Source organism: Amblyomma mixtum, chromosome 3 (genome assembly GCF_055824585.1).
Source record: "Amblyomma mixtum isolate Tamu chromosome 3, ASM5582458v1, whole genome shotgun sequence".
NCBI lineage: Eukaryota > Metazoa > Arthropoda > Arachnida > Ixodida > Ixodidae > Amblyomma > Amblyomma mixtum.
This window is the reverse complement of record NC_143014.1, coordinates 214,800,071-214,872,159: the sequence shown is the minus strand read 5'-3', so window position 1 is coordinate 214,872,159 and position 72,089 is coordinate 214,800,071. Positions and strand designations below refer to the sequence as shown.

Here is a 72,089-nt window from a genome sequence, read left to right as displayed (position 1 = left end):
TACCCATGCACGCCCGCGCGCTCTTACGCACGCTCGCGCGCTGCCTATCGCTCAGCTAGAGAGGGCTTCCCAGCGGGCGCAAGCTACGCTCCGTAAAGGCCGTTGTACGATCGTTTTTGGGCGGATCCGCCAGCGAGCGAACCGCTCGCTTTCGGCCTTCGCTCGGGCGTGGGGCGGAATGGGTGTTGTACGATCATTTTGGAGCTGGCGGACGAGGCGGATGGTTTAAAGCGTTCCGATTGGCGCGCCCGGGATTGCCGTCTGTCCAATAGCATGCTCCTGTTGCCAACCTAGACGGCGCGAAAACGTGGTCTTTTTTTGCTCCTCGGCGACCGGCACTTAGGCTGAACTTCGGCATAGCCATGGCGTGGTTTTTGAAGTTCTTGCTCTTGTACGCGGCTCTCGTCAGCTACCAGATGAGTAGCTCGGCTGTAGAGGTTTTGACTGCTTACATGGGCAACACAAACAGGGTGAACTGAACATTAGCCGCGCAGTTCGTCGCTGCCGACGCAGTCATTCAGCAGCAGCGTAAGCGTAGGCGCAAGCCTATACGACGTTGCGTAGGGTTCTCTGTGCTGCTGAATGATAGCAGTGATGTCGGCTGAATATGACTGTTATTATTTTCAACTGGTAACCGTCTGTGCAATCAAACACATGCTTTTAGTGAGTTTCCATTGTTTGCAGAAGCAAACCGACATCCTGAGTGGAGTACTTTAACACAGACGTTGGCTGCCTACCTACAACATAACTGCAAGTAAAAAAATAATGGTGCATTTCATGACAATGGTTTGCTGGATTTGAGGATGGTGACCTTGTGGAACACACATCAAACATCTGAACAAGATGAAAATGCTGTGACTGAAATGTTATGATTCTGGTTCACATACCGCGTAGCTCATGTATAGTAGGATAAAACTTAAAAGAAACAGCAGTTGTTAGCACTCGGTCATGGCCCGAGGCATCCTGTATTACTCCACTAACCAATAACAGTAAACAAAATAAGTTGTTCGATGTTTGATTTTATTAATCTATCCAGGTATCAGAATTCTAGAGCTTATCATTTTTTCTTGTAATAAGCTTCTTATGGTAGTATACAATAAAAGTTTTAACAGCGGACTACTTTTTTTGGCGCGGAAGAATTCTGTGCGGCGGTCCAGATGGCAGAGCTTCACTGCAGACTTAAATTGAATCTGACTATAGTGTTCGGTGATAACATGTTCTGACAGCCAAAAACCAAAACTGAACATTGGTTGTTGGCTGAGCTTAGATGCCAATTCAATGCAAACAAAAATATTTGTTGTAGGAATAGATACGCATAGTTAACATGAAACAAAAAGAGACAACCCGCAACAAACACCTCACTGATACTGCCAACTGTCCAAAGCGATATCACGAACAGTGTATGCTGGACTGTCCTACACAAGAGGTGACGTAGAGCAGATGCCTCTGTGTGCTCTTAGATAAAAGGGAATAGTACCGAGGCTTAGTCCATGCTACTGCTTCTGACGTCAAGGTGACCTTGACAAGATTGGTTGTTGCATCTGTAGAGAGGGCATCTGCTGCTGCTGATGTGGACTGCTTGTTCACAGCCTTTAACAATGCTCTGTCATGGCACGTTAAAGAACCCCAGGTGGTCGAAATTTCCGAAGCTCTCTACTATGGCGTCTCTCATAGCCTTAGTCGCTTTGGGACGTTAAACCCCATAAACCAAACCAAACCAAACCAGATCATTTTTGCCCAGCTTGGTTCTTCAGCTGTGGGAAATCCAGCATCACTTGTATATCATTCTTCTTGTGTCCCTGTTCACTCCCGCCGCACTTCAACTCTATCCACATCATAGCGTGTGTGGTCAAATGACATCAAACACGCCACTGTCTCTCATTAAAGAAAAGGTGTATGTGTATGTGTGTATTATGCATGCATGAAAAAATCAGCATATTTTAGCATGTTACCATCAGATATGAATGCATCTATACATGAGGAAATTACAATGTTCCCAACCTTTACTAATATGGAAGATCAGTGTTAACTGCAGGTGTTTACAATATCACAGAAAAATGATGACGCAATAATACTGATTTCTTTTCTGATTTTTTTTCGTCATGTTTTTCACACCATTACGAAAATCGAAAGAGAAATACCACTCAGTGGCTTCAAAGCGGATATGGTGCGCATCACTGTACTAAAGTGCACACTTTTGTTCTGCAGTGACAGTGGGCAGGCCGCTTCCTTTTACCAGTGCTTCCTGAGGTGACATTGCAGTGAACATTGTGCAAACCAGTATGCAGCATAGTAAACAAGTGTCGAAAGTTCTGTTGAGAGCCAATCAATGTTGACATGCACAGAAACAAGGTGGCGTATTGTGCGTATGACCACAAAGCATTCTTAACTGTCCCATGAATTTAAAACAAAGTGGTTGCTCCGTATTTCAGAAAAGTATACATGTGCCATCCTCATTAATCCATACATAATTAGATAAGGGATTAAGTACACTGGCCTAGAGGTTAAGGAAATGCAAGAACTGATTTGGAAAGTTTACATAGCAAATATTGGCGGAGACTAGGATAGAATGCTTTGTATAGTCAAGGGAACGGGAACTGCTTCATATTTTGCAGTTACCTCAAACAAACACAATCATATGAAGCAGAATGCGAAAAAGTTAATTTTAAGAAATAAGAGCTATGATGTCTCAGGACAAAATGAATTGAAAAATAAGCCATTGAAGTATGTGTGGGCCATAGATGCTTAAGTTCTCCAGTAAAGCTCTACAGCAATCTTGAAGGTACGTCCTTTCTGATCAGTAAAAAATAATATGAGTAATTTTAAGGGCAACTCTGATTCCCAAAGCAGCAAGCAAAAGAGAGAATCTGTATTTGTTAATCGATATCCGCACCACTTGTTATATATAGAATAATGTCGTACTAGTTACTAATTACCAATTTCTTAGCAAAATACCCTTATTCCACTGCCAGTCTGGGTTGCAAGGAAACGAATTAACTGAGCCATCAGTAGTCATAAGGAAGTTCGAAAAAAACCAAGTTGAAGTCAGGCCGAAGGATGACGAAGAAAAACAGAAAGGCAGTGATGACTTTTGTCTTTTATTGCTATCTCTTTGCTGCAATCTGATGATGAGAGCTTTTAAGCTGAACCAATTGCCCAGTTAATACTATCCTTAGTACATGTCACTATATACAAGTTACATGCATAAGCATACACATGTAGAATTCTCACTGAGCCACATCATGAAGTCAGTGTGTTGCTCAGCTGAGCAGAACAGACAAGCACAAAGAGAAGCCTGGTCAACAACAGGTGGGTGCACTAATGCATGTTTAGCTTTAAAGTGAGCGAATGTAGGTAGCTAGAGCTAGCTTGTGCAAAGTTAGCCCAAATGCTACTATTGTGTAAATCTGCCCCGATATAGTTTGAAATAAATTATGAACAAAGTTCTCAATGAACACGTTATGCATAAGAGAGCATTGTACTGGTTTGCCGAGGTGACCGAGTGACTGAGCACTATATCAGATCTATTTGTTTTCATATTTATCACACCTCAGTGGTCCTAAATGACGTTAGTTTAGTAGCGAGCTTTAAAATGGTGTGCCAGGTAGGAGCTCAGTGAGTTCGTAATTTATAGCATGATTTCTGTAGTAACCACTTCAAAGGACAGTAAGATACACAGCCTTGTGGGATGCAAGACCATTACAGCCTTCTGTGGCACGAACAAAAACGAATCTTGAAATTCAGTGGCATATGAGCTAAATGAGGCACAAGAGTGTTAGTGCACCTAGTGCACGAGAGACTACAAGTTGGAACTGATTAGTTGGGGACGTGTTGGTAAGGTGCAAAAAAAACCTGCATAAGATGAAGACATTCAAATATGCACTTTTAGTGCTGTCACACTGGACCTTCAAAAATGGCCTGAGAAAATAAAACAAGCGGCTCAGGGCTGAACTAATTCAAGGATTCTAGTTAAATTAGATTTGTGCCATGTGCCATTAGAATACCCAAGTTGATGACACACAGGGGAATTGAATGCAAGTAACTTGGAAGACGGTGATACTAACAACACGTCATGGTGTAAATATCCTAGGTTGTGGGTGGGTGTATGAGGATTATTAGGTATTTGAACCAGTATACAGTGAATATACCTTTATCGGAAGTCCTTATAAGTTGGCAAAATCGTAATGCTGACAATAAAAAACAATATTACTGCATTCTTAGTAACATTAGCAAACAGGACAATCCAGGGCATGCTAATTGCTGTTTTGAACTGAAACGCTGGTATTGATTGCAATATGGCACACCCCATATGGCTGTCAGTGAAGGCATATGACAAAACACTGAAGGGACGGTAATAATGCAAGTAATGAAAAGCTAAGGCCCAAAGGAGTTCCTTGGCGGACGTCCGAGATAGCAGGAAAAGGCAAGATACATAAGAATTGGCAAGGGAAATCTGCCGAAGGCTGGCTGTTTAAGCTTGGATCCAGTTTAGAGCTATTGGATGCAAGTTAAAGCACAAGAAAACCAGCCTCACATAAATAGGGGATTCGCATGCTTTTTCAAAGCAAAGAACAAAAGCATCATAGGGGGATGTTGCAGTCAAGGTGCATGTCGTGAAGAACAAGAAAAAGTTGGCTATTGCAGAAATGTCTTCTAAAAGCTTGCCGATTTGAATCAAACAACTTAATGGGCCAAAACAATCTAGCAGGGTCAAGAGTATGAAATGTGTTTGGTGATTTGCAGCACATGCCAATAACACAAATAGGGCCATAAGTGCTGGGTGATGAAAGATTAAAAACAGAGGGGCCAGGCTATAATAAGGCAGGAAGCTATCTGTACAGCATGCACTAGATATGCCTATACAACCTACTTCCTCTCCCGTTGTTGCTTTCTGTAAATTTCACAGAACTTGATCATAGCGTACTGTGGGGTGCACCGGTGGCAAGTTGGCATATCGAAACTGTGCTAAGGGACGACGACAGAGCAAGAATTGCTACCCTGTGCAGTGATGTCGTTACCATCGTCTTTGTTCCTAGCGTAGCTTTACCAGCTCCACAGGGCTTATTTTGCAGTCTGCAAGTAGTCATGTCTGTAGCAAGCAGTCACAGGCAAATGAAGGTGGTAGCAGACAGACATATGCAAGTGCATCGACGAGATCTTCTCAAAGCTTCGAGAATGGCTTGTTAAACAAAGTGCTGCGGCTGACCCAGGAAGCGCCGCTGAACAACCGCTTAACACCAATAAGGCCGATTTCGCCAGCAGCTCTGCAACAATAGCATTGCGAACACATCCAGTTTAGTACCACTGATCCCCGGATCGAAAAGGACCATGAGCAAAATCAACAACAGACACTGTCATTGCCTATGAGGTGCTTCAAGACCACTGTATTTTTCTGATTGCAGTGGAAACCAACATCCCACTTAAACTGAATACTGCCAAGCATTTGTCAATATTGACTTAACACTGCTAAGCAAAAACAGAAAAAAAAGCAATGGCAAAGGTTTTCTCAATATTTTTTTCTTCTTTTTCATCAAGACTCGTTATGCTCAACTTGCTCTGTGGTCAGTGTTGATTGCATAAGCTGCTGCCACACTTTTTTTTTTCTGCACTACATCAATTGAAATGCTCATGAAAAACAGACTTATGAGTTGGCACATATTAGAGATTTGTACACTGTCAATCAGTCGTGATTCAAAAGCGGCAATGATTCTTGTTTGTAATCGCGGAATACCATGTTGTTACAACCTAAACCGAAATGGCTAGCGGAAGTGTTCAGTCACCCATTCATCACGCCGATATGTTTATTGCAGGCAAATGTGCGCACAGCCGGCAGAAAATAAAAATAAATGACGCTCCCGAAGATACATTTGCACTGCACCGATGTTTTCACACAGGTTACACAGTTTCTCCGGCGAGTCGTAAACCGAGCACCCATCATCACAAAACGTACTGAATGGAGCACCAAAGCAAAGGATGGCGACATCGCTGTTGTCGCCGCAAAACAGTCCTACGGCCGTGCAGCCAAGCTCGCGTCGCGTCACGTCGCACACACGGCAATTCTCAAGCACAGTGCCAACACGAATCGTGAACAAAATGGTAACGAATGCGTAGCCAGCAACAACGTCATGTGCACGGTTCGGTCGCGATCACTGCCACCATCGAAACGAATGCGACTAGCTGCACAACGCCACGTTCATTTCAGCATTCGGAAAGCACGGCGTGCGTAGTGAGCTCTCGAAGGCGCACATTTCACTGCCTTGACGTAAAAGCACTCGCTTCGATCGCAATCACTTTCACTACGCGGACACTAGTCACTGTGCTACGCAGCTCATGCACGCACAAAAGTTCACCGTGAGCAGCTGTTGTTCGCCGCTGTGCGTGATGATCCTCGCAGGAATTAGGAACGCTTGCAGCAACCACAAACAGCTCCATATAAACACTTCGTGACACAGCCAACGCGTAGGTCTTGCGTCGGTTTGAAGAGGCGCTCTGTCAGTACATCAGCGTCGATTTCAACTCGGGAAACTGTCGCTGCTCGCCGCTGCTGCACGCGGAGAAGTTCGCAGTCGCTCTGAACACTCGTAATATCAACATGTGGCCAATATAGTATGCCTCGCGGCATAGGTGCCACCACTACAGCCACGACCTATGCCTCGCTCCCCAGTTCAGTCGACGGACGGCCATCTTGCCCGGCAGGAGCGGATGCCTATGTCACGTAAAAAGCAGCCAATCGCTGCAATTCGGTCGCCGGGCGGTTCGCTCGTCCGCCGCAAAGTTGAAGTTCACCAACTTTCCTTTCGCCTGCCGAACGGGGCGAATGCCTATTGTCTGGTCGTTCGGTCCGCCAGTCCGCCTGCCTGGCGGATCCGCTCAAAAGCGATCGTACAACGGCCTTAAAAACGCTGGCCGGCCCAGCGACGTGCGCATGCGCAGTGGCGTCTGCGTTCGTCCGCTCCTCTCCGCTGGCCGTAAAAACACTCAGCTAAAACTGTCTATTGTTGCAGGCTAGTTGGTACAGTCGCGAGCGAAAAAGATTAGCACATTGACGTCACTCAGGTAGTGAAAATCGCACCTAGCAGCTGGCACGTAGCCATGCTTAACGAACACACATGGCACTTTTGTTATCGGTGTATTCTTAACCGCAGGGCTGAGCGTTGCTATCTGCCGCTCTAGTGGCGTGTCACTAGCGGTAATATTTTTGCTAGCAGCTCTACATAATTGTCAAATTTCTAGCGCAGTAAGACGAAGAAACGAGAAACGAAGTGGAAAGTCCACTGCGCTACTAACAACTAACTTTTTATTGAAATAACTCTGCTTCTATAGGACAAAAGCCAACACCAGTCATTCTTAACAATAAAAGCTTGGAAGCTTAATATATCGCTTAGCTTATCTCGTCCGCCTTGGGCATGAAAATGGGTGAACTGGAGTTTACTTATGTCTAAGATATCTGATCTCTCTTTCTGTGAGTGGTAGTGACGGTTTACTGACGCATGTGTTCGCGGAACATTTAATTTTGTTCTGCCTCAACTGTTACCCTTCCAAGCTGCTTTCGACATTTGCGCAGAACTGTTGTCTTTTCAAGCGCTGGGCTGCAGTACGGCATTCCAGGATATCCCCAACCATGTTACTCCCTCCTCTCCTTTCCACATCTCTGGCATGCTCCATATGCCTCTCATAAAGGCGCGTTCCCGTCTGGCCTATGTGCCGTTTATCGCAGGCCAGCGGAACGGAATAAACTATACTACTTTGTTGCAGGCTACAAAGCGCTGCTGGTGTCGCTTAGAGCAAGCGATGGTCGTGACCTCAGCATTAACAGTCTTGAGGACGGAGAGACCAGAATAAGAATGACTCAGCAGAAATTAAAACGACTCAGAATGGCTCAGCAAAAGAAAATCGCCTGCGAAACGGCCGGCTGAATTTGCAGAAGAGAAGCAACACGGCAGTACACGCTGATGCGATTGCTGTAGCATTTCCTTCGCCTAAGTTCAATTGATCACCCCTTTACAAGGACAAGCCTGCTAGAGCACCCAAGTCGCATTCAGCTTAACAAGGTAATCGAGAGCCAAATTTTTAACGCCACCTGCGTACGCTAACAAGCACGTGCTTGAGCGCTCTGTCGAGGCTACACGTGGCGCGTGCAAGGTCAATTCACATGGGTCGCTAAAGGCCGGTTCACATGCAAGCGACTGAGCGATTGAGCGGCGCGTCGCAGCGAAAATTCCAACTTGTTGAAACCTCGCCGCTTGTTGCAGCGACGACTCAAAACAGGTTTTTCCGCCGCGGCGACAGTATTCGCTAGCATTTTCGCTGGCATGTGAAACAGGCTTAAGGCGTGGCGCAAGCGCGGTCTTGAACCGAGTGCCAGCGACAGCAGCTGGGGTATTGGAACTAAAGTGCCCATATGAGGTGAATGGACAAACAGAAATAATAGAACAAACTGAAGGGGACATTTAAGCTCCGCCTTAAAGGTATGACGCGATAGCTTTAGTAGGTTATTGCCCATATATGCGGAATTTGTCACTCGTTTTGGTTTCTGTATGCCGTTGTTACTGGATGCCTATAGCAGCGAGGAAGATGTCTTCTAGCGCCTGTGAGGAAGGTGTCATATGAGACTTTCGGATTACGGCTTTGTAGTTTGTACGAAAGAACGTGTGCCAGTTTGAATTCTGTTCATTTGCTTGCACCTCGTTATGCGTTGTGTTGACTGTGCTAGCTATAATGCATGAGAACTTCATGTTCATAGCGAAGCGACGTCATCGTCAACGTGCGCAAGGCAGCGCTTTGATGTCTAAAATATAATGCACAGCTAGTGCATGCCGCAGAATTTCGGTCTTTAAATGTTGAGGAACGCTCTGAAGAAAGCCATAGCACTATGCCTCACTAAGTGAACGCTGCATTGAAGGTTAACGTTACTTACAAGTTACTGAGCACTGTAAAATGTGACTGAAAATGTTTTTGTACACATTGAGTTTAGCGGTTATTCCGCTCTCGTGATACTGCCATTGTATGCTGCCTTATTATTTTAGATCAGAGAAAAGTGCATTGTATGTCACGTGTCACGATCTCTTCTCCCTGCAGAATCTCATGTTCACATGCAATTTCTATTTGTGCGTTAAGAACTATTTATTGAGGTCACTTGTTGCATAAAATTATAAGTGGGTAATCTCTTGGTGGTAATGCTTGCTTGAATGTTTCTTATGACTGCATGCTCATTATTCTTATTTGCTGATTCACCCCTACCTTCGCTTGCTTCCTCATTATGTGAGTCCTTGATTTTGTTTCATTTTGTCGGTGTACTTTTGACTGTGTTGATAAAAATGTTTGTCTCCCATGTACTCTAAAAAGCAGCCCTGGTTTCACTCGGAAAGCGCAGCGCTATTCGCAGCGCTTTTACTGACATGGTCAGTGAGTGTAACTCATTTTTAAGAGCAAGAAATTAAGTGCCGAGCCGTGCAAAGTGCATCAACAGCCGCGGAACGTGCGTGGGCGCAAACTATTTCAATTGTATCGCTTTCCCTCAGACGAAAACGAGCGACGGCTTTAGATCGGAGGCAAAAACAGAAAACGTTTCATCCCATCGGCCGGGTCTCGTGTGTGTTCCGAACATTTCGTTGGTGGAAAACGGACGGCAACAAGCACAGTACCACAATGCTGAAGCTTGGCTATCATCTGGCTGTGTCAAAAAGCGGCTTCCCTTCAAACACGCCGATTTATGCACACCAAGAGGGCTATGAAATACTAGTGCATGTTCAAATTTTCGTTCGCGTGAAAATTGGCCTCAGACGTATCGTAAAAACTCACTACGTGCTGACGAAGAAAAGGAAGGTGAATTAAATTTCATGCACACATACTCGGAGTTTAGAGAGAGCGAAAGGAATTATAATGACAGGTAAGGAGGAGAGGTCGGCGGGTGGTAACATGATTCTGGCCTGCTACTCTACACTGAAGAAAGGGAAGGGGAGGAGAATGAAGTGAAATGAAGGTTGATGATGGCATAATGCAATGTGTTCCATGGGTGATGTCCACACACACACACTGGCTGGCACTCGCATCGCTGTAAGTAGATGCACGTGAAATTCATGTCTTGAACACACACACCGACGCATGTCATTAACACAGACTGGAGCAGCGGCTCCATGAAAACACATATGTGCACTCTCACGCATGCCGGACCGTAAACGGAGTAAATCGTGTAAACTGTGTAAACCGTGTAGGTAGTGCACAGGCGGTCACAGACGGTTATCCAAGCCTGTTTCACATAAAAACTTGAGCACGGCCTTCGTCACACACCACCAATCAGCACGCTACGCCCTGGCGCCTAGAAGAGTTTCTTCAGAGAGAGGGCGAGAGTCCAGTTGTCTCATGGTCGCTTCCAATGTTCTCCTCTCATAAGTGTAGTTCGGTCACTCGCAAAGGTGAACAATAGTCTCTGGAGTGCGGCACTGTACGCAATTCGGGTTAGTTGTTTCTATTCCGATCTTGTGAAGGTAGTGTTTTGTGTAGGCAACGCCAAGCCATAACCGGTGGAATGAAGTCCCTTGACGTCGCATTGCCCTAGATGGCAGATGAAATCGTGAGCCGGCTTCAAGCTCAGAGATGCGGTCCTGTTGATGGCTCGAATCGTTCCAGTGCAATTGCATTGCGGCTTGCATTAAATGCGCCAGCAGAGCTCCAATGTAAGATATGGAAAAGGCTATTTCAATGAAAGCACCATCATCATGTGCTAGCCGAGCGTCGGCATGAGCACGCTCGTTTCTCGCTATGCCGCAATAGCTCTGTATCCACTGAAGCTTTATGATATGGCCGTGGTGAAAAGCCTCTGCTAAAAAAGGCACAATCTGTTGAACCAGCTGCTCGCATGTCCTTGGTGTAACGTAAGTTTTTATGACCTGTAATGCGATCTCGAGTCGTAGAATATAGTCCATTGGTGCACTGGCTGGTGACTAATATAACGGACGGCCTCTAGTTTGGCTGCCAATTCGGTTGCCGTAGATGACGCTTTATGCATTAGCCTGAAACGGTGACATAAGGCATTTCCTAGCACTATCACCGCTGCAGCTGAAGAAGTGATCGTCATGGATCCTTCCACAAAACATGCTGGGAGATCGCTTTGTGCATGTCAAGGCACCATTCCTCATGAAGCTTAGCATGCGAGATATCAGTGCACTGCTTCGTCACCTTATAATTGTACAGCATAGTTTAATACACAAATGGAATGGGCTAGGGCTCACTGCCCCACATTATCTGTTCTACATTTGAATGAACTAATTTGTTTCATCTGGAAGGAGCTGAGTGTGTCATAACTTCTTGTGTAGTGCTTTAACTGCCTAATCTCAACTATCGTGGAAGCGTTTGTGTCACTGCCATTATGAGTCTTTACTTTGTAGGATAATGTTCACGGGCGATAAAAAGAAATGCGAAAAGCGGGGAGCCCACGTGCTCCGCGCTTTTTGCATTTTTTTTTCATTGCGTTTGTACCTGTGTGGCAGCAAAAAACCGCTTGAGTGGTCTATGATACAATCCCGGACGCCTGTGCTAGTAAATGGCTTTAGTTAACTAGTTTTTTAATGCCTGCTGCAACAGTATAACAATCGCAGCAAACGGGAGTAACTACAGCTGCTTGGGTACCAACAGATATCAAGGGCAATAAATGCGCGCTGACATCAAAAGCTGCCGAGATTAAAATGCCTAAGAATTCTCAATGAATGCTTACGATGAAGCTATCACGGGGAAACGCGCGGCCGGCTTAACGAAGACGGCAAAAATGTACTGTACCTCCTCGCCGAGACATAATGAGATGCAGTACAACGCAGATACGGGGCAGCGTTTTTTTACTGTCTGGATATAAGTAAAAGTGCTGTCCCGCACATCATTTACTATTTAACTTTCGTTATTCGGAAAAAGTGTACTCGTAGCCGTAACGTTCTCAAATATTAGTAGAGTGATGGCAAGAACGAAACATCGCTTGTCTCATATCCACGTAGGCTTTCGGGAAACTAACTCCACGCCGTACTCGAACAGCTGGGTGTATTTGTGCACACTGGACCTATTCCACAAATTAACTGCTACTAACAACAAGTATAAAACAGTCGTAAAGAAATGAACAACTTCGTTTGCTTTCCATAGCCCTAACTCGTTACACAAGTCTATCCCAGATTCAAACATCCCGGCAACTATAATTTCACAGGTGCTGCATGCGCGTCGCTCCCTCGAACGCCGATTCGGCCAGCGCTGCGATATTGCCGCTTTGCACCACATCGGTTACACACAATTTGTAGCCAAATTTGCTTAACTATGTCAAACATCGGCACGACGGCGGAAGGGCCTCCAGCCCCATCGTCAGCCGAAGTTCTGGCCATTTTTCGGCCGATCGGCTTCACTGCTGTTTGAAGAACTTCTTCTGTCCGCCAGGAGCTTTTATAGCACAAAAAAATCAATGCGGAACCACCTAAATACCCACTTGTGCTGCTTCCGTCCTAGCCGGTGTGCGTGTCCCAAATACGACCCACATAAAAGAATGGCGATCGGAGATCTGCCATGACGCTAGATGGCGCTACCTTTCCAAAATGGCGGCGCCCTAGAGTAAACGGTCCATACAGAAGTGTTCACTGCTACCGTTGTTATGGAACAAAAAATTGTTTGCTGTGCTACAAGGTGCTCTTTTCTTTACATTCAAGTTCTGTATACTCCATCTGAGTAGTTCCTTGTTGCGCTGAAAAGGCTACGAGCGTGCAGGAGCAACGTTCTTAAGCTGCGAAATGTAGTATCAGTATTAAAATCTCCTCATTGATTGCACAGTCAAGATTTGGACTACAACTGGCGTTTATAGTGGCGTCAGATTTATAGTGGACTCAGGTTGCTCTTCCTCAGCAACCCCTCAGGGCCAGTCATTAATTTAGCTGTCACGTGTCACGGCGGGTTGCTTCTCTGGGGATGTTTCAAGGATTTTTCGCTCACGATCATCTACGCCGACGCTGGATTTTCAGCGACACGAACTCCCTTATGGTATCGCGTTGATACAATCCTCTTCGTGTTCCAGTGGATTAAGGGATAACTGTCGCCAGTTCTTTAACCTGTCCATTGAAATTCCCACCCGCTAACCATCCGTTAAATATCTCAGTGATTGCAGTCAGGCTGATTTTGCGAGCATAAACTCCCGCCTCGAACAGCTTTCTAACGTATTTTGGCGCGAGAGCACTACCCCAGACGTATACGCACCCTGAGCAAGGATCTTATCGTCTTGTCTTGTCTTCTTCCTTGTCTTGTGTTCCGAACTAACTCGCGCTTACCCGAGTTACTCGGGTAAGTTCGGAGGAGCGTCGCGCCAGCTGAGCGGTAGGTCTCTCGGGAAGAGCAATACTCGTATGCATGAGTCGCACAATCCGTACCGATAGCTGTGGTAGAAACAGCCACCTGCAAGGGCAGTGGCGTATCGCTTAGCCGCTGCGCCACTGCGCTGGGAGCGGTATGCGGACTCGCCGTTACCTATGAATGTTAAGTAGAGAATCACCAATTCTGCATGTATGTATGAGCATTGACCCACTGAAAATATCGCGTCATACCCCTAAAGGCCGGGATACATGGAGCGTTTTTACTGCGGTAAGTCAGCAATTTTTGCCCGACGGCGCGCACTTGACGCCCGGCGTCGAGAAAAACGCCCGCCGCCGCCGATCTGGACCAGCCAGATATTGACACGAGTAGTCCGATGAGACCGGAAGTGGCGGCTGAAGCGAGCCAATGGCAGCGCAGAAAGGCCGCTCTTCCGGTTTGGTTGTCTATGCCTGCCGCCGCCAACACGGCCGCCATGGGCGACGAGCTACGCAGTGTGTTTGGCACGGAAATGTTACTGTCATGAAAATAAACGCGTCATCAGACATGAAATGTCGCTTTTTTTGGAGAACACGGCGAATCTTGGATCGGAATGCCTGCGTTTCCTTCCTGAAGCGAATGTGTCGAAGAAAGCCGCAGCCACTGGTGTCCGCGGCTGAGCTATAGCGTCCAAAAGGTACTCCACGACATGCATTCGAGCACGGAAATATTTATAGATACCTATGCACGCGATGGATGGCGCTGCGATCGCCGAGGTGAGCGGACGCGTTCACATCGGCTCTGTCTTCTACAGATGTTTTCGCAGCGATTTCAACAGCATTTTACCGCCAATATTTCACCAACGGATCCGTGAAGTCGAGAGGCATCGACGGATACCCAGTTTTGAGGTGGGCCACCATTCTTCTCAGAGATATTGAATTATCTGCATTCCGACCACGCCGTAGCTTCGCTGGGCCTAGGCGCGTTCGCCAGACGCTAGGCCTAGCGGGCGCAACAGCTGCGCGCCACTGACGAACGCGGCACCAAGTGTACGGACTGTTTTGAACGAAGCGGCACAAGCCGACGAACGTCACTCAAGAATGAACGTGCAAGTGATGGGGGAAGAAATTTCCGCCGAAGAAATTACCGAAGAAGCCGGATGGAAGACCGCCGGAGAGCGGCGTTCGAAAACCCGAGACCGCGGTACGAATTCGACGCACGACATCGATGCAAGAACGAACGCGCATGGCACCAGCCAGCAAGGTACGAAACCCAAGAATGTCAAAGGAAAGGTTATTAAAGCGGGACGCATGCCCAGACTACCGAAGGAGGAAATCAAAATCGTGGTTCGACCACAAGGCGGTCTCGACATCGTTAAGGTCGGCGCCCCGACGGTCACCGCCGCAATCTTCGCAGCCGCTGGCATAACGGGAGACGAAGGTGCAGAAGACACGGTCTGTCCCAACTCACACCAGAACATCGTCGTCGTCAGCACAGCGAAACGAACGAACGCGGACCGCTATGCCAAAATACGGCAAATTGACATCCAAGGAAAATCACATGCAGTCAACGCGTATGAAACGGCACCCGATAATACAACCAAGGGAGTGATTCATGGCATCCCCATTGCGCACGGACCCCAGGCACTGGACGAGAACATCGTAAACCCGAGAAACCCACTTGCACTGGCGGCCAAACGCATAGGCACTACGACCACGGTCGTTATTGCCTTTGACGGACTCAAGGTGCCCAACGTCGTCAGGTACGGCGCAACACTCGTCCGTTGCACGTTGTATCGCAAGCAAATTGACATCTGTTACAAGTGCGGACGCCTCGGCCACCGCATGGACGTTTGCCCAAATCCCGCCAACCGCATATGCAGGGGATGCGGAGACCGCGACCCCGACAAGGGACACCAGTGCTCGCCCAAGTGTAACCTGTGCGGCGGCGCTCACATGACGGCCGACAAGGGCTGCAAGGCAAGGTACAAGACTCCGTACGTGATTCGCAGGCGACGATGGGAACGCCAAAACGCAAATGCCCAACTAACGCAGCAAGACTTCCCGCCCATCCAGCCGCCCAGACTGAGATCAACGTCGAGTTCGCGTGACGGATCCCGCTCCCGCAGCCGGCAAAGGGACAGCCGCGATCAGAAAACATCGAGATTCAGGACACCAACTCCCGGAGACAAGGTGAGCTGGGCGGATACTGTCCGGGGCACCGCGCGGGAGGGGGTCGTAACAGCGCCTGTAGTCCCAGGGCAAAATCAGCAAAATCACAAAGCCGATAATGGCATTTTAGAGGCGCTCAGGAAAGAGAACGCAGAAATACGAAAAGAGAACGCGGTAATGCGCGAACTAGTGCAAAAGCTCATGCTGGAGGTGCAAGAACTCAGACGCGAGCACGCCGTGGTGGAACAAAACAAACAAATCGCACAACAGCAGGCGCCAACGAGCGTTCCGGAACACGCGCCCGCCCCGAAGAAACGCGCGCTACAACAACAGCACGAGGGTGGTTTCGAGACCCAGGTTCCAGCCGAAATTACAGACATCAAGACAATGCTGTGCACAATGCAAAGTACCATTGAGACTCTTCACGCAACAGTCCTCGGGCTAGCAAACAGGACCACTAACCTCGAAGGAAACATGCAGATAATAATGAATCACTCCGTATTCACGCAACACGGACACGTGCCGGCTAGCTGTGATGTGGGACCGAGTCACCATCAAGGGCAGGCGGACAACTCGCTTCAGCATCAACATGGCCAATGACAACCAAGGGATAGTAATATGGCTGTGGAACTGCCGTGGCTTCGCCGGCAAAAAGGCGGTTCTACAGCAACACATCCGGCACGCAACACGTAAACCGGACGTAATATTACTCCAAGAAACACTCACCAATGCGGCTACTTTGACTGGCTACAAAACGCATGACAGCAAAATCAAGGGGAGGGGTGTATGCACGCTCGTTAGGAAGCGTCTCACATTCGTTGAACACGAACTATGTGGCGTCCAGATGGAACACGCTTTCATCGAACTGATACCCACCAAGCAGAGGAAACAAAGTATATTCATATTGAACGTTTACAGCAGCCCGTCAAAACACCGCCAACGCTTCCGTGCGCTGTTTCAGAAGACGCTGAAGATTGCCGGGTCCCGGACGTTGATTGCAGGGGGCGATTTCAACGCGGCAGACACAGCATGGGGTTACGGATACAGCACGACCAAGGGAAGACAACTCGGACAAGATGCGCATGAACTCGACTTCATGTTACTTACGGACCCGGCGCACCCGACAAGAATCGGTAACTCTACGACCAGAGACACGACCCCGGACCTTACGTTCGCCCGAAATACCGGGACGACGGCCACCACGTGGAAAAACACGTCGACCGACCTTGGGAGCGACCACATGATCGTCGAAATATACGTCCAGACGCCAGACAAGGCGCAGGGCAGTAAGCGAAAGTTCCAATGGACCGACTGGGAAGACTTCAGAAAGAAACGAGACCAAAAAGAATCTGCAGGTGATACAATCACGGACAACGAAGCCTGGACCCGCTCGCTGGTTGCAGACGCCAAAGCGTCAACCAAGACCGTCGAAACTGAGGTTGAAACTGACAAGATGGACAGCCGCCTGGCGCATCTCATCGAGGCGAAGAATTCGATCCTGGCCAGGTGGAAGGGCCAGAGACTCAATCGGAGACTAAGAAAGAAAATAGCTGAGATCAACCGCAACATCGAGGAGCACTGCCGAACGCTCAACCGCCAGCAATGGGACGAGTTATGCAATGCAGTCGATGGACAACTGCACAACGGGAAATCGTGGAACCTGCTCAGGTATCTGTTGGACGAAACGAAGACCAAATCCCACCAGAGTGACTGCCTCGCACGTCTATTACACAGGGAGCTCGAGAAGTACGGTGAAGATGCAGTGACCGACCAGTTACTAGCCAAGTACTTGCCGCACACGTCGACTGCACAACACGGCCCTTATGATGGGGATCCGAATGTAGAATTGGATAAGGACTTTAGTGCAGAAGAGATCAGGACGGCGCTGCACAACCTACACAGCAGATCGGCGCCAGGCCCTGATGGTGTGTCGAATCGCGCCCTGAAGAATCTTGACGACAAATCCGTGGAACAGTTAACGGCATTTATCAATGACTGCTGGCAGCGCGGCACCCTCCCGCAACAATGGAAAACTGCGAAAATGATACTAATCCCGAAACCCGGAAAAGCACCGAGCCTCGAAAACCTTCGCCCCATATCGCTGACGTCCTGCGTCGGCAAGACCATGGAGCACGCATTGCTTAACCGCTGGCAAGCCCACTTAGAGCACAAAGGGGCATACCCACCATCCATCATAGGATTTCGCCCACAATTGTCCACGCAGGACGCAATGATACAACTGAAGCACCACGTTCTTGATGGCAAGACGAGAGGCACCAAAGCAATTCTCGGCCTCGACCTTGAAAGCGCGTTCGATAGAATCGCGCACTCGGCGATCTTACACCAGATATCGCGGCATAACCTTGGTGTACGCACGTACAACTACGTTAAAGATTTCTTGACAGACAGGCGAGCTGTTTTAGTGGCAGGGGACCTCCAGCTAGAAGAGCAAACGCTGGGGAGCACCGGCACCCCGCAGGGCTCCGTCATCTCGCCCACGCTCTTCAACCTGGTCATGATCGGCCTAGCAGAAAAGCTACAAGAACTGAAAGACGTCCGGCACACAATATACGCCGACGATATAACCCTTTGGGTGCACAAAGGCAGCGACGGTCACATCGAAACGGCACTGCAACTAGCAATCGAGACAATAGAGGAATACCTAGAGGGTACGGGTTTACGATGTTCGCCGAAAAAGTCAGAACTCCTACTCTACCGCCCCACGCAGAGGGGCAGACCACCCGGGAGTGGTCGGAATGCGGCAACGACAAAGCGCGAGTACGAAGAGATCAGACTACGTACAAGAAACGGAGCAACCATCCCGATAGTACACACAATTAGGGTCCTCGGCATGATAATCGAGGCCAACGGCGTCAACGGCGAAACGATCACTAAATTAAAGCACAAGACAGCTAACGCCATGCGAACCCTCAAGAGGATCACTAGCAGAAGAAACGGAATGAGGGAGGAGAGTCTCACACGACTCATACACTCTTTCGTCATTAGCCATATTGCGTACGTTGCGGCATTCCACAACTGGTACAAGGGAGAAGAAGCCAAGATCAATGTCCTCATTCGCAGGGTGTACAAGATAGCACTGGGTCTACCCGAGTCTACCAGCACGCATCGCTTGCTCCAGCTCGGACTTCACAACACGCTTAGCGAAATCGCCGAGGCGCAGCGCACTTCACAACTGGAAAGATTAACGGGAACGACAGCAGGCCGCCAGATCATGGAAAGTCTCAGCATCCGTTACCACGTACAACAAGGCCAGAAAGTCGCCATTCCAAACGCGATCAGACAAACGCTAAGAGTCGACCCGATTCCACGAAACGTCCACCCGGAACACAACCGGGGAAGAAGAGTGGCCAGGGCCAGAGCTCTCCTGCGCAGCCATGGAGACGATACGGGGACAAGGTTCGTTGACGCCGCGGAATACGCAGAACGCTCGCGATTCGCGGTTGCGGTCGTCGATTCGTGCGGCAAAACGCGCATAACGTCAAGTGTAGCGTGCGAACGCGCAGAAGAGGCGGAGGAAGCGGCGGTGGCACTCGCCCTCACGGATCCGACGTGCACCGTGGTTCTCTGCGACTCGCGTCAGACGGTTAGAAACTTCGCCAAAGGATGGATCTCACAGAGAGCGGCCCAAGTCCTGAGGAACCGGCAAGTCCAGCAGGAGGTAGAATTCCAAACCAGAATTCAATGGTTCCCGGCGCACATGGGAGAAGTATCGAGGACGTATCGCAACCGCAACGAGACGGCACACGCCAAGGCGCGCGAGCTCGCGAACCGCGCCGGCGACCGTCGTCCGTGGAATAGCACCAAAGACTGCTTGATCAGCTACAACGAAATTACCAAGGCCCTCTGCCTGGCCCGCCGAACCTTCCCTCCGCCCAGCGACAAGCTGGACAGGGCGCACGCGGTGACCCTCAGACAACTGCAGACGCTCACGTACCCCAACCCGGAACTATACCACAGGCTTTACCCCGGTACATACCCGACAAATATATGCAAGGTCTGCAACGCCAATGTAGCCACTTTAACTCACATGCTCTGGGACTGCAACAAAAACCTTCACGGTGCTAATTCCGGAACCCTCCCGCCGCGGTTGGCCGCTGCCTTGCGCAGCCCCAGCCTCGGGGACCAACTCTGGGCCGTCCAGCAGGCCCGCGAGGCGACGGCGAGGCAGCGCCTCGACGTCCCCACGTGGGAGACCTAAGGCCCCGTCGGCGAAAGCTCTGCAGGACTATGAATAAAGTTGTTACCAACCAACCAACCTATGCACGCATGCTAAAATTCCTACAGTGGTGTCGAAGTGAACACTTTCGTGATTTCAACAGAATGGTCAGCGTCGTTGCTCTGACAGACCTCCTTGCTCGGTGGTGTTAGCCACTTGTTGATCACGTTTGCTTCCGCGTCGCGGGATACGCGGCGGCGCGCCGCAGCTTCTACGCTCCGTGTATCTCTAGCTGGGCGTCGCGCCGCTGCGTCATTTTCTGACGCTCGAATATCATTCATTCATTCATTCATTCATTCATTCATTCATTCATTCATTCATTCATTCATTCATTCATTCATTCATTCATTCATTCATTCATCTTTATTCGACATATCGTCGCAAAAAAACGACACATGTATCCCGGGCTTAAGGCGGAGCTTGAGTGTCCCCTCTAATCGAAGAGTGAACACCTGCTTTAGCATGTCTACTCAGTTTAACTATATTAAACCCCTACCAATTTTTCAATTATCTATGCCTGCAAGATCCCTGGAAGACAACTGAGGCCTTTTTAAGCAAGAAATCTTGTGCTTATTGACGCCTGTGTTTCACTTACCATACCATATCTTAGCCTGTTCGGCCAGTTACCTCGTGTTTGGCGCTCTTCGCCCTCAGATGCCCTTGAGCCATAAAAATCCATCATATCTGGGCCTTGAATCCTTAGTTCTCCGCCAAAAAATTGCAATGCTTTCTCTTTTGCAGAAATTATAGCTTAATTTTCCAGTACTCCATGAAAACCTGTTTTACACACTTTTTACGCTGGTCTCGCCAAGTGTTTAATACCCCTGTCAAGCGGGCAAGTTAAGTGCACTTAAGGAGAGTGTACTTCGCTGTAAGTACACTTTGCCGCATCTAAACGACGCAAGTGGAGTGTCACTCGCGGAAGAGTGCACTCCGCTGAAAGTGCGTTCACGGACCACACTTTGCTGGCCGAGTGCGTAGCCTCGACGCCAGCGGTTCCAATGGTACAAAATGTATAGTGCATAAAAAGTACTTACAACTTTATTTTACGTGCTATAACACTGTTTTCAGAAAAAAAGTTCCTTGTTTATAGCTACAAGCGAAGCAACAAAACAAGTAAACGTGATCAGATGCAACATCGCTGCCCGCCGCCATCTTGTTTGTTGTCGAAATTCTGGATAGTCTTGGCTGGTCTTGGCTTTTCTTCTATTTTCATTTTTTTTCAACGTTAAAAACTGCTGAACCTCGTTTTATTTGCGCTATCACGTTAAGCAATCAAATATTATGAGTCTTTTTTTCTTTTCCATCGTCCTATTCAGAAATTCCGCTCATTTTCTGTCGCCATTTTTTTTACTATGAGTGCACTTTGCTTTCCCGTTTAGCACTGCGTAGCCCAAAGTGTCACTCGGGATGCCGAAGCGCACTCTCCGTAAGTGCACTTAACTTGCCCGCTTGACAGGGGTATAACTCTTTGAGCATACATCGGTGGCACGGTACAACTCATCTTTTCAATAAGTATTTCCTTCCTACTGCCATAGAAGTATGCAAAAACGTTAGAGAGGTCCCTGCGGCGACCCGCACTGGGAGAAGGCGAAAGCACTGACGCCTGTTCCACACTTGTCGCCTCTCTTTGCTTCACTTGAGACTCGTGCGAGTCAGGCGACGCTGGTAAACACAAAAATAGAAATGTTCACAAAATAACCCATGCACTTTCAGTGCCAACAGGCTGGTAAACATAATGTCGCAGCACTGTTAACATGTCATTATTACTTCAGCAAAAAACCGTGATGTTGAAAAAAATGCTGATCACTTGGCGTAGTGAAGGCAAAAAGCGCACGACGCAGAGTGGAAGAAAACACAGGACAAGCGCTGACTCACAACTGAAATTTTTTCAAGGAATGCAGTACATTTTTTTTTTAAGGCAAACATGAAGGCAAATATGTACCACCAACTCACCCGTTTGGCTATAGTGTTGAACTTGGCGTAGATTGATGTAGCTAGCCGATTACCGTTCACTATTTACTTCATGTTTTCCACAAAAAACACCCCAGCATATGTGACGCAACGTTTTACATTAGCCAGTTTATCTTATTTTAATACAGCGCACTTTCTCTTTGAGTTACCGTGCCTGGCACGGTGTCCTTAATAGTACTAGAAAGAAAAAAAAACAGCAACGAGAACTTGTGTAAGCATTTGTGGCTTGTGCATATCCGATCCTTTTATTCCATATGATGCGGCCGCCGATATCCTAGGCCAAATAAAATTGAATCAAGCTCATAACAAAGCCACAGCCATGACTGACGTCCTTATTTGAACAAACACGCTAAGCACAGGAAAGCCGCCGGAACGACAATGTATTTCCCCGCAGAAACATACAGCAGGCAGCAGCTGGTTATGCCCGCTAAGATGCATAACGTTCGTTCGCTTCTTTTTTGCTTCTTTCAAGAAGCACGTCCTGCGAAAGCCGAGATGTCACGGCACACCAGTTGCGCTGGGGCGTGAACTGGATGTCCCCGTATGTGACAGTGAGGTTCGAATTGTGCCTGAACGTAACTTTGTCGACATCACAGGGTGACGCGTAGATGAGGGTTCAAGTATAGCACGAGTGTTCTCAGAGGGGCGCCCACGGAGATCACCATTCCAGGGACTGCTCGCGGATCTCCTGCCACGTGGGACTGCTGGCGCTGTAGAACTGCGAGTACCACTTGCGGTAGGCGGCGATGGACTGCTCCTCCTTAGCCAGTGCTGGCTTCTTGTGAAGCACCTTGGAGTTCCACACAATTCCGTCTCGATCCACCTGCGCAGTTATTGGCGAATGGGTGTGTGCAAGCGCTGACCTTCACCTGCCGCTTCGAAGGCACAGTCAGTGTCTCACTTTTCACTGGACGCCTGAACCGCGCCGTGAGGAAGGGATGAAGGAGGGAATGAAAGACGGAACATAAAAAAAACGTCGTAGTGGAGCGTAAGAGAATGCCAAAGAGAGAGTGGAGATGAGAAAAGTGGTAAGGAGGATGGAGTTTTAATGCGCTAGCATTAGTAGGGCCGTAATGGGAAAAAGCCGGTGTCGTTGGCAGATTGAGGCCTCGGTGTAAGAGTCAAAATCTTTGAGTCACCTTTGAAGAGGAGAATTGACGGCTACAGGACATCTCATTTGAACTAACTGAACAACATGTAAGTAAATGTATTGTCATATCGAAACTTTAATCGCCATTGATGTGAGTGTATTTAGTTCAACACAAATCGGTCACACAAATCAGTCATACAATCACAGTCATAATGCAAGCACATACCTCTGGTCATCAATCGCAATGATCGCATGTGGGTTTATTTGGACTGCTTATTGCTCTGGGTTTGCTTACGCGTCCTCAGGAAAAGGCAGAGAACAGCGGCTTTGTTAGGCACCTCCAAGCGCCGCGCTAACGTAGACGTGAAGCCGCGATGTCGTGCGATTATTTCGCACCAAAGACTGCCGAGTTGCCTTCACCCGCCATTTTTAAAGGGACCATGAAGTGGTACTGACTGTGGTTAGGAAAAACGCACGAGCGATCGGTATTCCAACACTCCGCATCGCGTCGCGAATTTTTTTTTAAGCTACCTTCTTAAATACCGCAAGTGTTGGCGATTAAAAATTATACTGCTCCTCTCCGTCTCAATTCATTCACGTCGACGCGCCAGAAAAAAAAATGATAGAAAAAAGGTATGGACTGCACCTCGTCACGCCCCATTCCACCCACGTCACTTGGACACGCCCAATGAGAAGGCTCGCCCAGATTGCCCACTTAACGTACGCGGGGTAGGCGCGGCTAAGAACGCGCGGTGACGTGTCGTCCTGATCGATTGTGAGCAACAATTTTGAAAATTGTTTGTAAATAATAGAGTCCAGGAAGTTCTTTTAAATTAGACTCGAACAGTCAGAGAGACCACCTCCAAAGATGTGTTGCTTTTAGATTATGACCATCGAAATAATTTCAGGGTCCCTGTAAAACAAGCGTCGCCTCATAGGCTGAACAATGCGCGGTTAAATACAAAATGAAAACTTGCGACAATAACAACGACAAAAACGATCAGGCGTTAACGTTCAGCTGCGCAACGTGCGAAATTCAACGAAAACTGTAGCCATGATGCTAGCTGTTTTTTAATACCTAAGACTTAGAGTAAAGTATAAGCCCTTGGGCCTTTGAGACAACCTGGGTTACCACAACTATCGCAATGAACACAAGGTCACGTGATGGCTAAGGTCTAGCGCTGGTCACGTGATAGCGTATGACCGTGACATGAGCGTGAATCTGTGACTGTCACATGGCCGGATGCTGACTGTCTAGGCAAAATCCGCCGTAGTGGACTATGTTTAAGAAGTCTGGCTGTAAAAAGGTACCGTACCATTCTCTGGGAGTGGGTGTGAATGTAAGAAACGCCCCATGTGCGGACAGCAAAATATGAAATCTGCAGATCTCCCAAACGAAAAGAGAAAACACTACATTATTTAGCGAGGTATAGTTTAAGACGTGAAATATGGTGAAATCCGGTCTTAGGCGCAACCTGGACCACATCGGACACTTCCTGTCCTTATAGCAGATTTCTGTAGCAGAGCCTTCGCATTCAGCTTTGTGATACCTTTCTCTGCATATATTTATAACCTCTTGCGCATATCTCTCAGATGCTATGTGCATAAACGAAATAGAATTATTGGACTCGAAGTTTCGATACGGCGAAAGAAAACCTTTTGGCTATACCTCTTGGAAAGTGCCCCTCGTTTGTATTATTTCTTCGTACGACAATTACCGGGACCAGTTTGCTTTTTTGCTATGTGCGTCCCTCGATAAACAGTCACGTTCGTTCATTTGCTCTTTTGTTTTTTCCTACTAGGTGAATAACTTTTCCAATGTTGGTAACTGGCATTCGAGCCGAAAACATGGCAGTATAACGAATACGGTAGGAAAGAGTATCGTCACTCGAAGGAGAAAGGCTATAAGGTCCTTTTTTTTTTTTGCTAGCTGCTCATAAAAGCATGCGCGGCGTCATCACAAAGGCAAACCGCATTTAGCCGTTAGCGCATTTTACGCGCTGTTTTATGCCCGGGATATTATTAGGAGAATTGACGAAAATATTTTCAAATCTCTATATCATACTCTTTCCTCACCGCACAAAAGAAAAATATTTACGCGTTATCCGATATCAACCTGCTTTACAGCATTCCGAAGCTTCTCTACGTACCATATTTCGCAGTCCGGTGACGTACAGCTTCTTGAGGAACCAGCTCATTCGCGGCTCGAAGTGAACTCGGTGCACCACCTTGATGTCGAAGGGTCCCTGCGGCATCAGTGCCTGAACCACCATGTAGTTGGTAGCCGATCCGCGGATGTGGATGATGGTCACGGTGGGACCAATCTGCGTCGCGTATTGTGAATTGTGATCAACACTTTGAATGCGCCAGTCACATGCACATGCAATATCGTGACGGACTAGTAGACGAAGAAGGGCGCAGTGGCGCGGGCAGGAGCGCTCGTGCTAGGCCCGCAGCCATTAAATCATCTCATTGCCATCAGTGATCTCGTCTCATTCTTCGGCTGGCCGTACTGTTCCATACAGCTAATGCTCTTTGGTGTACAGTGCTGATAGCTACTGAATTTTTACTGAATACCCTTTACTGGCATGAGGCACGTAGTGCTGAAAGCTGTTGCAACATGTACGGTCGAGGGCAAAAGTTTCCAGGCCGCGTGAGCGCCGGTATGATTTCGTCGCTACGTCATATAGCGGTCCAGCAATGCGATATCTAGAGCGCACTTAGCGCTTTCTGTTGGTAGATGAAGTTGCGGAGATGTGTGTACAGGTTGTAACCGCTCAGTGTTCGGTTCATGGCCTCAATGATGTGGTAAAAGAACACCAAGTGGTCGAAATCATCCGGAGCCCTCCTTTACGGCGCAACTCACAGTCTGAGTCGTTCTGGCACGTTACACCCCATAAAATCAAATCAAGAATCAAAGATGCAGGGAAGGGAGATGAAATCAAAAACCTCGAGGACGTTCATAGTGACCAAAACCGTTATCTGGAACCATGACGGTTCAAGGAAGGTGTGTTCGAAGTGACGAAGAGGTTCTGTGTAAACACGCGGGAGTCGCCAACAATTAGGGAAGCAGGTGGTAAGTCTGAATGATAAATAAAATCGAGGAGCCGTGAGAAAGCCAAGCGTTCTAAGTTTCTGCCCACACAAGAAGTGAGTGAAATAGGACGGAAGTAAGAAAAAGAGGTTTCTTTCTGGGTTCGAGAGGGAGTTTCTTGGTTTGGAAGGGCCAAGTGCACGAAGAATTACATAGTGATCACTGAGAAATGTTTTGTCATTGACCTTTCAGCTGGTGAGCAGTTTACCAATGAAGAGTCAAAGACCGGAGTTGGGTCTTGCGGCCCGCCTGCGTCGGCGTATTAGGTGTATAGAGAAGTGGTGTTGCTGCATGCGTAACGTGGCGTGCCTTAAGCGTAAGGGGGTATCCGCAGTAGATGTTGGGGGAGTTGAAATCAACGTCTCCTGACGATTTTCACGAAATCGATGCCCCTTTGCACGGGCTCAAAACTATTCCACGAATGACTGGCCCGTGTGGAATCATCATTTGCTACGTTTCATGAGTGGTTCGCCGGAATATTCGGACATTATCGTGCAAGTTGGGCTGTAAGAACATATCTCAGGGACGCTGCTGCATGGGTGTTTGCACGCTAACGATATGGAAGTACCGCCAGTGAAGCATCAGTGCGTAATTTCCAGGTGCCAGCAAAAGAGAGAGGGCAAGAGAATGCGAAGTTTTCACGCTGCACTGAAGCGCTTCCAGTACCTTGACAACATAGTTCTTATCAGTCACAGAGCGTGTATTTGTAAAAAAAAAAATAATTTGCCTTATCTACAAGGGTCTGCACACGAGACGTTGTTTACAGGGAAACATCGCTGAGCACACGACTAACAAACAAATTTCAAGCGCGAAGGATTTTGGTTTGGTTTATGGGGTTTAACGTCCCAAAGCGACTAAGGCTATGAGAGAAAATTGCTACCACCAGGGGTTCTTTAACGTGCACTGACATCGCACAGTACACGGGCCTCTAGAATTTCTCCTCCAAAGAAATTCAACCGCCGCGACCAGGATCGAACCCACGTCTTTCGGGTCAGCAGCCGAGTCCTATAACCACTGAGCCACCGCGGCGGCGCGCCGGATTTTGTGCATTACTGCTTGTGCACCTGGAGTCCTTATTACGGCACGCGTGTGCGTAGATATGGTGTTTTCTTATCCAAGGTGACAGAGGGTGGGGGCGAGACAATGATATCATACTTATTCAGTTTCATTCTGATTCTTTTTTGCAGTTTGATTTTCCCAGGCTATCGTTGTCGCTAGAATCAATCTGACGGACGAGCGGATGACAAGAATCGAATAGAATCAGACGGCCTTACTTGCTTTAGATGCCTTGCATTCACAACTTAAGAACACACTGCGAGCACTAGGCGCGGGTAATCGCTCCGAGAAGACAGTGCCCGAAAAAACACGACCTCATTGCTGCCGTTTTTCACCTGTACAAACGACTAGAAATCTTCCTTTATAGTATATACATTACCACACGTCAATAAAATTAATTATCGGAAAAAGTGCAAGGTCTCGTAACTTTATCAGATAAAGCTAGTCAACCGTTCAGCTTGTTTACTGCAATGCACTAAGAAAAATTTTAAATCACGGTGTCCCGCTTATTTGGAGTGATAAATGCAAAGAATACGTCTCTACTTTTATTATTCGCGCACTGTGCAAGAAACATCATCGTCGACACAACTGATTTGAAATCCTCTTCAAATCGCGCTTCGACTGTCTGCCGCTCCGCTTTCACGCGGGCCATTTTCAAACGCCAGACAGGGATTTCTTCCTTGCCTCTCGTTTATTTCCTTATACATTCAAGAAACGAAAGGATGTTTGCCTCACACTAGGTTGTCACAATCGAAAAACAACAGCGACTTCGATATGGAGATTTAGAACAAGTGCGATACTAACAAGGCTGACCACAGAAGCACTCCATTTCACTGCTTAAACAAAAACTCGTAGCTAAGAGGTAACGCGTCCGACTTCCGACCGCAAGTTTCACCGTGCAATTCACCTCACAGCCGCAAATTTGTTTTTCGAAGTCTAGTATCGAGAGAAGTACTGTACTTCTATCCCTGTAGATAGTGCAGTGGTTGTCGCGTTCTAGTTTAAAAGTGTGGCAATACTCAGAAAAGGAGGCCAATAGGGGCCAAGCCCTTACTCGCTTAAAAGGAAATACCGGAACTCTTACTTTTCAAAATGTGGAGCATGAGTGACCTGCAGCGATTCCTGAGCTGCAATGCTACCTTTGAAGTCAGCGCGCGCACAGAAGCAGCTTGTCACCGACATCAGCATTCTATCTGAGGCCAGTAGACTACATCACGACGTTGTGCTGCCGTGGTGCCCGCGACTTCTAAATGCTGTGCGACCTGGATAGGAGTGGTCGTGCCTGACTCTGTCGAATTGGCCTCAATTCAGCACGCAATTTCTTATATGAAATCAAATGATCCTAACCACTGCTGAGCTAGCCCGTACAGTTGAGAAAATCCTAAACACCTAATTGGCAACTGCAGGGATCTTAATTTGTCACGTAGAAAACTCAAGACTGAGATAAGACAACGTATTGACTCTAACCCCACCGTGGTTAACGTGCCTTCACATTGGAGCAACGTGCCCTTAGCGCTGAGAGTGCCGTAGGCCATTTCAAAGCTTCTGAAGGACGCAGGGCTTTTATTCTCCCCGTTAAAATGCCATTTGTGCATGTGTGTGAACGCGACTTTTCTACGACTGAATGTTAAGCATCCTTATCATCGCCATGTGGAGTAGCTTGCCAAGGATATTACGGGTGTAGCATCTCAATTATCATTGAAGAGTTCCTCCTCCCTTTGCAAGAAACGAACTCGGATCGCGCTTCGCATACCAGTTGGCGAAAGCGAACGCCAGAAGCTGCAAGCATCGATGCGCTCCACTGATGCGCAATTTATAGGGGGCAGGCGTGCTCGCCGGTGCAAGTAAAGTAGTGAAACGTTAAAGCGGGCGCTTGCACACGTTATTTTTATAGGTTTTGTGCGCTGCCTTTTTTCTATGAAAAAAAAAAACCAGGCGTCAAGGAAAAGAAGAATTAAATGCTCTGTTCTGACGGTGCTCCATACACTTGGCAGGCATCTTTGCTGCACACGAGAACTGAATAAAGTACACTTTACAGAATACCGCAGTCTAATTAATTCAGTAGGGAACAAATAAAAGTCAGAGAATGATTACGGTACTCGGTAATGCGCTATAACAGCACAGCTATTGTGGGAGTTTCTGTAATTGATGAAGTAGTTTTTTTTATATACTAATTGAATTATTTAACACGTTTATTTGTTATGCATATATTTTCGCGTTCAATAATTCACACCATTTTAGATACTTTTTATAAGATTTGAAGCATGTTTTTTTTTTTCATTTAGGAATGTTCTTCAGAGTGACCAAGGCCGCGTGTTGCCGAGTGTAAAAACGCTAGTGTACTCCAGCTGTAGTTCGTGGTTCACTCCCAATTCATCGAATTAGAGACATATTCAGACCCTTACATCTGCAGTTCGGCACCAGTGACGACCAGCGCGTACTTCGGCGGTGTGGACACCTTGTGGAGGGTGTAGGTAAATGGATTGATGGTGTGTGGCGGAGGCGCTTCTGGAAGGTAGGTTTGGGGTGGAGAGGTGGTGGTAGGTAGCGCCTCTCGAGGGTGAATGTGGGCAGGGTGGATTGGGGAAGTAGATCGAGGTTGGGGTGGGTTGGTGGGTTGGTGGCAGCCCCTTAGCAAGGCAAGGGCGCAAAGAAATGCCTGGTGGGTGGTTTATTTATTTATTCAAGTTACTCACAGGCTCCTTTACATTGGAGCATTGTGTGAGTGGGGCAGTACATAGAAGTTAGAGAACAGCGCAAAAAAAAACATAAAAAAAGTATGGAGGTTTTAGTGTCCGAGGATAAAGAAAGACTCCGGCATTTTCACATTGTGTCTTTGGTAATGCTTCGACAGTAAAACGGAAACTGATGAAGTCACTAGGGCTGCAGAGTAATTTGTCGCATCATAAAGAGCCGTGTAGAGCTCACGTGTCTCGACGATGCTCCATTGCGCGTATGAAGACAGGATGAAAGCGGCTACCTTTGGTGCGCCAGCGCAGTACAAAGCTGTGAACGCTGAAAGCTTTATGGCGTCTTTGGCTCAGGTAATGGGATAGTTTCATTGCACTCCGAGGAACTGGTTTTTAAACCTTAAAGATTCATTATCAGTATTCGTTTCAGCTGGTGCCGGGTGCGCAGGAGTCTCGTGAAGCAGACCGCGAACTAGAAAGTTTAGAAGAGCAGGCGTACAGCACGCTCCCCATGGACATGCATCTGAGTTACTGCTAACTGAGAGGTCGCGCGAACTTACTGTGTAAGCCTTGGTATAATGTCGCAGAAAGTCGGGCTTCCAACCGAGGAAAGACATATACGAGTTGAGGGTTACTATGCCCACGTGATTTTCATAGCTCCAACTGGGAGACCAGTGATGCTTGAAGAGGCGGCCCATCCAAGACTCGCCCTGATTCTTCCTGTACTCGATGCCATTTACGATTCCGTTCGCCCAGTGTATCTGGTTGAAATGGGCCAGGTCGGCGCCATTTTCAGCTATGTCCTGAATGTGGCCACGGACCCGGTGCTCGAAGCGCCAGGAGGTCTCGCGTTCCATACTCTCCTCCAGTGCATCCGCCGGGATGTCGTACGTGGGCTCTTCCCCGTCCGCGTGGTACCAGATGAACACATAGCCCAGGAGTTCCTTGCATGTCCAGGTCTTTGCCTTCACGAACGTAGGAACTGTGCGAATAGGACAGAGACGCTGGTCAAGGAAGCTCGCCAGAAATGTCCGTTAATTTTTCTCTCATCAATGAACAGACTATGCCAACTATAACAGGAAACAACTTAATTTAGGTTCATCAGCGATTTCCGTTCCTCATGCTCCCATTTAAAAAGATGGGTAGCAATGAGGCGTGACACTGCTCGAAAGTCGAGACAAGCGATGTGTCCTAAGGCATAAGGCTGCAGGTTTCACTGGAGTTATTATAATTTTTTTTAGCTAGAGCGACTATCTCTAGACACCCGAATTTATCGGCTAATTACGCTCAAAAGAATACAAGCTTCACTCGGGGCATCACCAAGAGGGTAATGAAACTCTCGCAACAATCGTAATTAGGGGTGCCCCACCAACATTTTCTCCTTGCGTTCTAGATACATTCAATTAACGTAGCATATTGAAAAAACTGTAACAGCGCTAATCAATTCGAGAGCTGGATTACTGAAGATATAGGAAAATAAAGTGATCGCTTTTTCATAGTGCAAGGAAAAATGATAGCGAATAAAGCATCTTTATCATCATCTTTATAATGAGATGAATTCTGTTATTATATGCTTAGAATACTAAAGAAATAAATTAATCATAGTATTCACACAAAAAGTGAAACACTTATTGCCCTAGACGAAAATATTCAAATGAGGAAGCTACTAAAAAGGATCTATGAGCCAACTACTGAACCAAAGACGATTCTCAGGGCATCAGCACCGAATCTGCATATTTACTCTCAATTTTAAGCAAGCCTCAAGCATGCAGCAGACGAAAAAGATGCTCAGGATATCAAATGTGAAACTTCAATTGGTGCTAGTATTTTTTTTCCAAATGTTGTTATAATTCTCAACAATCCTGGCGTGCAACTTGAGGGCACCACGACCAAGGACGGGACTGTAAATCAGCACATACGACGACAAAATTTTCAAAAAACCTTGTAGCTGGGCCAGTTTTCCGGCATTTAGTCAGTAGATGGAGAGTGAAGGGTCGGAGCCTTTTCATGTTGTGGTATTTTCAAAATTTTCGTTTGAATTTGATCTTATTTTTCTAGTTTTTCGGACTGCGACACTCGATGAGGCGGTCAAGGCGTAGGTTATTATATTCATTTACCTATAATTTCTTGACCCCGCTGTAAAATTTAGTCCATCAGAATACCTGACATCCAAAATGTAAAGGAAGGTGAAAAGTTTGCATCTACGGTCTGTGCAAAAGCTTCTGTGGCAAGTCGTACGGGTGCCCAAGGCTTGTGTCCTCTGAGCCATCACATATTCAACGACCTTCATCGCGTCACTTGCTGCTAACTTGAGTTCCCCAGTGAGCAATGCCTGTGGATCTGCTGAGACTGTGGGCTCGGTTATCTATCTGGGAATCTGCATGATAAGCTAACTGAAATCACTTCCGCACTGCATTTAACTAAAGCAACACCACGGACAACCGAGTCTCTCGAATGGAAAGCTCACCTTTCTCTGCGTAAGGCACGTGTGCGCATGCGCCAGTGTCTGCCTGAAACCTCCAGCCGTGGAAAGGGCACTCGATGCAGTCGTCCACTACGCGGCCCATCACTCCAAGGTGAGCTCCTAAGTGGGGGCAGTATGCGTCGAAGACACGCGCCGTTCCGTCTTCTGTCCGAAACACCACGAGATCCTGACCTGCACGCGTTGTACACAATGAGTACACAGGGCAAAACGCTTGCCTAGAACATGTTGTGGGCATGTTTCGGGCTGAACACGCGATATTTAGCGCTAACATTTGGTTAAAAATGGTCTAGATGTAAGCATACGCAGTTAAACTCATAGGATTTCATCGACATGTTTCGCATTCCTGGTCGCAGCCGCTTTGGAAGCTGCGGAATACATAGTTTGGTCGTTCTAGACATGTGTTTTGCCATCTGTACTGCCCGGAGCACTGAGCGCTAGCACGACCAAAACACTTTGTTAGCCCAATAATGCAGATAGCTTGATTTTCGAATTATTTTTTATCCAACTACAAGGATGTCGTCAGTACTACAGTTTCTTCAGCACTTCGTCACTGAGCTTAATTTCTATAGGGGTTGTTCACTGGCATTACAATACGTAAATTTACGAGCGCGAAAAAAGTGGAGCGCTCATGCTCCAAGAAATCCGTCCACTGACTCGAAACTGTCGTCTATTGCGAGCGTTTTAGTCATGCGCTATGCAAAAAAAAAAAAACCAGCGTGATTAGGGTATTCGCTAGCGCGTCAATATAACGCAACTGTTGTGATTTCGGCATTTAAGTGAAGAATATTTACCATTTACGTATTATTATTCCTAACTGTAACAGTAGGGAAGCTTTTACAGCTCGCTCCTGTCGGTGTCATCGCAGCACTCCAGGTTCGTCACCTTTCATAGTTAAATCTTGTTTGTGCCTGCGATGCTGTTCTGCGCGGGCAGCATGTTTACTATTAAGATTACTGAGAACCGCAATCTTTTAGTGCGCGTTTTTTTTTACAGTGCCCTACGCTTTACCGATTATCGTAATCGTGCCCCTCTCATCCTATTCTTCACGATACTGTGCACGGATCGTCCAGGTGGATGGCTGCTACTGTGCTCTCAAATGCATTACTACGAGGCATACTATGTGACATATGTTACTATGTCAGATACGTTACTACCGACAAGCCCAGCAAGCAACCATACCTCTAACCCTACACAGACCTGCACAGAACATTAGAGAGGCGTTTCGAAGCGGTTGGAGGCGTCTGACAATCACGTTCTCCACGCGATAATAAACAAGGATGCGTGATACGCCAGGCGCGGCCTCGTTCACGGGATGGGCACCCATTCGCAGGGATGGGCACCTGTTCGGTCCCCTGATCACGGGTGAGTGCGTTTCCCACGCGAATATGAGAAAGGTAGCTTGAGGAACTTGCAGGGTGAGATGACTTGATCTGCTACACAACCGGCGACACTCAACTGGAGAACGGGGTGTAAACAGCTGTGCTGTAATAAATTGCAAAAGTGAGCGCATTTCAGATTTATAGGGATAGGTGGGGCAAATGCCTTCTCTGCACAGTAGTGTGTTTTGTTCATTAGTAAGCCCATTAAAAATGTGAAACAATTTTATTTTAAGACGTGAAACCAGAAGAAATATTCAGTCAAAAAGTTTTACACCACCGCGACAAATGTCCAAAGGTGTCGTTCTTGTTTGTGCAGCCGCTTTGCACTCGGTATGTAATCTTAGCTATTCAAAAAAATCTGATTACCTCACTTGCAACTACGGACGGTTCTTAGCAGCCTGTACTGCAGCCTGGCTTAATGTATACTTAGTCAATGTGCAAGTGCAATTGTTTTTTCTCTGTCATCAATGTAAAACCACTGCAGTGCGCTGTTTGGAATAACTGATTAAAAATTGAAAGTATAAAATCGTAGCTATTTCAACAAATGCGATTATCCCGCTTGTAATTACGGACGATTGTTAGTAGCCTGTACTGTAGTCGGTACGGAAGCCTGGCTTAATGTTCTTAGTCAGTGTGCTTAGCCCGATCGAGAATTTGCAATAAGGATTGCGTCGTCGCTCTGAAATCGTTGTTGCACGTTTGGGGGCAGCATAACGTTCAGAAGAGGCACACTTCTGTTATTTCGGGCAGAAATAGTAGAACATTGTGAGAACATATATCGATCGAACGAAAAGAAGTAAGTGATCGGAATGTGACGCATTTTTCGGTCTCTTAGACAGAAATAAACCAATACCTAAAGTTTTCCCCGACATCGATTCAGATTATCACGCTCGCCTGCGATGTTGCAAAATTTTGTCGCGAATTAATTCGCGGCCATCAGGGTCGGCCGCACCGAGATCCATGGCCATCACAGTGGACCGCGAGTTTCCGCAGCTATAAAACGTTGACGCAACGGATGTCTCGAGTACGCCACAATTAATACGGGCATTTTCTACTGAAAGGCGTCTGCGTGTTTTGCTACAAACACATGCCTGTACCGCCGCACGCGATTATACGGGAGGCACAGCAGAGCACGCCAGTCGGAACGCTGTAACCGGCCGGCTCACTCTCAAGATCGTACAACACCTTTAAGTCCCACTGCCACATGCAGGCTGAAAACGTGCGACCCGCACAAAAAAAAAAAAAGATTGTGCAGCGACCTTAAGGCTGCCGGTGCTGACTTTGGGGTGCCGCGGCTTAGTCGGGTCGTTCGTGGTGAAAAATCCCAGTAGCACCTGCGGTGGAGGCCTTGCACAGCTGCTCCGTCAACGCTCTCCGTCCCCTCCTCGTGTGCGCCTGCTGGTAACGGCTGACGATAAGCGGCGGCAGCGGCCGGATAACGCTACCGTGTTCTACTCTCAAAGGCGAAGCTAAAGCGTACTCCAAGTTTTTTTTTTGTCATTTTGGGGAACAAATTCCCTTTGGTGGTAAGGGGTGGCTTCAATTTAAACCAAATCTGATCCGTTTCAGGTAGCTGCATTTATTTTTCAATGGCATTCCAAACGAAGCACAATGCCGTGTAATGCCACTAATCAGCTGTTAAAGAGAAATATTTAATGTGATTACTTTAGAATAATATCTGAATGATTTTAAGCACCTGGCGGCAGCGGGTCTTTCGCCCGAGAACAGTGCGTCATACACCGCTTGGACACAAGGACCTCATCATCGTTCACTGCTCGATTTCATTAGATCAGCGAACCTTTACTCATTTATTTAGGCATCCTCATTTATCATTACATGCCGTTTTATGCCCTGAGGCAATAAACATCGCATTAAAAAAAAAAAAAAAAAAAAGTACTTATTCCTGCTGGCCCGAAAGACGCGGGTTCAATCCCGGCCGCGGCGGCTAAAATTTCTTTGGAGGAGAAATTCTAGAGGCCCGTGTACTGTGCGATGTCAGTGCACGTTAAAGAACCCCAGGTGGTCGAAATTTCCGGAGCCCTCCACTACGGCGTCTCTCATAGCCTCAGTCGCTTTGGGACGTTAAACCCCGTAAACCAAACCAAACCAAACCTAAGTACTTATTCGAATTTGAACTGGAACCGAGCGCTTTCTCTTCACGTCGATCAGCGATCGAAACAAGCAAAGAACGATAAAAAATCTGTAGTCAGTTGAAGGAAGCATTACTGGTGCGTTTTGTCACCAACCTTACAACATGAGGAAAAATAAGAAAACATTACTTCCGATCTTGCCAGCACCACCACACGACACGCTTGTAGTTCTTGCGAACCAGCTGCTCGATGTTGACTGTTGCCCTCGTTCTACTTTGAACACGTTTTTGATAGCCGGAGTCCCACATATTAAGCAAGTCGCTTTATTTTCTCAGTGAAGAACACACCAACACCGCGCTATCCCGTTATCATTCTATCGTAGTGATTCGTAAAATTTGAAATCATGTTGGTTTACATTTCTCAAGTCACGGCTTAGCCTCGGTCTCGTCTTGACCTGAATTGCGCTCGCAGTGTCTGAATCAATGAATAATCCTTTTAGTAGCCAACGTGAAATTTACGCCAAGTTCCTTGAAAAAATACAGACCACACGAATACCGAATGTTTGCAGCAGCATTCACAACTTTGCCAAAAAATGACTGCGGCTTAGCTCAGCTAACCCTGGTTATGCAAGCGAAAGCTTTGGTATCACCTGGATAAGCTTCGGTTTAGCTGCGGTTAGGCGGCTAGACACGCAGACATGCATGCCTATACCAGACTGGCTGTTAGACATAGACTGACACGTTTAGGCTCGGTAAACACAACACATCAGATGCCCAGGGAGCTAGTAATATGCTCTTCCTTTCCTCAAAATCATCGGAGTCTAGAACGTTGTCAACGACAACGCCAATGAACACAATGAACGCCGACGGCCTATAGCTTCAATTCTGCGTTTCTGCTACAACGTTGTCAATGCCAACGCATGCACACACATCTGTCACTAGCGCCACGTAGCTTAAAGCGCGAGTGAGGTGTCCACGTTCCCAGGGGGCCAGTTGTGCGCATTTCTTTGCTTTTGAAGCTCCCGCTCTTCATCGATTCCGGCTGCCCGTTTAGCGCGTTTACGCTCGCTATCGATTGCGAAATCACTCGCACGGTTGGGAATGTCGACCGGACGATCAGACTCGGCCCGATGTCTGCAAGTAGCCAGGCTCAAGGACATCGGCTACGGTTGACTTGCTTCGCCCATAGCGAGACACTGGATAGGCAGTGCGCAGCGGCCGCGGCGACGGCGGAGCGCACGGCTGCAGCTGCTGCGAGACACGTGGTACGTCACGTGCTTACTTATGCAGCTCCGCTTCTCCTATTCAAGGTCATTCGTGCCGACAAAGCGAAATCGGCGCCGTTAGGCTAGTCAAGCTTTCGCTTTAAAGCCGCCAGCAGTACAGCGAACGGCAGCGTGGCTTGTACCGCACCGACCCGGGGAGGGCAACATGGCGGCTCGCGCTGACGGCCACAGCCTTTGCTCTAAAGTTTTCCACTTTGCTGTATGATGCGTGGCGTATTTAGTGTGCACAGATTATGATGAAACCGATGGAGTCGCGTACTTGGGCGAAGCGTAGTATAGACACACATAGGCCAATTTTGTTAGGTTCAGTAGCAACCACTTTGCCCACTGCATTAACGAAGTGATTCACCATGGTAAATACAAGGGGGGGTACTGCGCACAAAAAGACATGGACAAGGAGATAACAAACAAGCGCAGACTCGCGACTAACTTTATTTGAAAAAACGACACTCCTTTTATAGTTTCAAACTGTCACATCACACCCATGTGGAAACCAAAAATCTGTCTTCATTCTGATACGGAAAAGAACAGGTTTTCAACGTAATGGCGCTAATCACAGTTGAAACATGACAGTTTGAAGGAGAAACACAAAAGAAAGGGCCCACGGTAGAAGAAACATAGTTTAACAGCGTACGTTGTTGGGCTAGTCGGTCAAACATGGTAAGTACAAGGGGGGGTACTGCGCACAAAAAGACATGGACAAGAAGATAACACAACAAGCGCAGACTTGCGACTAACTTTATTTGAAAAAAAAATGTTGAAAACGTTGAAAACCTGTTCCATTAGGTTGAAAACGTGTTCTTTTCCGTATCAGAATGAAGACAGGTTTTTGGTTTCCACATGTGTGTGATGTGACAGTTTGAAACTATAAAAGGAGTGTCCTTTTATGCGAAGCATATTGCTAGAGCTACCACTCACGCCGTCGCCGTGGGACCCCCACGTGACACCGTGACGTCACACCACGTGACACCGTGACGTCACACCACGTGACACCGTTACGTCACACCACGTGACATCGGATGAGAGAGCCGGCCTCCACCTCGCGCCGTCGCCGTGGGACCATTAGCCGTCACGCCACGTGACACCGTGACGTCACACCACGTGACATCGGATGAGAGAGCCGGCCTCCACCTCGCGCCGTCGCCGTGGGACCCCTAGCCGTCACACCCGCGCATTCCCGCGCATTTCGAACGCGCGTTTACACTCGGTGTAGGTGAAACGCTCGTTCCACCGGGCAGGCAGACGCGGCTTCCGTGGCAATCCAGGCGCTCACTCAACGCGCGTCTCGGGGTTAGTCGGCTTTCCGCTGTAGCCATGCCGTTGTCTTCCCCCACGACGAAGGCTTCTAGTGGTATTAAAATGACCAAGTATTCAACCAAGGAAAGCCATGTATTACCAAGCCTAGCCACTAATATGCTTCGCATTCCCCAGGCTTAGCCAAGCTGAGCCTCAGCAATTGTTTTCAAATAAAGTTAGTCGCGAGTCTGCGCTTGTTGTGTTATCTTCTTGTCCATGTCTTTTTGTGCGCAGTACCCCACCTTGTATTTACCATGTTTCACCGACTAGCCCAACAACGTACGCTGTTAAACTATGTTTCTTCTACCGTGGGCCCTTTCTTTTGTGTTTCTCCTTCAAACTGTCATGTTTCAACTTTGATTAGCGCCATTACATTGAAAACCTGTTCTTTTCCGTATCAGAATGAAGACTGGTTTTTGGTTTCCACATGTGTGTGATGTGACAGTTCGAAACTATAAAAGGAGTGTCGTTTTCTTGAAATAAAGTTAGTCGCGAGTCTGCGCTTGTTGTGTTATCTTCTTGTCCGTGTCTTTTTGTGCGCAGTACCCCCCCTTGTATTTACCATGTCTGACCGACGTGCCCAACAACGTACGCAGTTAAACTATGCTCCTTCTACCATGGGCCCTTTCTTTTGTGTTTCTCCTTCAAACTGTCATGTTTCAACTGTGATTAGCGCCATTACGTTGAAAACCTGTTCTTTTCCGTATCAGACAGGTTTTTGGTTTCCACATGTGTGTGATGTGACAGTTTGAAACTATAAAAGGAGTGTCGTTTATTCAAATAAAGTTAGTCGCGAGTCTGCGCTTGTTGTGTTATCTTCTTGTCCATGCCCTTTTGTGCGCAGTACCCCCCCCCCCCCCCTTGTATTTACAATGTTTGACCGACTAGCCCAACAACGTACGCAGTTAAACTATGTTCATTCTACCGTTGGCCTTTTCTTTTGTGTTTCTCCTTCAAACTGTCATGTTTCAACTGTGATTAGCGCCTTCACGTTGAAAACCTGTTCTTTTCCGTATCAGAATGAAGACAGGTTTTTGGTTTCCACATGTGTGTGATGTGACAGTTCGAAACTATGAAAGGAGTGTCATTTTTTCAAATAAAGTTAGTCGCGAGTCTGCGCTTGTTGTGTTATCTTCTTGTCCATGTCTCTTTGTGCGCAGTACCCCCCCCCCCCCCCCCCCCCTTGTATTTACCATGTTTGAACGACTAGCCGAACAACGTAGGCTGTTAAACTATGATTCACCATGGGTGCCCATTGTACTGGTTGTGTGCCAAGAAATCAGCAGCTTTTCACTGTCGGTGATTGTCATGTGATTTGTGCCTAAAATGCAGCATTATTCGCCCTGAGAAATCTTACGGGCGGGTGTTGGGGACCAGGGAATACCAGCGGCCATTGCCCGACAGCGCGAGTTGCTTAAAAGGTAGAAAAGCTGGTGTTTGGTTTAGTGAGAGTCGCGCATGTTCTGAAGCATGTTGGCAAAAGTGTAGCCCCTAGGTAGAGCCTGGTTAAAGCTATCGTGAGGCGTACACCGTGACGGCTGGCATTTCTCACAATGTGGCAGTCGTCTTCCTGCCGGTGGGCGGATGGCGGCATCCGCCCTCTTGGCCTCCTCCCTGGTGCTGGAATCAGTCATCATCCCCCGCACATATTCAGTTCAGCTGAGCTTCTGACCGGTCTTATGTAAGCGCTCTTTCACCAGAAAGTGTTGCTTGTGACTCAGGAAATAGAGTGCAAGATGGTGACGTGCGGACAGTTATTTTCAAGTCACCTTTTTGAATGGTAGAGACCCTCTTCCTTGCCAAAATTTTCTGTGTGTGTCGGTTTCGTGTCTGTTGACGAGACAGCAGTGGTGAAGAGCTTAGAACAGCACCAGGTTGCTGTTGTAAGCTCTTCACATTCTTTAATATTTTGTTTTACTCTTCACAATTTTACAACACCCTAAAGCCTTCTTAAAAATTTAGAAGCGCTATAATTCATGGCAGCGAGACATGTGGTGCAGAGTTGCCCCTGTATACATTTGTTTCACTTCGCCTGCTGCACAACGTATTAATACTAGGATGGGTTGTGCAAGTCTCCTTCACTTTATAAAGTGGGCCTTTGATATTTGTTCCTTAATCAGTGTTTCTTCAAGTGCCACGACGCCGTGGTTAAGCTGCATCACAATGAGCGCACGAAAGCACCTGCCGAAGAAAGAAGAACGGCTTTTCTCATTTCATCAACTCTAGCTGCGGGACGTTTACCATTGTACAATACATCATATTACAATACCTGTACAATGAAACATGGGCACTGCAATAAAATTGTTGCATAACATCACTTCGGCTCTTCTTCAAAGGATCAAAGTATTCAAGAAAAGCTCCAATGAAAAGAGAGGCCCCCCAAGAAATACCTCCCTGAGTAAGTAAACTTCCGTAGTTTCCTCATTACGCCCTTAAGTGGCTGTAAAATCAATTCCCAGAGGCTACCTTTAAAAGCTCCTTGTGGGCATGAAAAAAACTCCGTCAGCAACCCACACCAACTGAAGAAGGTAATAAATATAAACATTGCGCCCGGGAAAAACATTCCTGAGTGGGAATAAATATTTATTCCATTTTGATTGAATGAAGTTAATTCGCATCAATCAATGCGCTAGAAGACAAGTGATTTTATACCCATTTGGGCATCTTTTAGATTTAGAGTGCAGGAGATGAGGCACACTCAACTCGGGTAAAGCCCTGCGCGGTCAGGTGACTTTTTGAAATGGTCTACGGCGTTCACTGTCCTCATCCCGCGCACTGCGACATGTCAAGAGGGAGGAGCACCTGGAGGAGGTCTAAGTTTCTGCCCTATTATTGCGCTTGTCTCAGCAGGAAATTGCATTCGTAGCCGAAAGCGGCGCACACGATTTATCTTTGACGTAGTGATTTTGCAAAGCTATTACTCGTTCTTCACTGCCGAACTTTTCTTTTGACCCAAGTGGTGTTCGACGTACGCTCTACATCGAACACGATGTATTTACGTAAAAATACAACTGTTTTATGAGGACAGGGAAGGCACAGTAAATATTGCATTCTCGACAGACACCTCAACCGCACCGTGAAGGAAAGGACGAAGGGATTAATTTCGACACATGTGGATTCTTTAACTCGCACTGCTATCGCACAGCACGTGGATCTATCCGCTTTCCGCCTCCAGGGAGATGCAGTCAGCGTGACCGGGATTACATGTCCCACGACACCATGCTCAGCATTGTCGCAAAAACTGTACTGCCCTAACTGACGCGGACAACAAGAAAGCAAAAGACTGCACGTCTACTTTAGTCTTCTGGTTTGCCGGCGTCTATTAGCTCAGTACAATTTTTTCGATAATGTATCGTCACCAACTAGTCGTTAAATTTACATGTTACGCTACATTACGTTACGTTGTTATCTAATGTCATGTCATGTCATGTCATGTCATGTTATGTTATGTATGAATAGCAGTTTACCAATATCCCTCAAGAGAAAAGTATATAACAGCTCTATCTTGCCGGTACTCACCTATGGGAAAGAAACGTGGAGGCTAACGAAAAGAGTATAGTTAACTTAAGCTAAGGACAACGCAGCGAGCTATGGAAAGAAGTATGCTTTAACAAGAACTGTTGTCGGGCTAGTTGGTGATCGTCTCCATAAGCCATGTTATACTGCGCTAAAACAACGACACATAGGAGAAGAACACAAGCACAGGACGAGCTCGTCCTGTGCTTGTGTTCTTCTCTAATGTGTCGTTGTTTTAGCGCAATATAACATGGCCTATGGAAAGAAAAATTATAGGTGTAACGTTAGAGACCGGAAGCGGGCAGAGTGGCTGAGGGAACAAACGCGGGTTAATGACATTCTATTCGCAATCAAGAGGAAGTAATGGGTTGGGCAGGGCAAGTAATGCGAAGGCTTTGTAACCGCTGGTCCTTAAGAGTAACGGAGTGGATTCCAAGATAAAGCAAGCGTAGCAGGGGGCTGCAGAAAGCTAGGTGGGCGGATGAGATGAAGTTTGCAGGGATACGGTGGCCGAAACTGGCAAAGGACAGGGTTAATTGGAGAGATATGGGAGAGGTATTTGCCCTGCAGTGGGCGTAGTCAGGCTGACGACGAGGATGAGATAGACCGTGAGGTCGGTGGCCTATTTCATGGTCTCATCATATGATAGAAATTAAAGCAATCGAAAAACCAGCGCTGTCTTAACGTGATGAATTTAGTACTAAGATATGTTCTTCCCAATTTTCGTGTGTTAGCGGAGTGACTAAAATCCACTGAGAATGCGTGTGATAAGCGGTCCTTCATCGCTCAAGAAATCCCGATTTCAAAAAAAAAAACATATCACGACCTCCTCCAGCATCGTCTGCACGTGCGGGACAACAAGCGACGGTGGAGTGCCTGGAACTCGTGAACTCGTCGGGGGTAATGAGCCTATCTTGCTAAGTATAAAGAGAGCGGGGGGGGGGGGGGGGGGCTATGGAGGTAGCAAAATGGGGTGACGATTGAAGTGCGAATGTTTCGGCAGGCGCTCACCGTTACACGAGTATCCATCCATTCCAATGGACACCGTGCCCTTACCGGAACGCTGCCGGTGTAGTCAATGTTAACCGAAATCATTAGGATACTATGTGTTTGCTCCTGCGTTTGCACCTTCTCAAGGATGACCTGCACTCGACAAAAGGTATTACAAACCAGACGACCGCTAGCTTGCGCTGAAAAGTGTACCTAACAATGTAGGGGATCTGAGTGCAAATAAAAGCCGGCCTGTATCGATAGGGTAACGCATATAATCGCAGAGAGATCCCTTTCACTGAAAATCAAGCTTTTAAAGACAGAAAAGGTCAAAAGGCTAAATAGAGGTGCGCCATCAGCGGCCGATTTCGCAAGCGAAATGCATGCGTCGACACCAATTTTTTTCTTCGCGGATAGATTCCAGAGGCTAAAAGCTACACCGTCATTCACACCAAAACGGTGGCAACATGTCCTTTTCGGTAAGGACATCACGAGTTTGAATTGACTGGCGGGGTCTTTTTGAAGTCCTATTTTCTCACCAATAAAAACGTTTTTTTGCTGGCGTACCAACATCAGCATAGCCAGAAAGAGCCAAGGAATCAATTTTTACTAAAAACAATAATTTGATGGAGTTTTCCTTAGTGCCCACTTAAGTACCGAGTAGATCGATGATGAACCTTGCAAGGCTTTTCCTACCCAGTCACTGAAATGCCTGTTCAGCCTCACCATATAGCTCTCGCGGTTATGTTTACTATTAGAAGTGTCTGACGTGAGGCAGGAGGTCGCTAATTATAATTGGCACGCCAGACCGCATCACAGAGCATAAGAGAGGAGGCATCGTCGGCATCGCGAAGATGCGTCCTCTCTTATGTCGTCTGATGCTCGGTTGCCTGATTCCTTGCGACCGGTCGATTAGTGTGTGCTGTCATTAGGTGAATTGTTCAGGGTGAATGTTTTCGGTAGCTTTTTGAGGCCGAATCAATTGAAGCCGTAATAAGCTTATTGAGGCCAAATTAGCCGCTAATCACGTAGTGTCCTAACGCGCCAACAGGTTTGACACGTCAGTGCTTGATTTACAGCTGCCAGCTGTAGTTTTAAGTCTGGCGTGAAAATTTTTGAGGCTATATGGCTCCCGCTACACTTATCGCTTCGATTCGGGACAGGGAAGTAGACATGGATTGTGCTTCCCTGCAGGGGAACTGCAAAAAAAAAAAAACTTTTACAAACCCATCATTGTCTACGGTATGCTCTCCGGAGCCAACTAATATCACTTCCTGTTAAGCTTTGATATCTTAACGAAAGAAATTATAGCATGTTTCTTAAATTTCATGCAGAACGGATTATGGAGACATTTCTGTCAGCGAGCATCTACTATCCAGCGCGACAGATGAAGTCACACACTATAGAGAGAGGAGAATCGTTCCCTTGCTGAAGACTGCCTCGGTCTCTCTTGCAACGGTTCCTCCTCCCCCGTGAAGGAATGTGCTTCTCTCTCGAGTCTGTGCGGCAGAAAATATGGTTACATCCTTAATACAAATGTCTGGCAAAGGCCTTTTTCTTTTTAGTGTGTCCCTATTGCACTTTCTATAATTATAACCTTGAATTTAATGTTAATAAGTTGTTCATCAATTATTTTATAGTACTTATAAATTCCTGTTTCGGACGTTTGTACCCACAGAAGCCTGATTCCAAAATGCCGTCATGCTATGTACTTCACGCTATCTCAGCCGCACAAAGCTTTTTTTTTTTTTTCCTAATAGAAGCTGCCCCGTTTATTGGCCCGGTTTAGTTAACGAAGCAACTTTCGATTTCAAATGCTCTCGAAACCATACAACATTCAGCGGTTTTAGCTCTGGAGCGCTGGCGTAGTTACTGAGCGGTCGTGAAGAGCGATAACTTCCGGGTAGAATTGCGCGAGGGCCTTGCTGCAGACAATTGTATTTGGGCAAAGGCAGAAAATGAAGCTATCTTACGATAATATATACCATAAGAGCCGACACTGCGGCACAAGTGCCTCCGGCCCCTGCGTGGAGAAGTGCTGCTCAAAATGACAAAAAAAGCAGGGTGGCCGCCGCATTTTGAGTCCCAGTGTACGAAACAGCGGACGCGACAGCGTAATTAAGGCTCCTGCTCTGCAGAAAATCCCGCGTCGTCGTTTGCGTGAGCGGAAACTCGGGACTGGTCGAAAAGGTGGCTACGTCTAACGTAGAGCCGCGGATTGGAAAAGTGGTGGAAACCTTAGAAAATTGGTCATTAGGTGGTCGCAAGATGACTCAAACGTCATGAGGACATGCAAGTATATAAAGTAAATGAATTGAGCATAAAAAATAGGTTAATCAGTTGGGAATTGAAACCCCTGGCTCCTTTTGTTGAGTTAGGCATGCTACCACTAGGCTACGCCTATTTTTTTTGACCTGTAGGCTACGCAGGCAAGTTTTTTTTTCTTTATTGCATGTAGATAGTGCCGGAAAGGAAAATCTGAGCATGATTATGCCACTACACTCCTGGCTGCGCAATACGAGCCAACCGCACCCCCCTCCCCCCCCTCCCGCACGTCCCCACCTTCCCAAACGTCAAAATTCTGGGAGGCACACACATGCTTCTAGATAGGGGAGCTAGCTAGGCGGCTCCTCCAGGGCTGCATATACTCTCCGCATCAGAGCGCACTTCTCACGGAAGAAAAAATTTCTACGACTGCGGTGCTTCGGCGTGTCGATCCATCATAAGGCTCTTCCAGAGACTAAATAGTCCCATCAACGTGAAAAGATCGCATGGCACTATACAGTTTTTTCAACAGGCAAAAACTGACACTGTAGGGTGTCATTTCAATGTCCTTTTTAAGTGTTCGATGTAATAAGTCCCAGGAAAACAAAGCATCACTTCACAGAATAAAACAATGGTCAATGATCTCTGGCGTATTGCACACGCGGCAAATTACCGTCCATGGCAAACATCTCCTTAGCATGAAGCCATGCTTTGACAGGCAGCATCGACGCGTGCAGTTTAAAAAACGTCTTTGCAGTGGATGAAATGCACATTCGCTTAACACATTTCAAAACACTGGTGTCGAGAAACTCCAGAAAAGGTTACGATGCAACGGTACAGGAAACAAATACTCTCAATCTACCTGCGTCATCTGCCTTCTGGAGAGGCTATATAGAAAGCCTAAAGAAAAGCGCACGGTTAGGGAATTGAAGGCGTCAGCAACTTCCTGAAGGAATCCCCATAAAGGTCCCTCTCGAGTCTGTACAGTCGATGCGAATAAGAAAGTCAAATGAGCACTAAGACGCCTAATAAGCACAACTATATAGTAAAAAGAGGTGCTTTTCTGATCGTAGGCACATATAAAGCGATATTTCATATGCATGTCATGTGGCCTCTCCCGCAATGATTGGGATTGCAAAAAGGACACAGTGTCCTTGTCGTCGTGGCCAACAGGAACTGTGGACGGGAGGCATTGACGCTTTCGCGTCACAGCCTTAAAGGCGGAGCTAAAGTTCCCCTAGTTTTTGTCTTTAATCAACAAAATTTCGGGTGGTTTTTGCCGCCGAGCGCCTTAAATCGCACTGAGTACAAATTCACGACGGCCTCATCAATTGATCACTGCATTGTACGAACAGAGATGCTACCGTCTCATAAAATTAAGATTTTATAAGCTAAAATAGATTTAAAAAAAGACACAAAACTGGTGTCGCCATCACTGGTCGATTTCACAAGTAGACTACGACACGTCGGAACAGTTTGTTGTTGTTGTTGTTTTTTTTGTGGATCCCAGAGGCCAGTCTACATCGCCATTCACTTTGAAACTGTAATCGCAGAGTGATTTTTGGTATAGAAGTCACGAGTTTCAATCGAGGGGCAGGACAGTGTTTGAAGGGAACTTTCTCATCAGCAAGCACGTCTTTTGCTGGCGGACAAAGAGCATTTTTTTTACAGAGAACAAAAGTTGGATGGAGTAGCACCCATTTTCCATTTAAAGTACTGGAGTGGGTCAAGAATGAAATGTGCTGAAATACTTGTACGTTCCGCGAACATCGATCGAAGGCTGGCATTCATTTTTAGCTTCTATTCGTGTGCTTGATGCCGACAGCACATGCAATCTAGGGCCCCCGAGAACTTCCGTGTGTTATGACGAAGTGTTTTTGGAATATATGCAGTGCTTCAGAGGCAAAGAACGTTTATAGTAAGGGTATTCTTGGTTTCTCCTTGCTTCCGGGGGGGGGGGGGGGGGGGGGGGGAATGTCTCTAGTTTCAACCCCTAGAAGCTGTTTTGGTGTTGTATGTCTTGTATCATAACCAAATAATGGCTTTAGAAGCACCTAATTTCTATTTCTTCGTTTCGTGAACTCTAGACTAATAAACATAAGTTAGGTGCGGGGCTCTCTCCCAGCATTCAACCGCAAATAATAGGTTGACCGTAACACGCCTATCAGCCGCACTAAAAACAGTCATGAACCCAAATATGTGGTTACGGGGCGTACACAGGGTTGCATGATATGGGACACTCATCCACGTAAGTACGTCTTACAGCCTGCCAATTTGTGCTGCTTGCGCCATTGAGTGGGCTGGGCCCACATTACAAACGGCCGCGGTGCAGACACAGGTTGGTGCGAAAAGAAAGCCATGCTTGACAGTATGATTCTCCTAAAACTCGAGTACTGTGCTGTTCACAGCAATGACCATGTCCAGACGAAGATTTTAAAAAAAATTTAAAGTGACAAGTATCTTGAGGAGTATGCAGAGTGCGTTTGAGTCAGCGCTCATGGCCGAATTATCCGGCAGTGCCTCACATATGCTGTCTTTGGGACGTCATAAGTCAATGTTTAATTAATTTTATAAACACTGCCATAACTTGGAGACAATTTAACATGAAAAAATGCGTGGATGGGGCGAAATATACAGGGCCTGTTCGTGAATTCGAAGGCTCAAATTCGATCGCAAATGCCTATTTTAGCTTCAAAAACGCCCTCTTTTATTGCGAATACATCCGTTCTGCGTTTATGACTGAAGGTTCTCTTCAGTGAAGTTTCACAGGGGCCGTGAATGAGTGGCAGGTAGCGGGGACATTTCAGAAAATTGCGAAGCGCGTAAAAGCTGAATGAAGCCAACTCACCTATCACGCTAACCGGCTTCACTTCACCCTTTTTGACATCTGATGACTCAAGCACAGGAATCCAGCCATTCGGAAAAACAGGTGGCACATCTCCCGGGTTTACCGTCCGTACTTTCTGCCTCATCTGGGAGAAAAAAAATAAAACAAAGCAGTACAGATCGGCGCTGCTTGCTACCATGTTAACGGCAGCCGGTAGTGCGTCATGTATGCTCCTAGCTGATGTCGGCACTCTGGTTTTCGTTTTGTTTCGCTAATAATTATTTGGTCATTTTATAGGTTTGCTACTCTTGACTCTTATTTTTATGTCCTCTTGTGCGTTGTTGAATCCTTCCGGAACTGAGAAAAAATTTTTTTGTGGGCTTCTAACTACTTGGGTATCAAACAGTAGTATACAGCGCCACTACCGCACACCATCTACCGTTATGTCCAAGCGAAATAGATACGAAACTAGGCCGTAAGCGCCGTCAAGGAGGTAATAATGTCTTCTATTTGCCTACATCACGCCAAAGACTTAACTTATATAGCAACGGCGACAGTATCAACAATAAATAAATTAAATACAAGGCATTTGCAAGCAACGTTAACAAGCCATTCCATCCGATCTACTTGCATATATCGAGCATAAAGGGATTCAGGATTTATATTAATCCATTGTATAAGGCAACTGATGTCTTAAGCCTGAGCTTCAGTAAGGAAGGAGGCGAAGACACGTATTTTGTGGCATGCTTCTAAAACTTTATCACAACGCTTTGGTCCAATCCTAATTTCTTTTCTTTTTTAACAACTACTTATTTTTCATTTACAGAAAACGAAACAGTACAGATGTCAAAAGGTCTTTGTTCCAGCCGTTCAAAGCATGCCGTATAAAGCGCTTGTCGCCTACTTGGTGAACATGAATTACCAGTATCCTTTCCATAATGACTAGGTTATAGGTTTGGTTTGGTTTATGGGGTTTAATGTGAGAGATGCCGCTATGAGAGACGCCCTACTGGAGGGCTCCGGAAATTTCGACCACCTGGGGTTCTTTGACGTGCACTGACGTCGCACAGTACGCGGGCCTCTAGAATTTCTCCTCCAAAGAAATTCAACCGCCGCGGCCGGGATCGAACCCGCGTCTTTCGGGGCAGTAGCCGAGCACCATAACCACTGAGCCACCGCGGCGGCTAATGACTAGGTTATAATAAATCTTGATGTTTTCTATTCCACGCAGCTCTCGCTGTGCTGAGTAACAATGAATCATCGTGTTATATTGCGTGATACGTGCGAAATTGTAAGCGAAAAAGGTGTTCATCATCATGGTTTGCGCTGTATTATTCTCTATGAACCCAACCTCCACACCAACCCCCAGCTACATTTCATTTGTGTGCTTGAGCTAATTCGTAAACGATTAATCTCAGACGTGTCGTTAATTAGGAGGAAAATTCGATAGTTCTAAATATGTTGCATGGATTTAGCTACAGTCAGCCTTACCTCACTTGATAAGCGTGGCTAATTGGGCCGGTTGGTACATGTTTTCACGAAGATCAAGAGCTCGGGTTGTTAGCGCGGGAGTTCATTCGGTCACTAATGTGCGCGTGTGTTGTCTCCATTTCATCATGCTTTTTTTTTTCGCACCATTACTTGGTCGTCTTACCTCACTCTTCTTTCCTCGGCTCCGCTTGAAAAAGACGAATGCAGAAAGGACGACGACAGTTGCCACAGCAATCGCCACCGCCGCAGGTTGAGCACGGAATGGTATTCCATTTCTAGACAAGGAAATGTGTGAACAAATACTTCATTACTCTATTCAGAGTTGTGCCCTTTCAAGACATAAGGAATAGGGCTGAAAGTGACAAACAAACTTGATCAATTATGACAAAAGACGCAGCAGATAGTCGGCAGCATCGACCCCGAGGATACGTGCAACCGGCGGCAAAATAAGTCGGGGCACGCGACTGCCGGCAAATATCACATAACCAGAATCGCCCCTCCTAGTGATGTTGCACTGCTGGTGTCGAGACGTCGCTGTGCGCAAGCGTGTCCTTTCATGCTCGCAGCCGCGTCTTTTATCTCGTTTGCAGCGGACTAGCAGATTACCTGCAGCGCTTGGAGATGGGGTCGCTTTCTTTATCCACCAAGTCACGCGTGCAGTTCAGCGGGAGTACGACGAGGCTGAAACGTGAGCTGCTCGCTTTGCCCTGATTAGGGAGATGACACTCAGCGGGGCGATTTCTATGAACGGGTTGCTGTTCATCCCTACTGGCGCCTGTCCCAGTTACTTTCTGTAGCCACGCGGGGAGCGTTGTAATTTTCATGCTCACTAGACCCGAGCAGACTGCTCTGGAGGAGCGTGATCACACATGACAGTTCCGAAGATGTGTCGGTCTATTTGCATCATTATATGATTCCTGCCCGAAAAGTTCCCGTTCATTTGTTGTGTGCGACCACGTGAAGCAACGGTTCGCTTTCAGTGACTGTGCAGTGCAGCGGTAGGCATGGACGCTGACGAGTTCTGTATTCGTGGGTTCATGTTCGTCTCTAAAGAGTTTGAATGCCACGCCAATCTGCCCGTCTGTTCTATGCGACGATGCCCCTGCCTGTAGTCATCGCCTCGTTCCTGCCTTGGAGACACCCGCAGAGAAATTTTTGTTCATTCGGCTTTCTTCTCATATTAAAGACAGCCAACGCATAATGTCTAAACAAATGGTATTTCTGCTTACAGTCAAAAATTTTCATTATCAGCCGCCGTAGTGGAGATCTCATCAGTTCTGTCCGCTTTGTGCTATTGAACGTCTATTAACTCGCACTAACGCTCAATTATGTGTTTCTTTCCATCAAACTGCGAATGCCGAGGCATGGATAGCACTCGCTGTTTCGCGGCTGAACGCGTTGCCACAGAGACCAACGCGGGATATAGCGGAAGAAATTGGTGAACTAAAAAAGCTCTATAAAAGGGCGCAACTCGTGACTGAGGATAACTATATGCGTTCAGCGAATTGTTAAGTCAGACCAAAACAAATTTTATGCATAGACCAAACGCGCTCAAGCAGCCAAGCAATGTTAGTGGCTGATATTACCATTACACTTAGGTCACCAGTGAGAAAATTTAGCACTACCACCGGAAAGGGTTTTATGATCATTTCTTTCTCGCGACGAATGCCACCACCCCGGCTCAACATTTTGTACGCGTTAGAACGGGTCAGCTGGTGGTTTTGGTAATATTCACTAAATATTTCAGCAAAATGTGTGAATGGTTCCTCATCATTGTATTCATAATCGTCATAATCAGCCGCAAACTTTCTAATCTCATCCACCCACCTGAAATTTTGCAGCCCCTTTGAATAGTTAATGATAAATAGTTGCGGCTAGGTATTTTTTTTTTTCAATTGGGCCTGTGGTTCATGAAGCTCGAGAAATTAAAAATATTCTACATTGTTTTGATAACAGCTGGTTTGTCGTACAGTTTCACAAAAAATAGTTAGCAGACGTATTACAGAGCTAGAGAGCTGTACAGTTCATAAACACTCAACTCGTTCCATGAATATAACACACATTTCAGTAGTGGGACTACTGCTGATTATACGCATTGTATTTTCGCCATGTGCGCGCCGTTTGCATCCCTGTACAGTCTATAGGGTACGGTATAATATGGTGTAGTAAGCAAGTGCGTTGGCCTAAACTAGAGCGGTTTAAAAGAGGAATAGTCACATCATTAGGCCAACGCAATAAATGATTTACTAATAAAACAATGCATTCACCGATGCTTACAAGAAAAGGAATCTTATGCTGGCCTGATGAGATCTGAAGTGTTTTGGGCCGTTATGCTTTCAAGACGATCTTTTTTTGGGGCAATAGAGTAGGCGCCCATTAAAGCGCAGAACAAAAAATTACGGAGGGCACTTACGACTACTACGTAATGCTTACGGCGAAAGCATTAATTTTTCATTTATATTTTTCCTTCTTTTCTAATGGCACACCTACTCATTAGCATACCGGTGGCACGGCAACGCATATATTAGGTTCACCTTTACTCTCCAAGAAGCAACCCGGTTTTATAGTCTGTGGGTCGCGTGTTCGTCATGCAATCTGAAGGTCCTTGGTTGAATTCTCCGCACGTTCGAAAGAAATTTTTTCCTTTGCTGATGACGTCACTGAGGGTTTTGCTGACAACTTTTCCTGGACGCCCTGTTCGCTTGCTGATGAGCCATATAAGGCGTTCACCTTAAAAAAATATAGCATCTAAAAAAGGCTAGCGAGATGGGCACCGCGCCAGCATGAAGTTTTATCTACACAGTGAACGAGCTGATTTTTCAGTGGTTCGACTAGACTGCGGCTGTGAAGCCACTCCCTTGTCTACAGCCGTTCGTCATGCGTTCGTGCTCGTCATTGACGAGTGATACTTTTTAAAGGTGAAGCACCGAACAAAGCTGCGTCGGCTAGTGAAATGGAACCACGTGTTCCGATTGAAGATCGAAGATTCAGCACCATGCTTCTCGTGGAGGGTATACCGCAGAGAGAGATATGTTGAAGAACTGGCAGGTACATCGGTAAGCAAAATTATCCGAGCCTTTCAAGGTGAGGGAGAGAGAGAGAAAGGATTTTTAATGAGAGGAAAAGGAGGAGAGGTTGGCCGGTGTTAACATGGCCCTGGCCTGCACATCCACGCTGGGGAAAGGGAAGGGGAGGAAAGGGAAAGTGCGAATGAAGGCTGATGATGGCATAATAGAATGAGTTTCATGGGTGATGTCCACACACACACACACACTGGCTGGCACTCGCATCGTGGTGAGCAGACGCACGTGAAATTCGTGGCGAAAACACACACCAACGAATGTCATTAAAACATATTGGAGTAGGGGCTCCATGAAAACACGAATGTGCACTCTCACTCATGTCAGACCGTAAACCGTGTAAACTGTGTAGGTAGTACACAGGCGGTCACAGACGGGTATCAAGGCCTGTTTCACATATAAACTTGACCATTTGCGGATGCGAAGCGGTCCGGCCGGCCGAGGGTCACGAAGCATGAGGACGACATACTGATTGTTGCCGCGCCTGTCATGGAACATTTGACCAACACTGTTCCCACTTCGAGTTATTGATCAATTCGCTCTCGCCCTACCATAAGATTGCCGTCCCGGTTAGCTCAGCTGGTAGAGTGACTGCTCCGGTGAAGCGGTGGTCCCGGGTTAGAACCCCGAACCAGGACAAATTTTTCTTTAACTGCGGAGTTTCTGAGAAAGCTCTATAGCTTTCCTTTGTAGCCGTATGGCTGCGATTGGGTGGATGTCAATGAGTAATTACTCCCTTATTACAAATCTACTCCACTTTGGGGGATTCCACTAAACATTTGACCACCTGTCATGGACCCTTTTCTGAACATTAAAGGAACCCACGAAAACTTGTCACCGAGTAATTCTACTTCGACAGTACGTGGGCGTTTCAAAACAGCTGGGATTTTAAATTGTGCCGCTACGCAAAAGCCTTTACTCACTCAGCGACAGCGCCGAACAACGCCTCGATTTTTGCACAGGACCATCACCATTGGAACAGAGAAGAATGGCACAATGTAATTTTTTCTGAGGAGTTCACTTCTTGCACTCGATGGGATCCACAGCGGTGCAACCCCGAACTTCACTTCTTATTGACGTTGACAGATTTTGTTGCTTTGCATATGCCGGAAGCTTTCATGGATTTAATATTTCAGAGAAATTATCGAAATTATTCCCTCAATTAGAATTATCTGATAATATCAATTAAGCACTAAATACACTGCAACTAAGAGAAATATGCACAAATAAAATCTCATTAGCATCAGCTCGAATACACGTCGAAGCTATTTGCACGACGTCAACGTTTAAAGGTATAGAACGCGTATTGCAAACTCTTATTCACCGCTCGCTAAATAAGTTCTATAAATTTTTACCTGTCCATTTTCTTTCTTTTAATATTGCAGCTATCACTATGGCCCCGCCGCGGTTGCTCAGTGGTTGTGGTGCTCGGCTGCTGACCCGAAAGACGCGGGTTCAATCCCGGCCGCGGCGGCCGAATTTCTAAGGAGGCGAAATTCCAGAGGCCCGTGTACTGTGCGGTGTCAGTGCACGTTAAACAACCACAGGTGGTCGAGATTTCCGGAGCCCTTCACTACGCCGTCCCTCATAGCCTGAGTCGCTTTGGGACGGTAAACTTCATTAAACCAAACCAAACCAGATATCACTATGGCTGTACTCAGAGCGTTCTTTTAAGCAGCTGGTGAGTATAGTCTCCGCGTGGGGTGCCATGAGCAAGGATGGGCTATAGGGCCTCTTCTCCGCACTGATGGAAGGTGCACGGCGTCCCGTTACAGTTCTCTGCAACATGACACCGTGCTCCCATATGTGCGGGATGGGCAATTCTCCGACAGCTGCTTCCTAGCCCAGGAGGACAAAAGCCCCGTGCAGATGGCACGTTAGGTGACTACACAGCTAGAAGATGTTGTCGTGCGCAAGTTGCTGTGTCTTCCGAATGTCGTGGACGAAAATCCCATTTGAAATGTGTGGGCGCGCGTTCGTATTTCAACATCGCTCAGATTGCGCAGAAAGAAAATGCAAGGGAAGAAATTGTGTATGCGGCGCCCGTTCGACATCAAGACCGGTAAGATATGTTATCTGTTTAATCATGGAAATGCGAGCAGCGCATGCTACACCCTCGCCGTGTCCCCGCCGAACTGCGCACGTGACGTAGTGAATCGGGAAAGCGACACCTAGCGCCAAGCGCTGCATGTAATCAGCTATTCCGCTCCAAGCGAGAGATAAGACACGGCTTCGAGCATGAATGGACGCACACGCGCACTACTCCGTCTAGACGCCAGAAGTGCAATGTCAGATGGCAACGCGGTGCAGATTTATCTGATATTTGCCGACTGTAACGTGCCCCAACTTATTTTTCCGCCGGTTGTAGGTACAGTATTTGTCAAAAGTTTAGAGCCCAGGGGGTTCACTTCCAAGCTTTATACTGGGACTCCAGGAGCATTAATGGAAGTCCTACTTATTGCAGGAGGCAGTACCAGAAATCTTCTCATGTCCAGGAAATTTGGAGCGCTAGAGATCCATTAAGAACGACACAGTGTGGCTCAAAAGAAAACCCCCTGGGCTCCAAACTTTTGACAAAGGCTGTACGTCTTTATACGCAGGTATTTTAGACTAAAGCTTTCAGTGTGGTTATTACGGCCATGAGCTACCAAGCACAAAAATAAAGGCATTTCAAAAGTTCTTTATAGATACGCTCCAGATACGACAAACACCGTAACAACTTAGCTGTTCAGAAGCAGTGGTGGGTGCGGGTAGACAACGAGTTTATCTGGCTATTTATTATCTGGCCTAACGCACGTGATTACCGCCACTTTAATAAACCAAAGCGCAATGTGCATTGTTACCAAATACTTGCTGACAGGCCAACAAGTGCGTGATGCATTTATGCTGCAAAATATTCCATTACAGTATGCTTTACTGCTGGGAGAAAAAATACCATGAAGCCCATGCAGTGGAGGCAGGCGTATGAAAAGTTGTTTTCCTTGGCTAGCTACTACACGCCTACGGTTTAACGCAGCAGCGTTAGAGGGGACGTTCGGACGGAAAGCCGTTCGCGTTAATTGTCACACTAATTGAGGATTGGTCGAGAGCACCGTGAGGTCACACGTTGAGCTGGGGAATGAAAAGGCTGAAACTCGAGTCATACTGCCACTATAAGTTCATACCAGCATGACTGAAATGTTATAAGAAATATAGAGAAGTAAAGTAAATCAATTACGCTGGAAATGAAATTGAAGTAATTGGTTGGAAATCGAGCCCTTAACCCTTGGGTTCTGGCACGTTCATTTGACTTGGTTATAGCGGACATTAGATGATTTTAGCATACCGGAGACATATTAGCGGTAGAAGTCTTTGGACCCAGTGTTCCTAAAACGATGAAAATAGCTAGAGCTACTATTAACCGGCGAATGCAGACCTCACTAGTGGAGATGAAGAAACGAAATTCTGACTTCCCCCTCCACAAGCGTGGTCTCCAGCCGCCGGTTAATAGCAGAGCTATCGTCTTCGTTTGAGGAGCACGTGGTCCATAGACTTTTGTCCCCGATTGCACTGATACAGCAATTATAGCACCGCTTAAAGGCGCTAATATTCTACTTCACTTTAAAGACGCTCTGCGCAGCGCGCTGGCTGCCAGAGTGACAACGGAATTCTCCCTCGCTCTCTTGCAGATGCTTGTCACGCTTGGCAAATTTGCAGTGCGGCGTTCGGCTGCTCTGCTGCTGACGGTTGCGTGGAGGAGCCGAGCAAGCGGACATCAAACCGCTGCACTCTGAAGGAACGGCGCCCCGTTCTGTTTTTTTACGTTCCTGATTTATATCCCCCCCCCCCCCCTCCCCTCCGTTGAAAATTAGTGCAGTGGTTTTTGGCTTCCTTCCTGACGTGCGTACTTGCATCCTCATCCATCGAAAGCGTAACATCTGAGTGTGCTTCCGAGTTTGTTCTTTTATAACGAAAGGTCTTACACTTGCAATTAAAAACGCACAGTATTAAGTATTGATGCCATACGTCATAGCTTTGCTGGTTATGGGACTTGTTTATTTCAATAGTGATAGCTGATGAGCTAGTTAGTATTGTCGATTTAAGTTCATACTTTTCCAACGCAATGGCACACGGCCTGTGCGTCCGTAAATAAACCGTTGTCAGACAGCGCTTTGTTCGACCTTCTTCCCTTCTTTGGCCTGCGCCATTGCGCTGGAAAACTGTCAACATAGAACTCTTTTATTTGTCAACACTCCTGCAAACATTTTTTTTTTTGCATTTTGGAACCCTTTCGTCGTCATAATGGTGTGTAATTCACAGGTTGTTGTCACCTAGACACGGGTTGCAGGGCTTTGTATAGAAACAGATCTCTTGAATATTTTTACTGTGGGTCGGTCTTTCAAACAACAACCCACAGAGTGGCAGTTAGGTTCGATCAACACCTTGAGAGCGACTAACTTTTCATGACTGACTCTAATTTTTATGATTTGTCTCCCCAACCATCTCTTCTAGACGGTACGATAGTAGTGAGAATTCCATAATACACCACGTGTCATAGCAGCCATTTAAAACAGTTTTTAGCGGCATCACTGAAAGAAATGTAAATCCTATTGCCGCAGCTAATGCCATAAAAACAATATCGAAAGAGAGGCTTCACTCGGAGCATTTGTTGAAATTTTTTAAGACCGACACTCGGTATCCATATCAAGCTACTCATTTATATACTCAGCCTACTAACTTGTGCTTTGGTGACAAGAGCTGCTGAATTGCACGACACCATGCATAAAGTGGAAAAGAAGCGAACACGTACGCAACAAAAAAAAAAGTTCAAGGGGATCTTCAAAAATAAATAACCGCATCACCTATGAAGCTCTAACATGTGGTATGAATGAATAATACTGTGCTTTTTTAATTGCAAGCGTGAGACACTTGGTCACGCGTCGGTGAAAAGAACAAACTCGGATGCGGGCTCTTGAGTTAAGCTTTTGACTGATGAGTAGTCGAGTTCTCTTGTCCGGATTGCAGGTAAGAAACGCAGCACTTATATTTAGCATGTTAAGGATATAACTCAGCAACGTAAAACAAAACAAAGCTTCGATTTTTTTTTCTTTTTAAATTGTAGCGGTTTGATGCCGTGAGGCCTACTGCTTGCTCCGCCACAGTGCGGGAGTGCCATGTGCTCGGCTGTCGCGATGCGCACCCTTCTTTAGTTAGGAGAGCAGCCGTACGCCGCATCGGAAATTTTTGAGAGCGAGGGAGAAATAAGTTTATCGCCGCTCGGGGCACTGGCCGCGAACGAGCGGCTTTAAACGGCGCGAAACAGAAGCGCCGCCCGGCGGCGCCTCAGCAACTCCTGCCGCCGAAGTCGTGGTCCATTCACTTGTTCGGCCAACAGTACTTACTCCTCGCACCATTCGGTCATTCGAGCAGAGATTCAAACGAATAAACTGCGGCTCTGGGGCGATTGCAAAATCAGTGTGCACTAGGAGCCATAAGTTACCGGATTTTGCTTTGTAGGTAACGCTCAAAGTCAAGTTGCCCAGCATTCTAATCTTTGAACGGGGTATATTACGGCGTGAAAACAGTGAAGATGAGACTAGGTCGACCATAATGAGATTTTCATCCCAGAAATTATCCAACTCTCCTTATTGGCCGGAAGATAGTGTTACGTTTTATTTAAGGGTTGTTATCGCGAGAATCAGAACATAATGGCGCAAGGCCGTCTGCCGTGTAGAGACGGAGTTGTTTCCACACCTAGCCTTCTACCTTCTCTACGCAACTATTCGATAAAAAAAGAAAAGCCACATCTGACAGCCTCCGCATCAGGGACCTGATGGGCACATGGTTAAGAACAGACTTGTCTACGCCGCATTACAGCATTAACAAGTGCTACCAGCTGCACTTGACGGGTGCACTAAGCTCGCGAGGTTACTAAAGACCACTCGCTGGATTAAATTCAATTTTGCAGTTCCCCGCGCCTTTCACGTTGCTCCGTATAGAGTATAGAGCAAAAAAGGTACCGTCACTCACCCTGAAAACGTGAATGCCTCCAGGCGCGCACACTGCTGCGATGACGCGCGTTCTGCCATGGCAGCTAAGGCAATGCTAAAACCTCGCCGACTGGTCTCTTGTCACATCACGTCTGTTAGTCGCGCCCTCACCGGCGTGCATCGTTCGAAACACCCTCACCGTTAGACGTCGAACCCTTTCTTCTGTCGGCTGGCGCTGTTTTACTACTGGTACTGCCTTCTTTGCCGATTCCCTCAGCTCAGGACGATCGACATCGCGCCGTGTATAGCCACGTAACGGCATTACGCCACTCCTGTTCCATGAGAGCGCCCTCGCCGGTTACGTAACAGCAGTTCGAACACCTGTTCGGTACATTTCAAGGTATATGTAGAGTGGTAACGTAGCTTCCATAGAAGACCACCGCTCATAGGAAGCCCAGTCACATGTCTGCCCCCGCGGCAACAGCGCCTCCCCTTCCCCTCGTGGTTGAATTCGGAACTCTTCAACAGGCACGACTCCGGCGTAGCGCTTTCACTCAGCAGGTTTTCCAAGGCTACGCTTGCTGCTCGCGACTTCCTCCTTCAGCGTGATGCTCGCGTCATCCCCCTCGCAGGCGTACAAAGAGGCTGCGAGCAGCGGGGAGCCCCTTCCGAACGATTCCTCAGGGAGCAGCGCGGACAGCAGCATATAGAAACTACGGCGCATTCTCTTTGGTAAGAGAACGCGTCCAGGCGGGGCATTGCCGCCGCATTTTTCGCTTCTAGTGTCATATAGCAACGAAGTGCTGAACGCGATGCAATTTATTTTCTAAAACTTTACCCGCACTTTATGTCGACATGGCTGACATTATTCACGGGACAAATGTAGGAGTTGCAGTCTATTTTACAAAGAATAAAAACAAGAAATTAAGTTATTTTCAGGAAAAAGGTTACCAAGCAAAAGGGGACAGAAAATAGGATTTGTTTACTTGCATAAGCATGCTCATTCTAAGAGGAATGTTGGCGCTGTATCTAAGTTGTACCAGTGACGCGTATGCACGGCGGTTGATACCAAAATAGGCGAGCCACATATCGAACCGCGGCATTGATGATCCAAACGAACCCACATATTTTGTCGGTTAATTTACATGCAACAAACAAGACACTTAGTGTATACGCTGCAAACAACGAAATTCAGCGCACCGAACGTTTGCACCCGCCGCGCAAAGCTGAGCGTTTAATGCAACGTTCGTGCTAAAAATTAAGTATATACCTCAGATTCTGCATCGCAAACGGGGTTGCCACTCACCTGTGAGGCACGCTTCCCCTTCAAAAACCCAGCGCGCTCGCGCACCATCTACTCGATTAGTGCACCTGACTCAGCAACAGTCTCCCTGTCTTCATGTTCACATTACGAATATAACCATTGCGCTCAGCTATCTTCCTAAAACCGCACCAAAGCGTGTAGATCGCTGCACAAATTTAAATGACGCCCGAAGGCGTCGAAACGCGAGCAAGAAAGCGCAAGCGTGCAAAACAACTTTATATCACGTGCAGACGCACAAGTCGTCAGCAGGGAGCTGACGACTTGACACAGCGCCACCCTGGGAAGGCCCTGTCCCCCATGCGTTCAATACACGAAGCACGCGCCATCTTCAAAGGGAGTGGACAGCTGAACAATGACGTTATAATTAAAATATTGATGGTCGATTTGCGCAGTTAGGCCATATGCGGATGAGGTGTGCTAGCAGTTCGGTTTCCCCTTCGCTTTCGGTGTTCAGATCCAGTCTTCACGAATGGCAGTTGTTCAGATAGCGATAATGGGCTAATGTCCGTATATGCGAATTGGTCATTCTCTTCATTCATAGACTACTGGGAGTCTTCCTACCACTCCTGGCGCGGTGGTGCAGCGGTCAAGCGATGCGCCCACCATCCGATAGGGAGGTGAGCAGCCTGCGTCCTCGCTTCGTGTATCGAACTGAACTTCAAGGTATTAACTCACCAACTAGCCCAAATAATTGTCTCAGTGCCCCATGGGTGCTGTTCTTGGTGACCGACTCTCTGTTTGGCAGTTGTTTGCGAGCACCCGAGTTTGTGAGCTGTGACAGAATTCCGTTGATCGAGTTTTGCTCGCGTAAAAAGGAGCAATAGCCGAAATGTTTATTAAAAGCCATGTTTTTTTATTATTTGAGAACCACAACACACAACTCCGAATCAGAGAAGTGATGCAATAATTGGTTGCTGAACTAGCGCACGAGAGGAGCTTAAAATCTACGCGTGCACAGTGTGATGAGCTAGTTTTCTTCTGCGCATAAATGGCATAAGATTGCTGAAACGGAGCCGCAGTTTTCCAGTGAAATTATATCTCTTTTAGAACACATGAATACCGACACTTTCATGTATAGATCAAAAGCTACGCGAAACTGACATATAAAATAAAGTGATCACAGAGTGAGAAAGCAAGGCACGGATGCATGAGCAAAATAAGCAGTTAGGTTGGTGTCATAGGAACCATTCAAGCAAGCACTTGACCAAGAGATTACCCAGAAAGAATTTAATGAAACAATTGACCTAATTAAAAACTGCTCTGCGCCTAATGCGCAAATCAAGTCCGCTCTTGGACATCACTTTTACTTTTTATTGGTGGGGCAGCTGCGGAACATTGTATGCTACCGTCATGAACATAATGATGGAAGTCTAATCTTCCTACGCGGAGCAAAACCTTGCTTTTAAAGTTTGTCCTGCGCTCGCACCGAGTAGTTACTAGTGCCATAGAAAACCAGTGGGATGCGTTTTCGACAACAAAGAGCAGAAAGCTGCAAGCATCCCGAAGGGGGATCTACAGAGATATTGATTTATCGTACCGTCTTATGATATGCGAAAAAAAAGTGCGTTCATAAACAATTTCCTGTTAAAAAAGCGCTTGGCCAGAATTTCTGCGCGTGAAGAAAAAAATTGCGGTGTCACTTAAGCTCTGCTTTTAACGATATGACTTGATACTGTTAATGGGCCCTTTCAACGACTCCACTTCATATCATCCGCGTATTACCCGATCACGTGCTCTACTAATGCTTCCAGATCTCTTGACACACGAATGTCACGTGACACAAGTCTACAGTCTTTCGCGAACACTCCCCTCCCCCCTCATCAACATTCACTTTGCTACTCGCTTAATCGCTACTCCCTTAATTAGTGCATCTCTAATCAAACATACTCATTAGCACACAGTCGTAAGCTACCACATTATGCGAAAGGACTACACGACATACATATAAAACCCCGCTTTAACCGAGCCGTACGAACGTGCCCGCGTGGCCTACGGGTAGGCCACGCGGCCTAACCATGATAGGCCACGCGGCCTATCTGAACATGATGGAGATATTCACTTTTCAGTTTCACCGCTTCACGTGAGACGTCAAACCTTTCGACAAATCCGTAATGTCGCCACTCAACGCCGGACGCCGACGAGACGACGCCGCCTATTCCGCTATACGGGATCCTTAACGCTGCCGCGTTAATGCGATTCCGGCATCGAGACTATGCAAAAACAGCAGGCCATGACACATCCCAGACAACAATCTTTCCTCTGATTTACGATAATAAGGCAGCATGAAAGGGCAGTGCCTCGACAACAGATTATCTACAAAACTCTCTGCGTACAAGAAGCTTTTCAGTCGCAATTTCCTGTGCTGAGTAATATGGAAGTACCGTAAATGCTCAAGGCAGCGTTCACGTCGCGTTTGCGGGAGATAGGGCTATAGTATTCTCGAAAGCCTTCACCATCGTTCATAGAGATATAAAGCATATGTGCTCTTCAAATCTTCGAACAGCCACACGACGTTTGGCCTGCGCATCATATTTAGACATTAAAGCTCTAGCAAGTCCATGTAGATCGCGACGTTGGATTGCCATTCACACAAATAATTCGCATGCATTATTTCACCCAGTACAACCAACCCAACTCGTAATCCTTCAATTTTATATCAGGCGCCAGGAAATGAAGAGAATTTACAATGGAATATGTTCGTTCCGACAGACTACCAAGCGATCATCCGAAAGCCATATCTGACATCTCCCACACAGGCCTTTCTGGCTGCTGTAGGCACTCATTGACAACGGCCTACTGCGGGAACCAAAGTGGCTGTAACACCCTATCGTCGCAGCCTGATGCCAGCGGGGCAGTTCCCACTACGAAAATTTCTTAGGGAGTACTAGTTCTTCACGTGTTGTGCGCTCTTCTTCTCGGAACATATGAAGCCCTTCCGAGAGCATGCAGCAACGTCAAAACATACGATTGGAACTGTGGCTGGTATCGCAGAAACAAGCCTGCACACGTAGCCGACGAGAACATAGCACAAAGAAATAAAGTAACCAAGCACCTAAAATCAATGCTGACCGAAGGCAAGTAGCCGCATGTAACGAAATAACGAGATGAAATCTACACAGGCCGGCCAACATTGCCAGCATGCAGCATAACGAAACTAAATTGACTTCGGCATAACTGCGGCTACTGTGAGAGGTTGCTAAGAAAATATAATCATATTTTCTTGCAAGAAAATCGTTGTTATTTCCAAGCAAGTGTACATGATTAAAAGGCTTTTAAAGGGCAACTCCAGCACTATCGGATAATTCCACGATACTCAACGATCAAAATCTATATAAGCTGTAGATAAAGCATGCAATGTTGTTGTTCCTTCTTTGCGCGAGCAAAATAAAGCTAAGAAAAGGAAAGAAAGAAACGAAGAAAGAAAGAAAGAAAGAAAGAAGGAAAGAAAGAAAGAAAGAAAGGAAGGAAGGAAGAAAGAAAGAAAGAAAGAAAGAAAGAAGGAAAGGAAGAAAGAAGGAAAGAAGGAAAGAAAGAAGGAAGGCAAGAAAGAAAGAAAGAAAGAAGGAAAGAAAGGAAGAAAGGAAGAAGGAAAGAAAGAAAGAAAGAGAAAGAAAGAGAGAGAGAAAGAGAGAAAGGAAGGAAGGAAGGAAGGAAGGAAGGAAGGAAGGGAGGAAGGAAGGAAGGAAGGAAGGAAGGAAGGAAGGAAAGAAACAATGAAAAAAGGAAAGAAAGAAGGAAAGGAGGAAAGAAAGAAAGAAGGAAGGAAAGAATTCTGGCCTTCAATTCCACTGCCGCTAACGGATGTCGCTGGCACTTTGTTTTAGACCTCAGTTCAGCCTAGCCTTCATTACGTATGTGAGCTCAACCTGTACATTTTCCTTCTACGGGTGCTTCGGCTTCCGTGTCCTCGAACAACGACCGTTTAAGCAGCTGACTCACTGGTTTCTGACAGGGCAAGCAGTAGCTCTCTGGCATAGCAAATTACTTCTTTTCTATCTACCTGCATTTAGTTTTTCCTTTGTATTTTGCTTCACGCTCGTCCTCGAGGCAAGCTTTGCGGAAAGCACTTGAAGAAATCTAACGCCCTGTGGCTGTAGCAAACTGCGGTAGAGGCAAGCAGCAAGATAGGTGCGGCTTCAATAGGAAAATAAAATGCTCAGAGTCCGGGATAGTAACGCAGTCCGTGCTACTTTAGTCCTGTACTTTTGTCATTTAGTGACTCGGTATGAAAATTCGTCTCATGCACTTTTCGAGATCACGATAATTTTACTCTATATACCATGGACTCAAAACGTATGCCTGAGCAACTAAAATACGCAAGTATAATCAGATTTTAGGAGTGCTCACAAGGTGACGCCTCGTACCTGATGGCTCCCGGAAAAAGGATATATCTAATAATCGTTCTTGAGGTGCCGCTTTGTTTGTCTGTACCCTTGTGTAAACGGCGGAACAGAGCCACGGGTTGATGACGACTTAAATCTCGGTCAATTAAATATGTTAGTCGAAGTTCTGGCTACAAAGACTAATGTAACGACCTTCCTAATGACGGAAATCTCAACTTCAGAATACCGTGATGGCTATTAAAACACTTTGTCAGTGCCGTGCATCGCGCGTAGCTGTGCATTTATAAGTGTATATTCATGAGGCTGCAAATGTAGAGACACATTTGGAAACTGGCATTGCAAACTGTACTTCGAACCAAAATTCTTGAATTGTTACCTTGTTATACAATAACACATTTCTGCTGTATTTTTTCTCGAACTTACTTAATCTGAACGAAAAAACGTAGCGTTGAAACAGGACACAGAAAGGTGGGGACAGGACGGGGCTACAATGGTAAAACGGTAAAAAAAAGGCGCTGAAACGGTAAAAAAAGAAAAACAAATCACGGTCGATTTGCGTAGTTTGGCCAAATGCGAATTAGGTGCGCAAGCAAATTGGTTTTCACTTCGCTTCCGGTGTTCAGACCCATTGTTCACGGATATAAGTTGTTAGAACAGGATTATGAGTATTATAGGCAATTGATTAAAAGCAGTAAGTTCGGGAAGTCATATTGAAAGGCTTAGGGCATTTATTCAACGTTTCGATGGGCGCTGGTCTTTGTCGAGAAGGATCGTAAAGAGCGTAGACGCGCATTCTTGTAGCGTTGAATTGTGCACACAGAGGGCTAGAAAAAGAAAAAAAAGAAAAAAGAAGGCAGAGAAAGGCGGCAATGACAACGACGCAAAGACGGGAGCAAAGGTGCCGTGGCGCGTGCATACTAATTGAATACACACCCACATGAGGCGAAAGACTGATGGCGAGCGCGCGAGCGTGTGTCTGGGTCGGAGAAAAAAAAATGTCCAGAAGAGCAAGTTGTTGGGCTAGTTGGTACTGTTTCATCTTGGTGGAGCAGCGCAAAGGACGGGACACAAGAAACGTCGAGAGAAATAATTGAGGCTTGCAACATCCGTCGTGCGAAAGACCACTGTGTCAGTACACCATCCATTAGTTTATCCCAGAAAGAATTGGATTTTCTGAGAACAGCAGGGCATGCGTTGTGACTCTTTGCGTTGTTTGATTTTATCCCATCCTGTTTTTATTGTTTATTCCTGGTTTTTGGTCTTTTAATTGTGAAATAAGGTTAACTTTTATTCGTCGCAGGCCTTCACTCCTTTAGTTGTTTCGTGCTTGTAGCCCCCCTTTTTTTGCCTCTTTAAAAATTCATCAACCGCTATTTCGCGCCATGGCCCTTCACACCCTCCGCTTCTCCTTATCGTCTTTCACCGCCACTACATTTACCAATATGTTTTATCTACTGACGTGATTGTCTTCTGGATTCCGGTGACTGAGCAGCCCTTTTATCTATGTTCCACCCCCTTATGATTGCTATATATTCTCTGTATTTCGAAATAAAAATTCAGTTGATAGTTAGCGCCTGTGTACGTCCTTCCTTGTTTCTTGTGTCCCGTCCTTTGCGCTGCTCCACCAAAATGAAAAAAATGGGCTGGTTGGGAAATTCCCTGGCCTCTGGCCTTGTCCGTGTGGCCCCGCACGACTCCAAACCTAGCCAAACATGGACAAGGACTCACGTACGATGACCGCATGGAAAGGCTCATTTCAAGAATATAAAAAAAAGAAAATTTTAGTGCAATGGCAGAGAGAGGAAAAAAACTGGATGCACGAGCATGTCACAATTGTGTTACTGAACGCGGAAAATACACGAGAAAAGCTTAGAAGCCCACAAACGCATTCAATACAGTGTTATAAAATGTGTATTATAAAAACAATTACTCGAAGGGACAGTGCTCGGAGACAACACAACTCATAATAAGATAAACACAAATGAGAAGCGAGCGTCAAAGATTGAAAGAGCGCTTAACGACAACGAAAGGAATTTCGATAACTTGACTATGGATGAAAGTGTTAAGCGTGGAAGATGATTTTATAACACAGCCGTCACTCTAGATTCAAGAAAGAACCATGCTGCTGCAAAACAGTTCACCAAAAAATGAAAAGAAAATAAAAATTACAGGGAAATTTAGCTGGAGAGGCCGGAGAGTGTGCCATGCTCTCATTAGTGACAGCAGACAAAGAGTTAAATTTAAATATTGGATAAGATTCGCAGGCTTCCCTGTCGTAATGTATTTGGAAGCTGGACAGCAGTGTGATTGTCTTTAAGATTTCAAATGAATGGCCCTGTGTGGTTACGTGTCTTCAAAGAGGCAGACCTGGAAGTGACCGGAAGTGTGCTCTGTCGTTATTTATTCTTCATCGGAATGGAGATTCAGTTTCCCCAATATACTGGGGACGGCACAAACCACTTTCGAGAAAGTAGACTATGTTGCTGGTGGGACAGCTGAAGTCTCCTCGGCTTTTGAATAAGAAAAACGACGCTGTGCTCTGCGCCTCTGTGACCACATTGATGATCGGACAGAGCATACAGAGTGCTTTATTGCGAGGTGTAATCCGGAAACTTTACCACTGTCTAGCTTCGAGGACGTTGCGGCATCTTTGATATTTCTTGCCCTCCTTAATACGACACGAGGTGGTTCCGGAAGCAAGCGCTTCATTTTGTGACTGTGCAAGAATGTCATGATGCTTTTTGAGAATAGTACCAATATTCGGTACTGATGGCGAGTAGGATGACATCAGATTAGTTCGGAAATTTGACTGCGCGGGCTTGGTGTGATTTCGGATTGTACGGCTGCTTTGTTCTTCATAAATACGTTAAGTTGTTCAACGTGACGTCCTGATCCTCTCTCTCTCTCTGCACACACACACACACACACACACACACACATATATGTGTATGTATGTATATATATATATATATATATATATATATATATATATATATATATATATATATATATATATATAGGTACAGTATTACGACAAACGCGACTGTTCTTTTAACGTTTATTTTGCCAACAGTTTCGGGAATGGTATTCCCTGCCCTGACGAAGGGAATACCATTCCCGAAATTGTTGGCAAAATAAACGTTAAAAGAACAGTCGCGTTTCTCGTAATACTGTACCTAAACTAGTAAACTGGGCCATTGGAACCCTTACTGAATGCAATATATATATATATGGCCTACTGCAATATATATATATATATATATATATATATATATATATATATATATATATATATATATATATAATATAATGGCCTACTGTGGGTCGGACGCCGCGGCACTCGGCTGCGGGATCGGGTTCCCGCACGGCGTCTGGCCGGCCGCCCTGCCTCCCTCGACCGCGGCGCCGCGCTTCCGCCGTGGCGATAACGGTATAACGGGCTTGTCTTAAAGGGATACTGAACCAAACTTTTGGAGCTGCTCTTTTGCATGTAAACAAGAGCTTGACTGCTAAAATTGATAAATATGACAAGCATTTTAGCGAAAAAGGCGGATAACACGCTTTTTTTCGCGATTCATTGCCGTATCGTTGCACCTGGTGGCCGCCTGTGGAAGCTGCGACTAGACGTCATAACACCCGCGCGCCCACCGTTCCCGCAGAAGCACGATTGCCATCGCTACTCGCGGCTTTTCCATGTTCTTCGTCTGCTCACGGCGTACACAGATATGTCAAAATGTTAATCGATGCTGTCTACATACCATAACCGTATGCACGCTTACGTCCGCTAAATTCAGGTACTTTTTCCGGACCTTGTGCCATTTCTAGCATTCTCGCTTTTAAAACAGAAGCGCGACGATGTTCAGACTAGTGGCGCCATCCGGTGGTTAGAAGGGGAAGCATTGTTGTCAACAAACCGACACCCCTCTTAGCCTAAAGGGGGCAGAATCGCCACTCTAAATAAAAAATAAAGCAAATTTATTACTCGTAAGTTTTCTTATGTGCAACAGGAGATGAAACGAAAGACTGGTGGCCCATTTATGGCCAGTGAACGCGCTGAAGAAGCCAGTAACAACGACGCAACCAGTCCGAAGCGACGTTTCATGCATCGAAGGGCGCCGCCATATTTGTCGCCGCGGGAGGGTGCCATGACGTCACGCCTTCCACCTCGCGCCGAGCGGGAGGGTTGGCGCGCTCTCATGAAACATCGAAAATAAAACCATCCGCTGAAAAATATGCGCAGAGACGACTAGATTTCGCTGTAATCACATTCCGAGAATATATATTCAGCCTTTTTGTTCAATTTTCAGATTTTGCTTCAGTATCCCTTTAAGGTGGCGGTTCCACTGCCGCCATCTTGCGAGTAGTTCATATTCTGCCACCAGGCTACGACACTGATCCATCACTGAGAAAGTGTCTACCCGTCTTGCCCCCAGCGACCCGAGACTGATTTTGGTTGAGATGTTGAGATACGTGTCCGGTCCTTTCTTGACCCGTGCACCCGTGCTGCGTGGAGGCTTTTCTTTTGTTGCTGCGCCTGCCTTCAGAGGATTACAAACGAACCATGGCAAGCCCGGCTGCTAGTCCCCGTCGTGCGTGGGGGGAGGTGTTGGCTGGGGTGGTTCCGCATGCTTCTTTCTCTGCCTGTCCCTCGCCAAAACCAAAGAGAGTGGGGCTTCCTTTATTCGGTCTATGGTTCCGGAAGGGTGAAGGGAAAAAGTTGGAGAGCCGGGGCAAAGAGGGTACCGTCTTTGTCCAAACGGCGTCAGAGGTGAGGTGATCCTTGTTCGGGATAAGGATGCCAGCACGGGAACAGAGGACCGTTTCCTTCTCTCTCTTGTTTAGCCTTGGCTAAATAGCCGGAGAAAGCTGTACCGTCGATGTTACTATCTGGAGGGCCTCCTTTGAGGGAATGTGCCGTTTCGTTCTTGAGTTTTACGCGACTACAGACTTTCCTGTTTTCAATGTCGTGACATATATTAGTGGGAGCAAAGAAAAAGAAAAAAATAATGCTGCCCAGCCCGCATCGCAAAAGGCACAACGTCGACACTGTGGAAACTTGGGAGAGTTAGTGATAATTGTCGACATAATTGCACAGAGCAAATTAGTAAGTAAGCGAAAAGAGGAAGCGGACGCCAAAAATAAGGAAGGTGTGAAATAAAAAAAATTAATTATGTTTATGTCCCATGCATATATTTCTAGCGTTTTTTTTTTCAATGAACCTTATAGTTGAAATCGGTGCCTTTCTTGTGTCCTTCCTTCTGCCCTCGTCTTTTGCGCGTTCAATCACTTCGTCACTGTTGATGCATAGTAATATTAGTAGTAGTCGGAACACTCCTGGTCTAGAGTGTAACCTGCTAACTATAGCGCTGAAAAAAAAAAATATTTTTTTATCAAATGATATTGCATCTATGATAAGAAAACTATAACCAAGACAGCTATACAATTTAGTCAACGCTCAGCGTATGCCTGTCCAACCTTATAAATTATGGTTGGTAAAGAAAAAGGCAGAGAGAAGTGGGCAATTGTCAATTTCTGTTTACCCTTGAGATGAATCGACATTGCGCAAGAGACGTGAAATTGCTATTGAGAGGGTTAGCACCGCAGGGTGTCGGAATGTGTTTACCTCAGAAGCAAATATTCGTCGTACATGCGGCGGCACCTTGCAACCAATTCCGATCAACTTAGACGGAATTTTGCCAAGGTTCACAAAAATGCAGTATACAGATGCATACCATTCACGAGGCGGACTCGAGACTTTTTTTATAGACATTGTACGAACAAGAACGGGGGGGGGGGGGGGGGGCGAGGTGTGCAGGAACGCTGCCAAAAAAAAAAAAAGGGGTCGGCTACAAAGCGATAGTTCTGTAGGCACTTAGGGCGACCCCCTCCCCTCTCTCGTTTGGACCCTCAACTGCGTGCTCTTATTCATTTTAGACGTACGTCTTTCTTGTATCCAGTTTGCATCATTAGGTTGCTTATTCCCTCCAGAATTTTCCATCGCGTGCTGAAATGTATAACTTTCTAACCTTGCGTCGATTTGCCTCGATTTGGTTGGATCAAAGATTGAAAAAGTGCGCCCGCGTATGTGTGTGTGTATGCGTGCGTGTCCACGCGCGCGTACCTGGAAACTGTAGGAACAGCTGCTATTTTCACACCGTCTATTGTCAGGAAACTATAGCCTCGTTTACATGAACCCGACTTCGGCGGGTCGAGCCAGGAGATCGAGTTGAGCAAGGTCAGCCCAACTTGACTGCATGTTTACATGAACTCGATTTTAGCGAGTCGCGACCGGTTCAACAGCAGCGGCACCAAGCGTCGAACGGCGCAGCGGGAAAGGGCAGTGGCAGCCGGGAAGACTGCGGCATGCACGGCTGCCTCGCAGGCGCTACGGCGCAAGCGAATTACAGGTTCGCATTTATCACCCCTCCTTCCACTAACCCGACTCAGACCAGTTTACGTGCTATCTGCTGTTGGGGTCGAGTGAGTCAACCCACCCCCTGCAGCGGAGTTGACTGGACTCGCTCCCTCGACTCCCGGACCCGACTCGTTTACATCAACCCAGTAACCGGTTTTCAGCTCAAATCCTCCACTCAACCCGTCATGTAAACACCGCTTATAACGTGCTTGTAATCATTTTCCGAGAATTCCTTTTCCTGCGGCGCTAGTCTACCCCGCCTGCAGGAGGGGCGCGCAGCAAGGGGAGGGGGCGGTCCTTTGTGCCAGTTCCCGAAAAGGGGACTTCTCAGCACTATAGTCGGTTACAACAAAAGAACGAAGCGGCACACGCAACTCAGACGGAGCCCTCCAGCCAATCACGTCAATTTGTGTGGCTGTGCATGCAGCCAAGCCTGCGAAAGAGAACGAAGGAGTCGGCGCTTTGTCCCCGTGTCGCCGACGGTGGATGTCCTTTGCTCGGGATAAGGCTAAAATAATAATAACGCAAAAAGAAAGGAAAAGATTTTGCTGCCCCGGCATCCGCCATCGCCTCTAGGAGCACCTGAGCAGGAGCAGGGGAAAAGACAGGGAGAAAGGCGAAGGTACTAGTAGGTGTGGTGCCCCCGTTTATTGTCTCAGCTGCACTGGCCACTAAAGGGGGAGGGGGGGAGAGAGGGCTGGGCTGCTCACCTTTCGCATAGATCCGCGCGAGAGCGTTTTTTTCGCAAAAGCGCTGAATGTTACAGGTGGGGTCATATTCGGCAACAGACGGTCATGGCAGCTTCAGTCTCCACTGCTGTCGCGGCGCACCTGTGGAGACCGAACAGTAAACTATTCGGTCGACGCGCTTGGCTGGGCGGTCTCCTTTGATGGGCATGTGCTGCTTCGTTCTTGAGTTGTACCCGACTTATATACCACATGGATTCATTTCAGCGGTGGAACATGGCGCCCTCTGAACCACGGTATTCGTTTGAAAGAAGTGCGAGTCTAGTTCAAGAAAACTGCACCTGCTCCATGGTTAGTGCTGAAATAGTGCAGCTCCAGCCGCCATGGAAGCAGATGATGGTTTGCGGGTTGTGATAAACGGCGGAGACTCAACTAACTTTCACTCGTCGACAAGCTAGAACGCTGCTCGAGTTCTCCAAAGAAACGGATCGAGGCTGGTTCATGGCAACATGTTATTGTGATGTGCGGTTTGCACATTTCTTCATGAGATACGAGAGGTTGGCTGCCGCTGATGTAGGCTGTAAACAGCTGGCTGCAATTCATTGGCATCGCAAAGGCTAGAGACGACCAGGCCTCCACTCGACCATCCGTTTTGGAAGCAGACAGTGCCAAACTGCGCTCAAAGTGCCGGAACTAGCGGTACACACCCGCCGCACCGCCGCTGCCGCAGAACTTTGCCGAACTGGTGCATTGAGTGCAGGCGAATCGAACGCTCTCCAACTTCCCCTCCACGGCGCTAGCCGGAACAACGAACAACCGGCAGCACGAAGCGAAAGCCTGTCTCTTCCCTTTCCTGTCGCTTTAGCAATGCCAAAGCTGTCCTCGAAAAATAATACGACGCCCAGAATGTGTTTCGTAGCGTCAGGTGAAAAAAATTGGCAGTGGCTTAGCTCTGCTATGCCTGGATATACGTAGCGTAAAGTGATCTGGTGTTTCGGCCGCACGTTTCGCCTTGGCTGCTCGACGGC

The 72,089-nt window shown here is 46.9% G+C and overlaps 1 protein-coding gene across 1 annotated transcript; it reads right to left on the bottom strand.

Annotated features, from left to right (window-relative positions):
• Positions 1–21,962: 21,962 nt before the first annotated feature.
• LOC149353636 (cholesterol 7-desaturase nvd 1-like) lies at positions 21,963–58,670 on the bottom strand. Its single transcript, XM_089577381.1, has 7 exons — positions 58,334–58,670; positions 49,408–49,519; positions 47,775–47,898; positions 32,088–32,276; positions 30,181–30,602; positions 24,931–25,104; positions 21,963–22,513 (listed from the first exon to the last, which is right to left on the bottom strand). Exons 1-7 carry the CDS (start codon positions 58,390–58,392, stop codon positions 22,349–22,351), a joined length of 1,245 nt encoding a protein of 414 aa, XP_089433507.1. The 5' UTR covers positions 58,393–58,670; the 3' UTR covers positions 21,963–22,348.
• Between the last annotated feature and the right edge of the window lie 13,419 nt (positions 58,671–72,089).

Bases quoted from the DNA above. Each gene is read 5' to 3' on its own strand.
- LOC149353636 (XM_089577381.1), bottom strand. From the start codon at position 58,392: ATGGCAGAACGCGCGTCATCGCAGCAGTGTGCGCGCCTGGAGGCATTC. The intron at 32,277-47,774 runs GTGAGTTGGCTT...CAACGCGTGCAG, and splicing joins GAAGCCGGTTAGCGTGATAG to GTCAGGATCTCGTGGTGTTT. The intron at 30,603-32,087 runs GTGAGCTTTCCA...CTATTCGCACAG, and splicing joins CGTGCCTTACGCAGAGAAAG to TTCCTACGTTCGTGAAGGCA.